At 41.2% G+C, this 72,089-nt stretch overlaps 1 protein-coding gene across 1 annotated transcript; it reads left to right on the plus strand.

Annotated features, from left to right (window-relative positions):
* Positions 1-6,713: 6,713 nt before the first annotated feature.
* Positions 6,714-58,088, plus strand: TPH2 (tryptophan hydroxylase 2). The gene is made up of 11 exons (XM_049792060.1): positions 6,714-6,895; positions 10,267-10,419; positions 12,713-12,896; positions 13,005-13,105; positions 16,251-16,318; positions 21,659-21,855; positions 23,667-23,802; positions 29,226-29,352; positions 48,336-48,431; positions 57,478-57,611; positions 57,700-58,088. The coding sequence occupies exons 1-11, from the start codon at positions 6,791-6,793 to the stop codon at positions 57,872-57,874; spliced, it is 1,476 nt and encodes a 491-aa protein (XP_049648017.1). The 5' UTR covers positions 6,714-6,790; the 3' UTR covers positions 57,875-58,088.
* Positions 58,089-72,089: the final 14,001 nt, after the last annotated feature.

Raw genomic sequence — 72,089 nt, forward strand, 5'->3', positions numbered from 1 at the left:
GGGACTTGATCGTTGCTCAAGCAGCAACAACAGTGCAACTACTGCTACCAGAAGAGGCAGTCCCGGTTCCTTGTTCTCTGCCCCGTGCCGCTATATCTTTTGTGCTGATATGACTGATTTGTGCACTGTATGGTGAACCACATAACGGAGCTGATAAATTTCAGACTTAAGGAGTTCTTCTAACCAGATTGATCACACATTTTTTCACTGTGAGGTGTACAGCTGAGTATATACGTATAGCAAGTCTGTTAAAATCATAGATTTGCAGAATGGGGAGGCACTTTTAAAAGCTTGTCGATGATAGACTATCTTGACTATCTCCTGTTGGAAGGCACATCTCTCTTCTGCCACATTCTTGTCTAATCTGTTTGGAGGATACCTTTGTAGATCCTGCAGTCTATTATGCAAGCACTTTTCAGGTGTTTGTGGACTTCCAGGGCAGATGGAATGATGGTATGCAGCTGGTGATTTTCTGTTAACTTCTCACTCCCTTCCATGGGAGCTCTGCCTTCTCTTCTAATGGTGCAGCTGGTTGCCTATAAGGAGCCCTCCTGCTGTTGAGATCTGTTTAAATTTTGTAACTCTTACAGTATCTCTGAGGTAGGTACAGTTTGGGAATTTATGGGTGGTCTCTACATGGTCATTTAGGTTATTATTAAATAGTATAGGAGTGAGAGTAGGTACTTGTGGCTGTCCTGTTCTCTGCGCCCTTCCATTTAACAGTGAACCCACCCCTTTGTCCGATCTATTGGTTTCATCAGGACCTGGTTTCCTTATCTGCCTTGTGAGAATGTTATGAAAGACCATGCCAAATGCTTCACTGCCATCAAGATGAATGACATGTATTGTTTTGCCTTGGTCCGCAGGCCTGTCATAAGAGGAAATGAGATTTGCTTGACTCAATTTGTTCTCAGCAAATCCATCTTGACTGTTTAATCATCTGTTATCTTCCAGGTCTTTACAAATAATTTCGGTACTTCTGTTCTCTCAAACAAATGAAATTAGACTGGTCCATAATTCTTCAGCCCTTCTTCCCCAATATCTTCTTGAAAATGCATATAATTTTGGCCTTTTCCTAGGCTTTTGTCGCTTGTCCATCCCATGAGTTCTTCAAATAGTTATTGATGGCAGAGATTTAATGAGCCTACTCTGTAAGTGTGGTTTCTGTGCCAAATCACTTGCTATGATGAGACTTATCCCAAATATTCTCCAACATTGTTTCACCTTGTTAAAAGCTAAGAGCTTACCTCTCTGCCCTTGCTATTAATTATGGTAGGCCCCTGGTCACAGCTGATTCTTTTAGCAAAGAATTATTAAAAACATTAAGTACTTAGATGATTTTAAGTTTTTTCTGTTTTGTCCTTTCCTCATGTTCTGTAGTGGTCTAATACTTCAATTCTTCTGGCTGCTGCTGTATTTAAAGAAGAAATTGCTTTTGATGTCTCATACTAATTACTTTGAATTTTGTACCACAGCCTTTGTCTATGTGTTAATGTGTTACGCTGCCTGTATTTAGTAGGTTGGTCCTGGTTTTCCTCTCCGGTAAGCTCCTTTTTTGAATTGAAGATAATGATAAACTAATGACTTACAATACTACCAGTAAAAGTGTAGTAGAAGACTACACTTTGTCTACAGTAAAACAGTTACCTGATGAAACTTTGGGGTTTTCCTGAAGCAAGGAAAGAATTGTCTTTCTGCTCTAGGTTTCCTCCCCTTGGGGGTTGTAATAACTGAATTTATTGAAGTACTTTTTTCTGAAATTGTCAGTTTCTGTTTTCTTCTTAGAACCTTTTTTTGCTGAAGATCGTGAATTCATTTTATGTTCATTCTCAAACAGTCCACCTTCTTCATAATATTTTCAACCAGTTCCTCCCTGTTGGCTCAGATCAAATGTACCAGAGCCTCTCCTTTCATTGTTTTCTTCCAAATCCTGGATCAAAATTTATCATTTGTATTCCCAGATCTTCCTAGCCAGTCTATCATTTGGTAGATATCCTTTCCTAAGAGGTATTGGTTGATTAAAATCCCCTTAGTGCTACTAGAACTTGGGTTGGTTTTGCTAGCTGCTTGAAAACCTGTGCTTGCCATATCTTCATGACTTAAAAATTAAGTCTACATTCTCAACATAGATTTTTCAGCAGACCTATATATCACTCAGAGAAATGGACTTTGGAGTTGGTGTGTGTATCTCTGATAATCTGGGAAGAGATTGTACATCTTTCTTTCCTTGTTGAAGAAGCTCCTTTGGCTAGTCCACTTGTCAATTATTTCACAAAGTCCTTGTCTTACCAACTAAATTGTCATTTGGTTAGGTATTGAGATTTCTATTTTCTGCTTGTGTCAACATCTCTTGCATTAACAATAAGCGTATCTGTTCTCCTCCTTGCCTTTTTGACCTTACACTGAATAATGTTGTTCTTTTCATGTTTAGATCCTTGTGAAGTCTGTCTTTCTTTATGCTTTTTTGATACTTTTGCATAGGTTCATTTCTTTCCCTGTTCTGCCACATGATGACTTGAAAGTTCTCCTTCCTGCTGTAGCATACCTGTAGACAAAGACTTGGTGGTGAGCTGGGAGAGCCAGAGCCAGATTATTTCTTGGTGTATACTAGCTACTCTGCACTGTGAATTTTATCCTCCTGTTAAAATCAAATGGATGGTCTTAAGGTTGCTAGTATATGTCATCAAACTACAGTAAATGTTACAAATAGTTTTAAGGAAAACTGCTGAAATAGACAGTCACTATCTCTAGGGCGGGGGGGGGGGGGGGAAATGGCTCAAACATTGAAAACTTCTCCCAAACTTGCTTTGGATTTAAACTTCCACTTGAGAATTCTGCAATCTTTTAAGCTTAAAAATTGCTTAGCTTGGGATTTCAGACAACAGTGACTCTGTTCTCTCATAAGAGGAGAAAATATGTGTGTGTAAACTAAAGAGGATCTTGCAGTTTCTGAATTCTGATTATAGGCAATAAGATGCCTTTTGGAAGTAAAAGTAAGCTTATCTTGTTATTTCTCGCTATCAACATTAACTCCATTTCCCAAAGTGAAATAAGATTGCTGTGTGGCACCCTGTCCTGGTTTTGGCTGGGACAGAGTTAATTTTCTTTCTAGTAGCTGGTATAGCGTTATGTTTTGGGTTCAGTAGGAGAAGAATGTTGATAACACACTGATGTTTTCAGTTGTTGCTCAGTAGGGTTTATACCAAGTCAAGGGTTTTTCAGCTTCTCATGCCCAGCCAGCGAGACGGCTGGAGGGGCACAAGGAGTTGGGAGGGGACACAGCCAGGAGAGCTGACCCAAACTGGCCAAAGGGGTATTCCATACCATGGGACGTCATGTCCAGTATATAAACTGGGGGGAGTTGGTCTGGGCGGGGGGGGGGGATCACTGCTCGGGAACTAACTGGGCATCAGTTGGCGAGAAGTGAGCAATTACATTGTGCATCACTTGTTTTGTATATTCCAATCCTTTTATTATTATTGTCATTTTATTATTGTTGTTATTATCACCAGTTTCTTCCTTTCTGTTCTATTAAACTGTTCTTATCTCAATCAATGAGCTTTACTTTTTTTTCTTCTGATTCTCTCTCCTAATCCCACTGGATAGGAGGGCAGTGAGTGAGTGAGTGGCTGCATGGTCCTTAGTTGCTGGCTGGGGTTAAACCACCCGACACATCCTGACACACATTCTAGAACAGACATTTTTGAATAGTTGCTTCAATGAACTTCCTTTTTTTTTTTGTTAGGCAATTTTAAGTGTTCACTTGTGTTACATATACAGCACTGTGAACTACAGAAAAATTAGTTGAGCTCTGAACAAAATCTGTAGTTTAGCAGTATTCCCAGAGCCATATGCCAGCTCTGTTGTACTGTAGCTAGAACAAAGAAGAAATAAACATTTTCAGTCCATAAATGTATGCCTTTCGTTCTGGCATTGATATGGGAAAGTCCACCTACAAAATACAAGTTGCAAAAGAACAACTTCCTCTCAAGGGAGAAGCAATCTCTCTGTGGCATTCATGGGCAGGCAGCATGGTTAAAATAGTTGAATTTTAGTCTTCCCTGCCTGTGTTAAGTACCTGCTGACATAATGCACCTTTGTTTTGCATTCATGAGTCATCCTGAAGATGTTAACGAGAGGCAGAAAACCTTTGCCACGCTCTAGTTACTGCACGGAGCTGTGATAGATAGTAAAGGTACCGGGGAGTAGGGTCAATGATTTGTGTGATGTCCCAGCTGCAGAGCTAGCATCTAACAGTAGATAAAATCATGCTCTGTCATGCTGGTAGGAGAAAAGCCTGCTTAGCTGAGCTCGGTTTTGTCACTGGAGCATTTGGAGAGTGCTAAGTGGTCTCACTCTTGTAAACTGACTGCAGGAACTGTGTCTAAGTATCTCAGGCATAGCAGGTACGAATATCAAAGTTCAAAGACTCTGACGTGCTTCTCGTTATTAAAAATAATGAATAAACATGACAGAGAATCTGTCTTGATAACTTAGGATATGAGACTGAACTATTGCACATAGACATGTTTTCCCCTAACTGGGAAAATGGAAGTAAAACTTTGTGGGTTAGCAGAATGAAAATGATTGATTTGCATTGCAGGAGCAGGCAGAGGAACCAAATATTATTACAATCTTACTGTCAAGCAGAAGAAAGGATCCTCATTTCATTTCACACATGGGAAACTCTGGAAAAGTGAAGCTAAAAGGGTTTACTTCAGGCCTCTCACCAGTTCTGAGGCAGCTGTGAACCTGTCCCAGTCGTTAACATTGAGCATGACCGTCCATTTTAAGGGGGTCACCTGACTGGTAGTGGCCAGTTTAGACTGGAAGCTTTTGCTGGTTTTTGTTACTGGTTGTGACAAACAGTAAAATTCTGTGAAACTCCACGGGAGCTATGAAATGGTCGCAAATCTTCTGTTGTGCTTCCGTGTTGGTCTCTTTTTAAGAGCAAAATGAATTCCCTGATGATGCAGATCTGTAAATGCTAGTTGTAAGATGCTGAGGAATGGAGGTGATCTGCAGCTGAGAGTTAGATGTGACGTGAGGCTTAGTACAACAAGCGATACCTCCTGCTTGCCTTGTGCAGCTCCCTGCTCAGTGTCTCAGCTTCAGGGGATCTGACTTTTAACTTTTTCCTCTCAATCAAAGTTGAGGCCACACAATGCCGGCTGTTGTGTTCAGCTAGGTTGTCCCTGTTCAGGGAGGCTGTGGGGTGAGTCACCGATGGTGCTTTTCAGTGACGATTTCCCCCCGCATGGTGCATTGGAACAGAGAAAACCCTGTATGTATTTGAAGGAAATTTACTGAAATGGTTCTCCCAATCCAGATGTGCTGTTCAGTCCTACACTCTGTAAGGTAACTTATTTATTCGAAGTAGGTCATGGAACAGTTTTGGAAAATGAGAGGAGCAGGGAGGAAATTACAGGCAGAGTAAGCGACAGTGGTAGGTGACAAAAGGAGTGTTTGACCTCAGAATGTTAGTGTAAGAGAAATTAAAAACCCTAAAACAATTTCACAAGTGGGGTTGAGAGACTGAGCCAGTACCTTAATGCTGCAGCCAAGTTTCTGTTTAAGCAGTTGCCTTCTGCTCACTTAAAACTTGAGCTAACAGTAGTCTGAAATGAAGTACTAAACGAATTCTTAAAAAAAGCCCCAAACAATCTTTACCCCAAGACACGAGTATTCTAGAGACAAGAGAAGTCACCACATACATAAAAATATAAAAGCCCTCCAGGATCGGTATGGGATTGTTTTACTTTCTTAGGTGATTAACTGATTTACTGATGTTGTGGTTAGAGGAGAGTCGTCCGACGGAGTCCGGCCCTGACACAGCTCAGGCAGAAACCACAGCCACTGCTGCCTTGATTAAAAAGCTTTCTACGGTTAAGCATTCTCTTTCAGTGGCAGCGCCCTTTGCGTGCCACCAGTCAGCCTTCAATATATAAGGTACGTAAGGTCGTTCATTACGAGATATAATTTCTGTCCCTTATTACACCTTCCCCGAACCAGCCCGTTTTTCAACACAGTACTCCCTAAACGGCAGAGAGATGAATCTCTACCTCAAACCGCTTCTCCCATCACCATTTCTACACAACTTTTCCCTGTAGAATCTCGGTCCCGACCTTTCCTCGGCACACTGTCCCCGGCCGGGCCCTGTCCCGGCACCGCCGAGCCCGCTGCCTCTCGCCAGAGCCCCGGGGGGCTGGAAGCCCTCCCCTGCCCTGTTGCCCCTCTACCCCCGCTGGAAGGAGACGGCCGCCCGGCTTCGGCTTCCCCGGCTTCAAAGCGGTTATTTCCCCGCCCGAAGCAGGCGGCCGGCGCCGGGTGACCGCCGGCCGGGCTGAGGCGGGAAGCGCTGTGAGGGGAAGGTTGGAGGCCGTCGCCCGAAGGCAAGCCCCAGAGGCGGGAACCGTCCCACAGCGGGGGGGGGTTCTCCGGGATGGCGGTCGGCACAACTCTCCCTCCCCCCCCGAGGTGCCCGCCGCCCTCACGGCCATCGGTCGGGGTCGGTCTGTCTGTCTGTGGGGGTGTCCTGCCGGGGTTGGGGGCGGGTAGGGTGGGCAGCGCCCGGCGCCCACCCCGCTCCCCGTCCCGTCCCGCCCCGCCGTCGGCTGAGGTAAGCGGGAACGGTGGGCGTCTATCTGCCGGCGGCTCTCGTCACCCGGCGACGGGTCTCTCCCTAATCGGGTTTCCATCAGTCTCCGCGGGGGCGTATAAAAGGAGCCGCCGCGGGGCGAGGCGGGCAGAGCGCGGCGTTGCCCACCCCCCCCTCTTCCCGCCCGGCCCCATGCAGCCCGCCATGATGATGTTCTCCAGTAAGTACTGGGCGCGGAGGGGATTCTCGCTGGACTCGGCCCTGCCGGAGGAGCGGCCCGCCGGCGGCGGCCTCACCGTAAGTGGCGGGGCCGGGAGCGGGGCTTTGCCGGCGGAGGTGGGGGGGGAGAGCCGGTGGGTCGGGTTTGGGGGGCCCGGTGCCAGGGAGCCGCCCCCCTGCCTCTTCGCTTTGAGGTCAGGCGAGGAGTTTTTCAGCAGGGGCCGGCGGAGCGAATTTGGCCGCCCGATCGGTCCTCGTTCGAAAGGCTGTCTGATTCAAAAACCTCTGAATGAAAGTTGCCTTAGAAATCCAAGCCTTGCTGCAGGAGCGAACCGTGCGGCTGCTGGAATAAGACAACAGCATTGGGGTCCGGTTCAGGTGGTTTTAAGTGCTTGAATTTTGAAAGTTACTCCTGCGGGCTGTATGCGTCAGCCGAATCAAGTTCTTTTTGAGGCAGTCGCAAACCTCGGAGCACGGTAACATAAAACTTTTTTTTTGGCAGCACACAAAGTGCCCGTGGCACTTCCATGGCTGAGCAGCTGGCTTTGAGGTTTCCCAGCTTCTAGCAGGGGTGCGAGAATCATGCAATTTCCCTCTTGAAAACCCTCTCGGGAGGTAAAAGCAGTTCTCTGTAAGATGATGATGTGGGTGCAACAGGTGCTTGGGTGATTTCAAGCACGGGATAAAGTTCTGGACGCTTACAGGTAAACGTATTTGAATAGGAATTTACTTTAATACGAGTAAAGAATTTTAATAGGTGCTAATAATGTAATCTGCTCTCAATACGTGAAACGTTTAGGATTATGAAGACTTTGCCTCCTGTGAAATTTTGCAACACATGAAGATTCAGATCACTTGAGTAGAATGAAGAGAATGCACCACTTTGTACCAGTTGTGAACTGGCCTGTTGTCTTTATAGAAAAATGTGAAGTATCCCTGTTCGTACGTGGTTTGTTTCTGTTGGAAATATTGAATTAAATATGATAAATTTGCTTTACTGTCTTTATATTTGAGCTACTTTCTTCTTTGAGTTCTGCTATAGATGACTTTTATTCCTCAGTACTTGCACTTGCTCCAGATAATTCATTTTCCTTAGGAAAATTGACCTGCTACTCATTATTTAATTATGAAGTGTACTAATGAGCATGGCTGATAAGATTTGAGTTCTTGCAGTATCACAGCCTCTTCTACTGGGCTTCTAACAAATAGGTATTCTAGTTTTCATATGCTTCAGAGGGTCTTTCAGTCATCACTTTGGGTAATGCTTGCTTGAGAGTATTAGGCAACCTGTGACAGTCTTGGAAGGTGCCAAGTGCTCTCGTTTCCCAGAGGAATCAATGGTATTTAGATTTTCAGACACTCAGTTGACTATGTAATCCTTGGTACATAGCTTCTAGGAAGTAGGACCCAGTGAGAAATCACAGATGCTATAAAAATGGCACCTTTGTCACTTCATGTGGAGGTTGTGTGTTTGATGTATGTGAAAAGGATTCAGCCAAATCCCAAATATTATTGAAGTTAAAACAAAAGCGACCTTCCCCTGAACTATCCCTGAGCAAACCTCCTACTGAGCAGGATCAAATAAGCTCAATTACTAAAAAATGAGCATGTTTGAAACCCATCATATGTCATTCTACAAACATAATTGCTTTTCCAGATTGTTTCTGTGTAGTCTAATGATTAGAAAAGACCACAGGGACGTTTTACCATGTCCAGTAACTAGTTTAAATGTGGCTGGTTTAACCCGTGCCATTTAAAGCGTGGCTTTTGGTAAGATCATGCATTTTAACTAGCCTTCTTTTTAATTCAGTGCATTTGTACCTGTACCTTGTACCTTAAAAAAAATAATCTCAGAAGATCCAGTGGGAGCTGACTTGAGAGCTGTGGGCTCTGTATTCAGTAGAGGGAGATATTTTAGAGCGGGCTAGGATTGAGCAAAAAAGTAAACCAAATTGACACGAACCTTGTGGATGCATTAAGATGGATGTGATACAAATGTCTTGTCACTGTCAGTGATATCCATTTTTAAGAACATCATTTTATATCACCTGGTTTGAAAAGGAGTTGGGCTGAAGCTTACTAATTTTTTGCTGGCTCATGAAGCACTTGACAAAATCTTGTAAAATCTTCTAGAAGCACAGGGAGACCCTTTGCTAAAGTCCATCGTTGCAGGTCCACAGACATTATGCAAGTGGGATAACCTACCTGTAAGGAAAAAAGAAGAGATTTAACTTGGCTTTCATCAAGTGTTACGAAACCTGTTTAAAAACTTCTTTTTTGCGTTATTTTCTGTAAGCTGCTTTACAGTTTACTAAAGGACAATTTAATCCACGTGGAATAGTTGTATATGATTCTTAATTTCTATCTTCACATTTTTTCAGTGACTGTATTATGGATGATAAAAAAGCTGTTAGCATCTCACTGGAGATTTAATTGCTCCAGGAGTCACAACCTGGGTATTGGAAAATGCAAGCTGTTTTTTGAAAATCATGGTCGATCTTATAAAAATTGTCTATAAAGGCTGTACTGTTGGCATCTCAACAAGATTTAAGCTGATAAAATTACATTTTTTTGGAAAATGCTGGCTGAAATTTGGCTTAAAGCAGTCTTTGACCCCTAAATCGTGAGAAGAATGTAGGAGTGGCCAAGTATGGTGTCATTTTCTGTATTTTTTTTTTTTTAGTTCCTCAGCCAGCTCATCTTCTATGGGAGGTGCAGTTTTTCACAATGAGAACAATCAGCCATTAGAATAATCTCCCCAGGGAAGTGGTGGATTCCCCAACATTGGACACTTTTAAGATTTGGCTCGACGGGGTGTTAGGCCATCTTGTCTAGATTGTGCTTTTGCCAAGACAGGTTGGACCAGGTGATCCTTGAGGTCCCTTCCAACGTGGTATGCTGTGATTCTATGATGCAGTCTGTGCTTATATTTCTGTCCTTGTTTTTATAATCAACAGACATTTTGTTTTCTCAGGAAAAATGACGTTACATGACAACATTAATTGTACTACAACAGAGAACATAAAGTTTGTGTTTTAAGTTTAATGGTTAATACAAAAATACAGACCAGTGTAAATCATTGTATATTGGCTGGTACAGGTTAGAATAGCATCACTGCAATTTTGTAGTAATTTAGACTGTCTCCATTTGCATCATATTTATTACTAATGATAGCATTGCCCTAATAAAATAACCATATTTGTATCTTAAACATTGATATGCTTTTCCTTAAGTTCTTTTTTACGGACTGGCCTCTTACACAGTCATTTCTAGCAGCTGTCTTTGACCTGTGATTCTGGTTTCAAGTCAATGCATTACCTTTTTAAATAAGTCTGGATGAGTTCCATTCCAGCTGTTTTCTAACAAAAATTTTTCTTTGCATAAAAAGACTTAATTTTGCGAAATGCCCATTTGCCTCTGAGCTGATGTTGTTCTTTATCCATTTGTAGCTAAACAGATCCAGTTCTGGGAAAAATGAGGAAAAGAAAGGGAATAAGGGAAACGGGAAAGGTGAATCTGTTTCTGAAGGTGGAAAGACAGCTGTGGTGTTTTCCTTGAAGAATGAAGTTGGTGGATTAGTGAAAGCTCTCCGACTCTTCCAGGTAAAGCTTACAAATCATTACACTGACTGGACTGAGGAAGGCTACTGAGGTCAGGTTGTTTGTTGGTATAAATCTAACGGACCGTGGCAGAGGAATAGAGTGCGGTTATACTCTGCAGAATTGAATAAAAGTAACTTAAAATTTTATGGACCATTCAGCAAAGCATTTTGGGCTCATGAGGGGTTTTGTGGACTAAAGTTTAACAGCGATGGTGATGTTCACACCATTCGCTTTAGATGTCCGTCGTGTGATTCTCAACACTGTAAATTAGATTTGAAGGTGTCCGTGCAGGCCACAATGAAAGGAGGCACTTTCAGAGAGCTGTTCAGAATCTAAATTACATACAGTCAGGTGGTGGTGGCAGCCTTGCTGCAGGACAGTGTTTGGTCATGAAGTTAAACGCATCTTTAGGTGCATGCAGGATCAGGGCTTCTATGTGTCTAACTAGAATGTAAATTGTGAAGTATTGGTCCCCATATAGATCCCCATGCTGTCAGTGTTTTTCGGTCAGACTGCTGGTGCTGCATGTAGTCTGCTTGCCTTATTAATAAATTGAAGAGGGCTTGAAGGCATGTCTGAGGATAGTTAAAGCAAAGCAGTATGATAAAAGTCTTGGGTTGTTCAGTCTGTGCTGTGCAGTGAAGAGAAAGTTAGGAGCTGCCTCGGAGCCCACCATCCGAGGGGTGTAAGTGTGGGAGCACTGGGCAATACCAATGCTAACTCATGGGAGCTGGCTCTGGGAGCAGGTTCCCAAGGCTGGTTTAGATACTTAGATTCCCCAGCCAAAGAAAAGGGGTGAGTTAGACACACAGGAGGGAGGCTGCCAGGAAGCGGAGTGTTTGACAGAAAGAGGGGAAGCCTAAGAGATTTAATAGGAGCTGCAGAAGGCGTCATGTTTTCGATGCAGCTTCTCTCCAAAGGGTAAGTGTCTCTAACTGTAGCTCTGGCTTAAAAGCTTGAATGGGTTCATACCTGAAATCTTGGACTTAAGCAACTCCCCCTTCTTGGGAACGGGCATGTAACTCACTCTTAAAACATGTCTGGAAGATGTTGCAGAGATATCATCCCCATTCACGTTGTCATTAACGATTTGAGTACTGTGAGGGGAGCACAGGGTTTGTTCTCTACTCAACCTAGGGTAGATCAAAGTGAATTTGTTATGTGAATGGGTTAGCTAAGGAGATACACCATATACATACCTTATGGAGCATGCCAGTGAAAGAATTTATATCCATCCAGAGGTGTAAAAGCAGGTTGGCTGTACCAGAGGGGACCTCCATCTGAAATAGACATTTATGTAAAATACAGCAGGCAAGTGGAAGTACAAACATGGAGTTCTCCCCATTTGGAAGTCAGAAGATGCTTTATTGGCTTCACTGAGCAAGTGAAAGGATAGTTGTGAAAAGTAACAGATAGTTTCTGTCTGGCAAAAAAGGGGAAAAAATCGGAGTCAACAGAAGTATTGGTTGAAAGCAGTCATCTAGTCCAACCTCCTGTTTTGAAACAAGGCTATCACAACACTAGATCAGGTCAGCCATAACACGTTACGGTTGTCTGTTGTTGTATGACACCCTTGGCAGACCAGTAGTTGTGGTGGGAGAGATACCCCCTAAGAAAGTTTTTGTGCTAGAAGTGTTCACACACTCATGTTTGTTGCATCTTTTAGTTTTGACAGGGACATTGTAATAGAGAATAGATTAAATTAGGTTATAATTTTATTACAATTTTATTACTATTAACACTTCAGGTTATTGATAATTACTGTAAGAAACATAGGTGAGGACTGATGTACAGCTATCCTCACAAAAATATTTTCTTCCTCACATATTCATAAGAGATACTGAAGTAGCACATGTTTAATAGCATCTATTTAAAGAAGCACACTCAAATCTAGTTACATTAACATTATTACTATGCACATTGCCTAATAAAATTACATTAGAATTTAGTATTTATAGCAAAGGTAAATATAAAATTGCATTAGATTTTTTTTATCTTTTTAAAAATTTTGATGTTATACTGTCCTCTGTAAGAGATTGTCTTGGTAGATAAAGTTAAATAATTGGTTTAATTTCTTCAGTAAGTATAATAGTTTTATTTTTACTTTCAGTATACAGATTTTTTTTGTCTTCAGTATTTAAGTGTCACTAACTAATTGTGTAAATACAAAGTGAGTACTTTCAGTGAAAGCACCTTTTAATAACTGGGAAAAACTTTCCTGAGGAATATGCCATCAATATTGCCCTTCTAGCTGGTATGTTTGTATTTCATCCATTATTTCATCTTTCCACAGGAGAAACATGTGAGTATGGTTCATATTGAATCACGAAAATCAAAGAGAAGGAACTCAGAAGTGGAAATTTTTGTGGACTGTGACTGCAGTAAGAAAGAATTTAATGAACTAATCCAGTTGCTCAAGTTTCAAACTAATATCGTATCTCTCAATCCGCCAGAAAACATCTGGACTGATGAAGAAGGCAAGGCTGCTTTTGTATCACTTGATTTAGACACTGACAAATGTTTTGCACAGGTATCTCCACAGTCTTACACTCCAGTACATTCAACTCATATTCTGTCTTCTACAGATCTTGACTGTGTCCCTTGGTTCCCCAGGAAGATATCTGAATTAGACAAATGTTCACAGAGAGTTTTGATGTATGGATCTGAGCTGGATGCAGATCACCCTGTAAGTGTAACATAAAATTGTCTTGCAGATAATTTGTTTGGGTTATTTGCCAGTCAAATAAAAAGCCTCTTTGCTGCTGATTGAGTGCTTTTTTTGAGCATATGGTTTTCAGAAGGTGGAGATTTAGTTCTCTTCAGTAGTTTTGGTGAATTGATTTTCCTTTTCTGTAGTAGGACACCCAAAAAGGAGGTCCTCCAGAAAACTTATTCAGTGTTTAACAACTATGTCCCCTTTTGTGCTGCTTTCATTTATTTATTTTTTTAAGTAACTAGTTGATAGAAAGGTTTCAAACTCTGAAGAGTTTAGATCAATGTGACCTTTGGTTCTGCCAAAAGTAGGTCTTAGGTAAGAATTGATATTAACCTAAGCGTCAGAGAAGAAAGAATTATGAAGGAAGACTTCCTTGCACACTCAGGAGGTAATTACAAAATAAAACAGAGCAACATGTTCCTGTTTCTGCATGAATGCAGCAGATGGGAAGGTGTCTCATGTTGTTTCCTGACTTGGTGACAGGAGACAAGCCTGCGATTCATACAAGCTGTATCTGCTGTAGTGCCAAATGCTGAGTGCAAAAGGCAGAAAAATAGATTTGTTATTGTTTTACTTCTTTTGGCTGATGTCCATAAATGCTTAACCCCTCAGTCTTTAGGTGGTAGATGATTGCAAGCATTTGTGTTAGAACATTTTCACTTATTATAAATCCAAGTTTCTACCTTTGGACCACTTGGCTGAAAGACAGTGGTGGTAGCTAGTTGTATTCATTCCTAAAATAGGCTGGATTACACTGGTATTGTAGGAAACTTCCAGGTGAAAGGAAGTAGGTAATGAACCAAGATATCTGACTGTAAGACTGTCAGCCTTATGGAATCAGATTAAACTCTAGCTGTAGGTTGCAGTCTCCTTTGGTTTTTTTTGTCACGCACATTTTTGTTGGCATTGTCCAAAATGGTGAAAAATGGCCCCGAAGAGTTTGTAAGTGACTGCAGAATGATCAGTTTGTTGTAGGGGGCTTCCTAGTGATGCATCTGTGTACTGTGGTACTACAGGGCCTGTGCAGACTCCTTCCTGGTGGCTGCCTTGGCTGAGGAGAGACAGGTCCTCCTGGTGGTCCTGGCTTTGGGGCTCTCTCTCAGTGCAGAAATGGCACTTGGACTGCTGCCTTCTGTCCCATCCCCTCCACAGCTGCTCCATCGGCCGTGCCATGGTGGGAGCTCGGGCGCAGACCCTCACGCCTGTGCACACGAGCAAACGAACCTCATTGCTGTGTCCCGTGGCAGCCTCACTTCCCTGTCTCCAGTGTCACCTGCCCGTGTATCAGCCACGATAATCATCATCGCCTCGCTTGGTTCCCAGCCATCCCTGCCATGTGTGAGCCCTTCCCGCAGCTGGGGAGCGCGTTCCTGGATCCTGGTTTCTGCCATGCACTTCTTGATGACAAACTAGGATTTACCTTACGTCTTCTCGGGATGGAAAAGCCTGTTGATTACCTTCAACCATTAACAGTAATTTGGTTCAAACAGAGGCTGTAGTGGCAGCTCATTCTAGCCTTGAGTCGATGACTGTGACGGGCCATTTGATACTGTTTTATGTTCTGATCTGGTGCCTTCATTAAATACTTGAGTGCTCTGCTGAAAATCTGCCTTCAGTTTTACAGACAATGAAAAAAGACATTTGCATTATATGAATATATATTTTACACTTGGGGGAACTCTTATAAACATAATTTACACACCATTTGTTAGCCTATGCAGCATGCTAAGTATTGGAGATGGGGGGAAAAAACTGTAAAATCTGTGACTGGCCTTTCACAGGCCACTTCTGGTGCCTGCCTTGTTCCTTAGTGGTGGTGTGTAGGTGTCAAGAGGACCAAGAGAATTACCCTATTACAGAACCAGTATAGCACCACTTCAGCAGCATAGCCCTAACCCACTCCATATTGGCTAATGGTTTGAGTCTCAGTTTCACTACATGTGACAGGCTTTTAAATCCCCTGTGCTGTCTTCAGTTACTTTTCAGCTCTTAACTATCTGCAGCTGAGCAACTCAATGCTTATGTCAAAAGGTATTAAACAGACAAGGAGGCTCCCCCAGATTACAGCAACTTTTTGCCAGTCAAAAAGCTCTTCTGTGTAGGAGTGGAGGCTTGAGGGTTTTCTGCATTCCTCTGACATGGTCCCTTACTCTGCCCCAGCAGTGCAGCCTTGGTTATGGGGCAGTAAAATGCCTTCTGAGTTTTCTGGAAGCTCATACAAATATTTCAAATCAAATGACATTATCTTTTCATTCCCTTCGGTGATTTGTGTTTGTGTATGTGAGCAGTAAGGAAAAAATGCATTTTACTTTTCAGCTCTGACTAGGGGAAACTTAAATGCACTTTCTGGGCTGCTAACTGGGGAACTTAGATGACTTTTTACCCTTTTTCATCTTCAAGAGGTTGACAGTTCTGCCTTGAAAATAGATAACTTTATGTAGTACAAAACCTGAAGTGTCTACATCTTTTATAGGTATAGAAGAGATCTTGTTTAGTTTTGAATAGCTCAGAGGGCTGTAACTGGCTGGTGTGTGTGTGTGTTATACAGCTCTTTTGTGCTTAATACGGAAAAGGTATGAGCCAACTGTAGCCCATGAGGTAGAGCCCTTCCTCTGTAACTCAAATTGGAGCAATATGCATATTTGCTGTTGGAGGCTGATTACTCAGTCCCTAATGTGTTGGTTAAGATGGCAACTGCTGAAGTAGCATCTTCAAAATGAGTTGCGTATGAGCTCTGGGCGCTTGATTCTTCTAGTGAAGAAAAATGTGTTAAGGATAGGTAAATTATTCTGCTTTGTGCCTGCCTGTAGATCTTCATTCAGATTAAGGAAGACATGAGTGAGACAAAATGACAAGGAAAGTTTCCCTTTTTCAACATCTTGGATGAATGACTGTACCTATGCATGAACTTGTCTTGAAAAAACTCCTGTGGGACTTTGGTGGGGGAAAATGTGAAGAAATCCTTATCTTCTCTTGCAGTCCAGTAGATAGTGTTAATCAAAATACAATATAATCAGGTACTAAATAAACACTTTAATGATATGTTTTATAATTATAATTCTTACAGCTAATTTTCTGTTCTTATTGTAAATTCATCTCTTCTTCCTTGCATAAGGGATTTAAAGACAATGTCTATCGACAGAGAAGAAAGTACTTTGTGGATGTTGCCATGAGCTATAAATAGTAAGTACTGGCATAATTCTTCCCCATGCTGCTGACTAGTTAGAATTCATGCTCTACTTAACTCTGTAGGATGAAATTTAACAGTAGACAAAGTCATCCTTTAAACTTTGACTAGTTTAGTGTAGGCTATAAATGACAAACCTGATGCTTGAAATCCCGTTACATTTTCGGTACAGATACGGGCAAGTAAAGCATTTGAAAGGTAAGCACTATCTCTTCAGCATTTTATTCATAGCTGCTTGAACTTAAGAAACTCTTTTACAAATGCTTGCATGTCTTAATGACAAACTGATGCACTGCACATATCTAGCATCCCTATGCAGTTGGACAAGCTCACTAAAACCCAAAATTACTATTTTCTTCTCATGCGCTTACTATACTGGACGCTGCAAAATGCCATTTATCAATTTTTCCAACACAGCTCTAAATTTCTCAGAACTCAGTCAGTGGATTTCTCTGTAGTTAGTGGAGCTGGTGCCTGTGCACAAATGCACTGTATGTGTTTTCTTATTTTGATTTTTTTTTTTTTTTTCCCCACCATGTCAAGTCAGTATTTTCAATTTGCTACAGTCCCTGGAAGTTAGGAAACTTTCTGTGCTACCTACAAATACCTACTGTGTTGCAATCTTCTTGTCACAGAAGCATTCAATTAATTCTAATTGTACTCTAGGTTTTATTTGCAACAGGCCAAAGCCCTCATTCTCAAGGGAAAGAACATCCTAATTTCATATTCTTTTCCATTTTACCACACTTCTTCAGGTTTTTTCCTTTTTCTCCTTTGAGATTTCTATCAACATTGTTTAAAGAATATAAAACACAACAATTTTTTTCTCCCTTCGTAGAAGGCATGGCCTGTCAGGAAGCAATTCAGAAATGGATTTTTGAAGGTTTTTCAGTTCTGGTTTTTTATTTTTAGTATAAGGCAAGTGTATGGGAGCTAGAAGGCTGGGGGGACAGGCAGATTAACTCTGCTTTGTGACCGTATAATCCTGATTATATTTCTCCCTTACCTTTGTCCCATTCCTGTCGTTAAGCTATTACCAATCTAGTAAGTGTGTAAGTGCTACTGTTGGTCTGCCCATGGTGGCATTTGTTTAGCTGGGTGCTCGTGACATTCATCCAGCACACTGAGCTGCTGTCTGCTGGGGGCAGGGAGCTGGTTGGTAGAGAAGCTTCCTAGGCTGCCAAGGTAAGTCTTCAGTTTAACCAGCTTTCAAATGTAAATTGAGACAGTTTTTTTTGTTTGTTTGCTTACAGCTGATTGATTTATTATCTTTTTTTTTTTCAGTCTAATGCTTGTGGTAGAATTAGTGCTTCTTGCCTAGCATTTATTGCAGTGTGGAATGTCAACGAGGTACCTGTGGATGAGGGCAGACTGTATGTGCTCTTAGAGCTCTTTCAGTAAGTCCGATAGTTCTGCATTTACCCATGACAGTAGCAGCAGTGCCATGCATTTCACAGCTGCTAAGTTGCTGGAAATGCCTTCCTCCCTTCTCCCTCTTGGCTGCCTAAGTGCTGGAAAGATCACACAGCTGGCTCACTAATCAGTGGTTGGTCTTCTGCTACATAGGTTTGGGTTCTTTTAACCCTGAAACCAGTGAGAAACATTTTTTCACAAAAATCATGTAGAGTAATCCTCCATATTCCCAGAAGAAACAGATAAGGGAAAGGAATATTTTCCTTATTTAGATTTTGAAGGCTCAAGAACCATTTCTGCAGGCAAATTACAAAAATCAAACAAGCCCAACCGAGGTTATTTGGGGGCCAGGCTTTGTACTTAAGCAAAACTGCTCAGAAGTACTCCTTCATCCCACTGATCTTTTCAAACCTTTAAAAGATTTTAAACTCTTCCTATTATTATGAGCAGAGGGAAAACAAGATGCTTCAAATATTTTTAGCCAGGGTCCACAAAATGACTGGGAGGCCAGTCCTTAGGGCAGTTACCCAAGATGGGGCAAAATCTCGTTCATACTCCTCAAGCCTCCTGCAGTGGTTATCTTAATCCCAGGGATGTGCTTTATCTACTGGGCTGTATAGTCTGTCTGTCTCTGGGTGTGCCTGTAGAGACAGCTCGGGGGCACATTTGCCCTCAGCATCCTGCAGCTCAGCCTAAGCCACGCTGAGGAAAAGCAAATCAGCTCAGGGAGGACTCTGTGCTGCTACAGCTAAGCTGTTTCTGCTACTTGTGCTAGGGAGCTCAGAATTTATATAGGTGTCTTGACACTACTACATTGCAGTCTCATCACACTCTCTTCTGTGGTCTAATGGCTATTTACTTATTTATACAAAAGGAACAGCTCTGTTGTCAGGACTGCTTCCCTTAGGGGTAAGTTCGGGACATTGCCTTGAACCTGTGAGTGTCTTCCAGGTAAGTGACCTTCCTTATCACTTACTGAGGCTTGATGTGTTTCTACTTTTCATTTTCCAGTGTAAAAAAAACCCCACACTTGTTTCCTTAAGAAAATAACAGAGAGGTTTGGCTGCAAAGAATTGGCTGCAAGGAACTGGCTCTGTAAAAAAAATTGTTGAGTTGAAACAATTCAACTCTGGATCAGCAGAGTTGCTGGATCAGCATCTCCTTTATGAATTGCTACTTTTCTATAGTAGTAGATGCTCTGCTTTGCTTGAACATAAAGAAGCCTCTATAGTGGAGAGAGAAAAACACTAAGCAGTGAACTTGAAGGAGCAGATATTTGCTGGTTCTGGGTGTTAAAGGCAAAGACATGTTAATAGAGCACAGCATTGAAGATCAGCTGTATGAAATAAATGGACCAAAAAAAAAAATATTCCTCCCTTCTTCACTTAGCTTCTATCCTAAAGATAGTGAAAAATGTGTTAATCTTGCTAATTAGTCCTTTGAGACTGATTAGGGATTGAAAAAGTGTTGAGAAAATTAAATCTGGAGGAAAAATACGATGTTTAAGAGGGTATTCATAAGTTGATAGCTCATGACCATGGCAAAATGGAAAGACCCTATTTTAATAAGGGGAAATAAAAATTCAGGATGGGTTAGCTTGTAGAGTCAGCCACAAGAAAACTGGCAATGTAGGCTGGCCATTTCTGTGATTTATTGAAATGTTTGAGCGCAAGGTGGGTCTTGCTTGTTGAAATAAGAGGGTGAGGAAAATGAGATTTGCAGAGCTGAGTGAGAAAGGCATAGGTTCTCCCTCAAGTCTGGCTGCCTTGATTGTCTTGATAAAGAAAGCAATATCATGATCAGCTGGAAATAAGATCAGCTCTCCTAGGCATAAATCCTATTAAGTAATTAAAGTTCAGTGAACCTTACTTCAGTACTAATGAATTAATTGAAACAATAACTAAGTTACAAACCTTTTAGTGAGCAGTGACCAAGCTTCAGATCCTTGATTGTGTTTATACCTCTCCAGTGACAGGCCAAATAGAAACCTGAGTTTTTCCAATGGTGCACACATTTCTTCTTCTTCGCTGGGCCAGTGCTGACCTGTACTGGCAGTATCCATAGTAGCGGTCATGTCTAAGGAAAAGGGATGAGGCTACTGCATGGTGTTCTGGCAACCCCAGGTGGATGGAGTAGCAACCTGCTTGTATCTGTCATGTACAGTACAATTTAGAGTAGCTGTGTTATGCTTTCTGTGAACTGGCAGGCAGCTTAAGGCTGATAAAGTGTAAAGGTGAAGACAGATACTAGACCTGGAGGACTGACTCCCACCACAGAATGGGCACAGACCCAGTGCAGCTCCTTTTGATGAGAAATGCTTCACTAAATGTGTTGCAATTCTTGTCGTGTCTGTAAAAGAGCGGCTGAAGGGGAACTAGCGGATGTATTGGATATTCAGTGAGTCCTTAGCAAGTATGTGTACCTCATACCAAGTAGCCTTTGACTGACAGATAACTGCCATGGATCAACATCCTTTGATATAGTGAAAGGCAAGGGGATTAAATGGTAAGTTTTCAATAAAGATGAGAGGACAACCAGAATGAATGTAGGGCAGATCATCCTCTCTTGTGCATGTAGGGACTGCATAGCAGCAACCATGTATGACATGAGGGCCGGTTCCTTGTTACCTCGTGCAGCAGAGACAGGATTACGAACCAGGCAGTGACAGAGATGGGGAGCCAACCTCCCAGTAAAAGCCCAGCACTGCACTTCTGCTGCAGTGGGATTCCCCGAGCCCGATACGCCTGTTCAGGTGCTGTCTGTGATACTGGGGAAGCTGCAGCACTGGGCTGGGAGTGCCCACATTGCCAGCCCTGTGGCAGGGGAGTGAGAGATGGGGACTGATGGGGTGGAAGAGGATTGTGTGGATCCCTTTGCCAGTCTGCACTTCATTACAGCACGGTAAAAGAGGATACCTGAGGAGAAAGCAGTCTGCACAGATTACATACTATAGATGGTGAACGTTAAATCCAGAGAAAGATTATAAAGTTTCTAGGGGGAATTAATGACATGAGATGATGGCTCATGGCATGGGAAATTCCTTACAGTTAAATACAAGACAGTGCAAATTGGAAGGAGCCCTTCACACTCTTCACGCTGCCAGTCAGTTTTGAATTAGCCGTAACCACACAAGGCAAATCCTGGATGTCAGAGACAGATAGCAGGTACCCTGGAAGGCTCCTGCTTGCAATTTCGGTACATCTATATAAGGGGGAGCAGGCAGAGGAATGGTGCAGAAGAAAATAAAGGAGAGGTGTATTTAGAGGGTTAGTTTCACCTAGGCTAGGCTGGTGGTTCTGAGGTGAGCTTCCTCATGATGTAGTCCTGCATGAATTTGGGGTTCCAAACTTACCTGCACATGTAAGCAACAGTCTAAACAATGTATATCTATATTAATTAGATCCACACATTACCAAACATCTACGTAATTGCCTAATCTTAACTTTGTGAAATGCTAGGTAATGATGCTGTGTCAATATTACCTATTTTAAAGAATGCATAGAGCATTCAGTCTGCTGATGGTCTTACTGAATCTACAAGTTAGACTGAATCAGGATCTTCAGCTAACCACTTGCAAAGGCATCAGTGGCAATAAATGGAGAAGTACTGCTCTTGTATAGGAACACGGCATATAAGAAATCCATCTTTCTACTACGATATGTACAAAGATTAAGAAATAATCTCATTGCTTAATAAGAAGAAATACAGTTCTTATGAAATGAATGTAATATGTACGACATAACATCAAGAAGTAATTCTAAGAAAAAAGCATCTAGCTGTCATTTTAAAATAGTTTTAAATAGTTTTAATAGTCTCTATCTGCCTTTATTTAAATAATACTTTTCACAGAAATTTTGTCATCCACTGTCTGTCTAGAATCTGGTTGTATTCAAATGTATTTTGTATTATTGTGTTTTTTACAGTGGTCAACCCATTCCCAGAGTGGAGTACACAGCTGAAGAAATTAAAACATGGGGGGTGGTGTTTAGGGAACTCAGTAAACTCTATCCCACCCATGCTTGTCGTGAATATTTGAAAAACTTTCCTCTGCTGACCAAGTACTGTGGATACAGAGAGGATAATGTGCCTCAGTTGGAAGATGTTTCTATTTTTCTTAAAGGTAAGATTCATATTTGGTTTGCCAATAGATACGGTTTCATGAAAACACTCTTTTCTATTAGTATGAAATACAAAACACATTAAATGAAAAGACTCCCAGCATTGTCAGTGGACTTTGGTTTAGTCTTTGAAGTATCATTCTGTTTTTGACATTCTCCATGGAAGAGAGTTTGTTGAGTCAAGACAGTCTTATGTATTTGCAAGTATGAAGTTGAGAGGAATTAAACAGCTGAATATGTATCACATGATGTTACCTTGCACAGGGTAAAAAGTCCTTCAGTACAGTGAAAAGAGTGAGCACAGTTAGCTCTGCTCTTCTCGTTGCCACAGGATGGGAGTTCTGATAACCGCAGTGGGCATCCCCCAAATATTCAGGCAGGTGGAAGAGGGAATAAAATGCCAAGATAAACTGAATTTAAAGAGGAGAGCAGGTTTGGCACATTGTTGTACAGTACAGTCTGATGAATATGAGGCTTTCCTGGGTGCTCAAGACCTCATGACACTAGTCATTATATTCGTATGTTGAAAAAAATCACCTATGGGGACCCCATAGGTGATCTGGTACGTCTCTTTCATGTTTTAAGGGATCTGTATATTACATATTTAAGTTTGAAAATACCATTCTTTTTCATCTGTAATGGAAATGTATCCCATATGGAAGAAGTGGCAGACATGAACCTGCTGTTTTTAACTCTAGAAGAAAAACCACCAAAGAGTTCATTTAAGATTTTCATTTCTCCTTAAGGGTCCCTTCAGATACATATACTTGTTCTTAATCCTCTTTTTCAGGAGCTCTAGGAGCTCAGAGACTAAAATATTCTAAAGATGGGTGTTTGGAAAAAAAGGTTAACGTGCTGTTAAGTGTTACAAGAAAAATCAGCAAAGATTTTTATCCCAAATATGTATGGAAAATCTTTTCGCTAAGAGAAATGCAAAATTTTTAAAGAAGGGCTTACTTTCCTCAGTCCCTGCTTCATCTGTAACTCTTGTTTGTGAACACCTGCATTTACTAATTGACTCATCACTCTGAGTTTGGTTGTGTCCTTCTGGGTTTCTCATATATTGTATTGTGGTCTCAAAGGAATGATACCAAAATATACAGGTTCTTTCTCCCTAACTAGAAACTCAAAACCTCACACTTCTTTCAGAAATATGTTTTTAGACTAAACACAGCAATAGTAGTGTCTGTGGAAGAAAAACTTTAACATTCTCCTGTAAACACTTTGAAAGAGTAAAGAATGAATTTGGGAGAGAAATGTGCTTTTCAGAGTCACTAAGTCTGAAATTATTCCCCACTGGGACTAATCTGACAAAGGAACATTTTGTTAAATATTTAAATGAGGACCTCAGATGTGAAAGTCAGTATTTTACTGTCACAAACAGTATTTTATCTGTAAAAATAAGGATAGATTTGATTTAATCCTATTCTGTTCTGTGAGTTTTTAATGTATTTTACAGAAGTTGTCTTCTGTTTTGGAAACTTTTTTCCCATTTGGTACCAGACATAAAAATCAGATACTCTGTGATTTGAGAACACCACTTATGGTACCTTACCATCTTTTCTAGACAAAGGTATTCAAACCAACTTTGAAATACCTCAAGCTGTTTTCATTAAACATATGCTAGCAATGCAAAATAGTTCTTGTACATAATAGGTGAAAATGATGTGTGGTGATCTTCAGCGAAGATTCTCCATGTCATGCTTCTGGTAGAATAATTAACAGATTATTACCTGTCCTCAGAAACTGATATAGTGAGAGAGAGATATATATATATATATAATTTGGTCTTTTATTTTCTCCCTCACTTCAGAAAGGTCTGGCTTCACAGTGAGACCAGTTGCTGGATACCTGTCTCCACGAGATTTTTTAGCTGGCTTAGCATATAGAGTTTTTCACTGTACTCAGTACATACGACATGGCTCAGATCCTCTCTACACACCAGAACCGTAAGTTGCTAAATTTGCCTTAGTGCTGAAAAGATAGGCTCACTGGATTCTTAAAAGACCCCATTAGATTTGCCAAGATTGAAAAGAGAAACCTTCCTACAAATGTAAAAATCTACTTACACCATTGATGACAAAACCCTTCACATTGGTGAGCCAGAATTTAATTCAAAGGCTTCTTATGGACTTTTTCCAAGGGTCTTAAATAACTGGGTTATTTATATGGTGGGTCAAAAAAATCTATCATCTGGATTATATTTCAATGGAAACTGGAGTTTTTAACTAAACATTTTGAAAAAGTGTCTAAAATTTTATCTTCTGTTGGACAACTAAGGAAAGAAGTTGGAGAAAAAGCCCTGAATCCCTTGAAAAAACCTGCTTTTAGAATTATAATTTGGTCTTCTTGTGTTTCTGTTTATCTTCTTTGGGCCAGACTGCACAGTTGAACTTCATTTCTCTCCTGTAATGCAATGCAAGCAAGTCATGAGGCACTATTCTCTCACCCAGAGAGGATATTGGATAGGAAGCCTGTTACAGGGAACATGATAGAAATAAGAGACACTTTAATTATGACTTTCATGGGACAGCATTGCAGCTTTTCCAAAACAGAATATTGCGAGTTTGGATGAAATATTTTGGCATTTGGTCTCTTGATGAAAAGTGGGGAAAAAAAAGATTGAAGCGATTGTAGTTCTTGTCTTGTATTATATATGGTGTGCTCTGTGCAGTAATAACAGAACAATACATGTCAGTTAGATAATATGGAGGTATTTTTACCAAAGGCATCCGCTGAACTTGTAACCACAGGACTCACGTTTTCACAGTGAATCAGTCATCAGGCCGTTAGCATGAAATTGTAGTTGTTGTTTAGTCAGCGTGGACTATTTGAGTGTCTTTTTATTTTTGCCAAAATTTACACAAAGGGTTCATACATATATATTCAGCTCCAGTCCTGTAAACATTTGGACCCATGTCTAACTTTGATTTCATGAATAGACTGCCAAAACCATGGAGTAATATTTTTGGATATAAAAGGATTAATGGAACCACAAATTAAGCTGTATTTTAAAATGCTCTAACATTATTCTGGCAGGAGTCACCAGGTGGTGCTGTTATACACTTATCTACTTTTGTCTTCAGCATGTGAACTGGGCAAAGTACTTGCTGAAGTGCTACGAGGCTAGTTTTGTGTGCGTTTCTTTTGGGAAAGAGGTGGTAATCCCTGAAGGAATTCACTCGCTTCTGTAACCTCTGTAATTAGCACTTTAGTCTCTTAAAGTTGTAGGCAAATTTCTACAACGTAAAATCCTGGGAGAAGAGCTTGGGTATATGATGCTGGATCTCTTCTGGTCTATCTGAAAATATCTGTAGATATTTCAAAAAAAGAAATTATACTTAGGAATTACCAGATTTTGCACCAATGATTTCCTCTCCTGTGGGAAGCCAGTGTTTCAGATTGCAGCACCCGCCAATGATCAGCAAAAGAATCATGACATTTACAAACAATACAAACTAGAAGAACATTTTCATCTATTGATAGGGGATTTAGGCACATAACTCCAACACAAACAAACGAAGGAACATCTTCCAGGAAACAATTAAGTGCATCTGTGCTTTTGCTGATGGTCTCTGGTTCATTGATTTGTGTATTTGAGACCTCTGTAGTTTTCAGGATGGTGTTTACATTCACAATTATGCAGAGTACCGTAGCTGATCCTTAGTAGTAACAGCAACTACTTTTTTGTAACCTTTCTGGTCCTGGTGTCTGGAAAGTTCAGTTAGAATAAAGATTTTTATTCCTTATTTGGGCTGAACTTAATCCAGGTTATGGTTTTAATGCCTCTAAATGTGACTAACAGAGGAATTAAGTTGTCATGTTCTAATGATGTTACTCTCTTCTTGCAGACCTGCTTGTTCACATAAATTAAATAATGTGTACTGACTATGAGGAACTCCACAGGAAAAATTTGAAAATCCTTTTTTAAATGTGTTTATTTTTTCTCATAAGATAGAGCATATAGTAGTGTTATCAGAAATGTAGAGTGAAATCCTGGCTTTGTTTGAAATAAACGGCAAAACTAAATTGACTTGAGTGTGGACAGCTCTTCATCTTCTGCAGTAGCTGCAATGCCCTGAGATCTGCTGGTTGATATATGGGGCCATAATGAGGTTTGCTGCAGGTCCCTGTCTTGGTGAATGTTGCATTTCAATGATATAAACCTGGTAAAAAGACTCCCTTTGACTTCAGTGGGCTTTCCGTCAGATTTAACACCCAGGCTATAGAGCTAGATACAAATTAGAGAGTTCATTTGGTTTGATCTGTATCACTACTGTATGCATTTTAAAACATTTCTTCCTGAGTTTCATTATGTTTCTACCACATTCACAGAGCTATATAGATTTCCTCTGCTCTGCTAACTAATTTACTCCAAGAAAAATCTTTTGCTGTGAAAAGTGCATTACAAAAATCTTATTTTCTCTGAGCAATGTGTGTGAATAAATTAAAGGAACTTAATTATTTTCTGAATAAAACAAAACAAAAGAATCAAGTCTTGGTAGTTAAGCAAAGAATTATATTGTTTAGACTATCTATAAAGGGCCAGACTGGCAGGGAAATCTGAGACTCCAATGACAATCCCAAATACTGGTTCATGGTCCTGCCTGGAAGATTTTTTTTTTTAATGTTTTTTTTTTTGTTGTTGTTGTTCATATGCTTTTTATTTCAAGCTCCTCTCTTTATAACTGCATGTTCAAGATGCTACTTTGCATAGTTTTAATAGAAGAATCTACAAGCTAAAGGCATGAAAGAAGTATCTTCTGCCTCCTCATCTTCCTCCCCTTGGTAGGAGAGACAAGTTAATGGGGCTAGGCTTTGTCTGTTCTCATTTTGTCTGCAAGGGTGGCAGTGACACAAAGAGCCTGTGTCCCAGTGGAGAACTAGGAATAGCACGTCTTTGCTTATTTGTTTCTGGGAGTTGTGGCTTCAGCACAGGAAAACAGAAACGTAGACACTCACTCAAGTACCAATACCAGTGATGCTGCTGTAGAAGCCCGCCTGGAGACAAGTGTGCTTACCTGAAGCCAGGAACTTTAAGCCAGTCCCACTATATCTTCTTTGCTCTTGTTATTTGAACTGCTCATATGAAGCTAAATATAACTGGACTGATGCAGTGCAGCATAGGTGAAGTGCTCAGCAATCAGCGTTGATCTCTCCAGTAAAGAGGAGAATTGGAGTTAGAGCTCTGGAATTCCAGAGAATGGGCTTTGTGGCCCATTTCTGTGTTGGATGGTGATGGTTGAAGGAGTCTCCAGTGAATTGTTTGGTAGTGGGAATTCTCTGAGTATATCTATCAGACTGCAAACTCCATTTCCCTGCTGTCCTTTGTATCATTAGTGAGCTAAATCTTGCAGGAGGTGACAGAAAAAATTCTTGTGACTGGAACTGAATTAATTGCAGAAGGGCCATTAACCTTTGATGACTATCCACTCAAGTGATGCAAACCATCTCCTGAACAAAGAGATGGATACCATGCAGAGCCAGCCAATTTTTCAAGTCTGAGCTCCAGTGAGGAAGGGAGTAATATCTAAGCTACAGGTCTTGTGGTGGGGAACTTTCTTCATCTTGCAAGACTCAGAGCATCACCAAAGGGGTGTGGAGATCGTAAGAGAAGCCTTCTTATCAGCTGCTTTTGAAGAAATTGGGAATTTCCCAGGCTCTGAAAGGACATGCAATGATGTAGAAACAAGGGAGAAAAGATCTTAATTTCAGGAGGAAGGACAGGCTTTACCAGGCAGTGGAAAACAAATGCAAACAATTTTCCTTATGTAAGTATGATGTCTGATACTGTTCCTGGCCAGCTGTACGTATCAAACATGTTTCATGGGTGTTGACTAAAAAGATTGGTGCACAGTGAACTTGAGCACTCAGCCTGTATTGCTACAACTCAATCTCTAGTCGGTGTCTAGGGACCATGTTGATTTTATGATGTCAGGCACAAGAGTATCTGTTTACCGCCCCTGCTTCTTTGGGAAATACATATGTCTAGGAAGGAGGAGAAATGAGATTTGGCAATTCCTCTGTCCTGTTGAATAATTACTCGTATATGAAATTGGCTCAAACTTGTCATGCACAACTTCAGAGCGGTGCTTGTCTCACCAAAAAATGTGAATATAACATGACCAAATGTTGCTAAGCATCTCTCAGTGAGGCCATCTGGGCTGAGAAGAGAGACTTGCATGTAACCCTCCAATACTGGAACTGTATTTGATAAGCTTTTGGTGAGGCAAACTAGGAATGCCAAAAATGCTAATCTTCATTTGCATGCATCCAGAAACTACTATCTACTGCTACCTACCTAGACACAGTTGGCGCAGACTTCCTGGTGAAGAGTACCAAGTAAGACGACTTTAAATTATATAGAGGGTTGTTTTTCTGTTCATGATTTATCTGAAGTGTCAGGTTCTGTGTCTTTTCAAACAAAAATAGTTTATAAAAGACAAATTGGATGATTTTGGATAGAAGGCAGAAAACTTGATGTTTTCTCCCTGCCTTTAAAACATTTGTTTACAGCTTAGGAGGAAAAAAAAAAAAAAAAAAAAAGAGAGAAATGTCTTTGAAGAGACAAAAGCAAAGGAAATGTCAGATCTGATTTTTAAAGTGAACTTTACTACCAAGTCCATTATTTTCTGTGAACAAATGCACCAAAACTTTCAGAATTGTTTAAGAGCTTTTATAGATGATGCATGTGCACTTTCGTTAGGTTGGTTAGCAGTTTTTTGTACACTTACATCTGCACTTTGTCGTGACTAATAATGCACTTCCAGGTGTGAACAGTGGTTTTCTGAAACAATTTGGGTTCTCTGCTTTTTCTGAAATCTGCTAGGTGAAAAGTGGACCATGTAACAAAAGTACCCAGTAATTGCAGTAGAAACTCAGGACTAGATGAGAAATTAAGCACAAAGAAACCTCTGTGAATATTGCCCTGAATTTCTAGTGGCAGGTGACAAAATGTTTAGTTGTGGGGCTCTACCCAGGTGCAGAAAGGGGAATGGAGAAGAGGAAGAGGAAATGTGTTGGGTTTTGTACTTGATTCATGTGGAGAGAAATCCTGAAAACTGTACTTGTGAGACATCTGGCTTTCCTTTGGGCAGTTCGGTCTTCATGGTACTAAGCCTGGAAGACAGTGTGATCAGGCCCTCCCACTCAATCTGGAAATGACGGGGAAGTCACAGTGGGGTTAAATGACATATAACCCATTTAATAGAAGTAAACGTACGTTACTACAGAACCATAGACAGGGAAGAACTATTATGCTGTAAAAACCAGGTTTCATGATAAAATGTAAAATGGCTTATGTTAAATTAATTATGGAATGATTACAGCATTAATTTCTGTAATGACTCTCTTTTCATTTCCATTCCCTTAGGGATACGTGCCATGAACTCTTAGGACATGTGCCTCTACTTGCTGATCCCAAGTTTGCACAGTTTTCACAAGAGATAGGACTTGCTTCGCTGGGAGCATCTGATGAAGATGTTCAGAAATTAGCCACTGTGAGTCAAAATCTTTTTGTGGCATGCTCTCTCATCTGTCCTCCTCTTTGGTTGATGAAGTGACGTGCATTGTCTTATTAGAGCTGACTGCATTTTCAGGTTGCAGATGACTATGATGTGACAATCACAGGGCTTTAGATATTTTTCCATTGTTTTTAATAAGAGCAAAGTTGAACATGCTAGTCTTCAGGTAGTCAGTTTTACTTTTTATGTGCAATAGCCACAACTTTTCAGGGCTAGCTGATATGGTTTTTGTCTACTTTAAGGTCCTGAAAACAAGCAAGCAAGGTAATTTTGAAAAAAAAACAACTCACATTTTGGTGTGTGCTCTCAGCTCTACACTGTTAGCTCATCCACACGTGGCCACTTTGGGTCTTAGCACTGCTATTTCTGTACTCACTGTTCTGTTTTGCAGCTTTTCACTGTATTGTAGTGTGTGATGGATTTTGGACAACATTGCATTGCTGCTGCTCCTGTTGGAGAGTATGAAGTTAATAAGCCAAGGCTATGCAGCAGTAGATCTAGACCAAGGTCATGTGCCTCAGCCAGTGGGTGTGAGATTCTGTGTTGCATCAAATGAGGCACATGCCAGTAGATAGTGTGAACTGGAAGAGGTTGTGTGAAAGATGTTAGATGCTACTGACTGCCTGACTGGAGCCTTCTTGGCCCTTGTGCAAGGGAGCCTCAGGTTGCACTGAAGGGCCCTGTGAAGTTGCCAGGACTCTCAGCTCCTGCCCACCTGTCAGACCTGCTGTATTGCCGTTTCCAAATAACTTATATGCAGCCCTTTCCATCATGACGTAGGTTAGTGACCCTGGTGTATACAGCTTGCTCTGTTCAATTGTTTTAACTTATTGTATGCTTCCTTTTCTGGCTCCTGTTACAACTACTGCTGCAAATAATTTAATGAACTATATTGTATTAAAAACAACACCATATTTAAATATTCTATCTCATGAAAAATTCTGTGAGATCCAACAGAAGAATTGGTTACTTTAAAACTTACCCAGCGTAAGACTGTTTTTCTACACAAGAAGCACAGTGAGGATTTAAAGGGTTGGAAATAACTTGGACACAGTGTTGAAGGTGGATTCAAACCAGGTTCAGTTAAACTGTAATGGTTTTGATGCACTGGCATAGCAGTGGCTTAGAGTCCTACCTGCTGAAAAAGGAGTTTGTACCCATTTGTTTGATTTTAATCCTGTAGCCCTCCAGAAGAGGCCACTAAATTTATTTAATCAAACCAGTTTCACTCCTTAGTGAGACAGGCTTGATGTCTTGCTTGTGGCCAGTTCTTCTCACGTGCTTCAGGGTGTTCCTTGGTTTTCTGATGGATACCTACTGAGAAGAACCTGTTGTTTGTGTGGAGGAATCATAAAAGTTGGGTTCTATTTGCATATTTGCTAGGAAGGGACTTAGTAAGAAGCAGACCTACCTTGTCATGACTGCAGCCTCAAGAGAAACTATCTAACTGGCTGTCCCTGTAGATACTTTGAGGAAAACAGTATGTCCAAACCTTTCACCCCAAAATAACCTTGGATGACACAGGCCTATTGCAGAGGACAATGTTGGGACTGATCTGTTTGGGGAGAGATATTAATATAAAGTAACCTCTGAATATTATATAAATGCTTTTACTCCTCCCCCTCACAAAAGCTCCCAGTTATGACTGACTGTGTCATCTGAACAATGAGCTGCTCCTGAATCACAAAGCCAAAAATAAAAGATGAGAGCTGAATCACTTTCCCTTATCACACTGAGAATTTGATATCTGAGTCAAAGTTGATTTCTCCTCCCATGCTGGAAATAGCTCTTTCAGGTGGAAGAGACATTTGGAGAGAGACTTAAGGTAACCCAGGTGGTGGTGGTTTTGGTAGAAGCACAGTGAGGAGCTGTACTCCCCTGGGGCAGGTCCTTGACAAATGCAGAGATGTTACTTGCCCTAAAATTTGCAATGTAAACGGTCAACTTGAGAGCAAGTAGAAAGAACATCTCTCAGCAGTGAGGGTGAGGAGGCCAAGAAATTCATTCAGCTGGGCACCAAATGTCACCTGAGGTGCTATTAACTGACTTGTGCAACATTCGGTCCCATTTCCATCCTAGATAAAAACCAGAGACGCAGCGAGCTGAGAAATGCCAGCCAAGAGTCTTAACACAGAAAAGCAGTGCAGGTTCCAGTGAGGCAACTTCAAAGTAAATAGAGAAACAAATGAATGGAGAGAGAACATGCATATTAATGAGCTTGAAGCAATATGCCCAAAGCAAGCTTGCCATTAACATGGCCTGTTTCAAAAGATAGTGACATTAACAGCTGAGCCATTACAGGGAGGACAATGGCTTTAGGAAGAGAGGAAAACACCTCTTAGGAATTCAGACGAGAAAGGGAAGAATTATTACAGGTGATTTCATCATCTTTTGCTCCATTCTGCTTTCAAAAGCCACCACATGTCAGCCTTGATAGATCTGCTCTTTGTGCCCCATGAGTCCTGAGCTGCAAAGGAAATGTGATGATGTTCTTATCCCTGCAGAGCTGACACGGTGGATGTAGAGCAAGCTGGAGCCTGGTCACTGGGCAGACTAGAAGTGTTTGCAAAATTGCAATTAGTCACATCTGTGCAGCCCCACTGAGGGCAGGGATTAAACAGGAGAGCATTGCAGAGGCCCTGGTGCTGGCCAGCTGGAGGTGGAAGAACTGCTGCAGGGTAAGAGGGTTGAAAAGGAAGGTGTGAGCTCCCCTCATCCTCCTGTTGGAGTCTGGTAGTCAGATTAGGGCAAGGAGAAAGGAATCGCTTCTTCTCCTTTTTAAACTTAAGCATTCTTACCGTGAGAAGTGGAATATTGAAAGAGCCAAGCAACTGTCTTTGCAGTGGTTTTTTGAGAGTTGCAGTTTCCTTTACAATGTTTTAAGAGAGTAGGAAAGAGAGAAGACACAAAAAACAAATGACTGAGGGATACATTACTGAAAACAAAATATTGGCACAATCCACTTTTTTTGCTTGTAGTGTGGTATAATGTGGTTACTAGTTGAGGAAATAGAATGTTGGCCGTGCGTGTCTGGGTGCTAATTATTATCATCATCATCATCACTAATATCTTGTGCTACTCTGTGTGACTTTCTAAAAATGCTTTTGAGTTGATTTTTCAAGCGTGCCTGGTCTTTCTACTTTCACATAGTACGAAAATGAACAAAGACTGTCTTTTCTGCTTACCTATCAAACCATAAGCTATATGGAGGACTTGACATGAGGTGTTTCAACTAATTTATGTAATATATAATTTACAACACATAACATAAGGTTTTGTCAGGAAAATTGTACAAAAAATATACCTTGGATTACATTCCAGTATTACATTGTAATTTGTGGACTTGGGAGCCAGAAAGCAGCTGTCTCTGTAAAGCTGCAAGGTGATAAGCAGGATCCTGTCTCTTCTGCTTATGGCAGAAATGACTCCCAGCTCCTGCTGAGTTGTTTCAGTGCAGCTCAGGTTGCCCCTTCGTGATGCAGTATGTGTAGGATGTGTTTGTGTATATAAAATTCAGGGGGGGGCACATTAAGTGGTGGTGGTTCTGAAACGAGGAGTTAGCAGTATGTCTATGGTTTGTATGCAGTTTATCATCAAATCTTTCCACTCAAGAATTTGGCCATTAGAGACTAATTAGTGACACTAAGTTTTTTCCCAATGGTTTCTTTACTGAAGTTATATTTAAACCTTCAGTTCTCTAGAACTGTAAAAACCTTTTAATCTTTCTTGGTATTTGTTCTGGTATTTTAACAGTGTGGGACAGTAGAAATCAAGAAATTTCTCTTGGTTTTGCTAGCCTTTATGCAGAAAACCACAATAGTGAGCTGCTTCTGAATTTGAAGGAATTGTATGTGATGAGGTCTTGTAAATGCATTTCAGGCTTGTTATGAATCTGAATGTTTTACCGTGCCTGGATGATGACTGAGGCCAATGGTTTATTTCTAAAACTGACTTTAATTTATCTGTACACATATCACAAACAAAATATTTTAGATATATATGCTGGGATAAAAATAACATTCAGAACCTCTGCAAGAAGTCACTGGTAATTCATGTGAGCCTACTTGCCTGTCTTCTCTCAGGATTTATGTTATCTGGTCTTGTTGGCTTCATTCTAGTTCTTCTCCCATGCTGAACAACTGGCACATAATTCAGGACAATTACACATTATGTTTGCTGAGGAGATAACCAGAATGGAAGAAGCAGGACTATTGCAGATAAAGACCGAGTTGCGTTTGGTAACTTTGGGTAGACGCAGCATTTGTGGTCTCACTAGACAGAGCAGACTGTTGCAGTCTCTCATCTTTACAAACAACAGATTAGATTTCCCAGAGGGGCTATTGATAGTGCTAGGCCATAAGTACAGCTTGTGAGCTGGGTTACAGTCTTCCTCCATGAATGAACAAATGGAGTTGAGAAGAAAACTATGAAAATATTTGAGATTTCTAACATTCCCACTGTGCATCTGAAAAATCAAGACTGCTTGACTGTTTCTCATTTATAGTTGCAAAATGATAGACAGTGAACTAAGCACTGTGCTAAGTCTGTGATCAGCTCCCCTGCTGAAGTTATTCTGCCATATAAAAATAATTATGTATTGGCCAACCGAAACCTGGTATTATAGCCCAAGAGCTATGGCATTCACTGAGCATATTGAAGTTTCACATTCAAATCTCTGCTCGGTCTTTTTCCTGTATCCCAATCACATGCCATGATTGTGTGACGAGTGCCAAGAGTGAGCACAGTGAGTACTCTAAGTCCGGTGGTGACATAATGGAGTTTCTTGCAAAAGAGTCACTTCCAGCTACACCTGTAGTTAATGAATGAAGGAGCTGCAGCATGAAGAGCTGGGAGTGAATATGATTTAAAAACTGCTTGAGTAAATTTTGATGGACTTATGGGAGACATACGAAATGACTCTGATTTGGGATGTGTGTCACTTAGGGAAGATGAACCAATTCCCAGGGTAAAAGCTAGGACTATAAAGCTGAAATCAGGTATGATGGATCACTATAGCCAGACATTGTCCTGCCACACAGCATGAGACTGGAGATACTGTGATCTGTATTGTTCATCAGTAGATTGCCTGGGCTATGTTTCTGTTCTGACTTTGACCAGGCAAAAACACCCATATGGGAATGTATTTGGAAATCGCCCAAGTGTAAAACCTGAAACTGATACAAGAAGCAGAAGAGAAAGCTGATGAAACCTTGTGGCTTTCTTAATCATTACAAAGTCACACAGGTCTGTCTGAATCAGCAGAGAAGGATAACTTACTGATGGATTTTCCTTTGATGGGTGACGTGTTGCTGGGCACGCTGTCTGCTGCTCTAAAAGCATGCCCTAATTTGTGGCTTTGTTTTGTGTAATGTTCTAAAGGAATTAATAACAGGTAATGGTCTCTATTTTTTAAGGGTTTCCTTCAGCAATACTTTAATAAAGTACCTAAGCACTGATGTCAAGTCCTTCCTACAGTATACGTAATCAAATAGGCAAGCAGAAAAGATAGTACATATATCACAGAACAGGACTAAAGGGGAAAAAACCTTGTGGATTCTAGGGATCAATATTTAATATTTTAGAATACTGCAGTGTTCCTGTGCAGCGCATTTTCATGGTCATTCATGGCACAAGAACAGAATCTCAGCAGTGATACCTAACTAGCTTTGTAGCTCAAAACCAAATGGCTCTGTATTACATACATCTTTATCAACCAGCATCACTATTCAAGGATACGAGTCCCTGCAGTTTCTGATCAGCAGAAGGTATAAAGGGGTGATTCTGCTGCTGCAAATTCTGTGAGGGGATGGGAGAAGTAATGTAGGTGTTGGAGAAATCATGTGTCGGCCACTGCAGTGAAGGTGGGGAGCTGGACTACTGATGTTGGAATTGTGGTGGGTTTTTTTTTTATTTGTAGAGGGTTGTATAAAATACTGGTTTGCAAAACATTTTTAAATACAAACCTCCTGCTTTAACTAGTTTCTGGGCTAGGTAAGTCAACACAGGATGTGTTACATCTGGAAATGAAACGTTTTGTGCTTTGTACTGTGTTACTTGAAGTTAGGAACATGAAGGAGGGTTCACCTGTTGCTGTGAGGGTGCTTGGTTGGTCAGGTCAGTGACCTACTTCTTGAGAGGATCTCGGGTTGCCCTAACAGACAAAATTTTGCACTCACGGGTAAATAGAAATAGTGTTGTTCTGTAGCATGCTTGTATGTTTGGGCCCAACCCTGTAATGAGGAAGCTAGATGCAAGAGAGAACTAATTTGACTTAATTAGGAGCAGGGAAGGAATTAGAAATTTTGCTGTAGAAATTATATAGCTCCTTTTAGACAGGATGTTTATGAAGATCAAGCCCTAAGCAGTTAGAAATGCTAAAGAAAAAGCCTCTAATAAAATAACAAATTACAGCCAGACACTGGATTTGTTTTTATTTCTTGTAGCATTATGTTTCCAGAAGTGGTTAGATCATAATCTGTGAGGTTACTGAACTGCAAATGCAAATTTACATGCACAGAAGTAATACATTTTGACATACAGGTTAACAAGAGAATGGTGCAAATTTCACACAGCACTGGCTTGCTAATTATGTTTGTTTATTTTCAGAAGCAACTTCATTTTCATTAAGAAATTGCAGATTCTGCAATAGTAATCTTTGCTAGTAGTTCAGTAGCTCACACTCTGAATGTGTGCTCTACTACAACAGTAATGAAAGTGAGCCTCAAAACAAGAGCTCAGGAGGATTTTGTGGAATTTAGGAGCACATGCAAGTGACAAGCATATACCATTTCAGTGTTGGATCCAGTTGAGAGAGGTTGAAGGATAGGTGGAAGGAGTCTATGAATTTTGATAGGGTTTTTTGCATATTTGTTTTCTCTTTTGACCTAGAGTAGGAAATGTATTAGCAAAAAGGCATGAAGTGTCTTTTACAGAACATATGTAACTGGGACAAAAAAAAGGACAGAGCATAAGCTTCCAGTGAGCACAAGCATTTGGGGTAACAACTACAAAGCAAGCATGTGAGTTACAGGAATAAAGGTTTAAATAAAATGGGAGAAAAAAGCAGCAGAGGAAAAGTTTGGAATATATTGCTATTACTGTTCCTGACTGCCCCTGTGCTTTCACTAATACATTGAAGAAAAGAGATAATCCTAGGCTCTGTGTAGATACCATTAATACTGACACTGCTACACTTATTTTTCTTGGTCATAGCATGTACATATGGAACTCACTTGTAAAATGCATTCATGTACACTCCAGAACTGCAGGGGTCTCATGCTGCTAAAACTTTGTTTGTGTACCATAGTACGTCCCATACTACATTAAGAAGTCTTCTCAGAGGAATAAACAGGTGTCGAAGCAAACTAACAAAGTAAATTTTATAACGCTCCTTGCTTTCTCTGTTGTGTTTGTTGACATACTTAAATCTGTAAGATTCCGTAATATGGAGTGGTAATTATTTGAGTCATTTGTAGAAGATGTGGAGATCCTCTGGCAGCAGTGCACAGGTATATGGGGAAGTGGAGGAGTTTAGCACATGGCAACTCATTTCAGCCATGTCTAGGTCTCACTTAGGACCAAGGGAATGTCTGTGCTGTGGGTGCACAGGTGGAGAAGTTGGGTTTATCCACGCTTTCCAGGGAGCCAGAGCAGCTGAGGAGTGCTGTGCAAAAAAAGTTGTGGTGACTGCAGGTGGGGTTTTCTTGGGAGCAGCTCCCCGAATGCAGCTGCCCAGTTATCTGGCTGGGACCTGCAGTGCTGTTGGGGTGGGCCAGCTCCAGGTTCCCCTCACTTGGGGATCTGTGCGCCCCGCTGCACCGCACAGTGCGACCATGGCTGCAACCCTGCACACCTGGCCCTCCTTTTGGGGGTCGGTGGGCCCATCAGGAGAAGGAAGCCAGGTGATTGGGCTTTCAGGCAGAAACCAAACCAATTATATGTAGTGAAGACAGTCCTCAAGGCATGCACTTATCTTTTTATTGCCTGGAATATTTCAGTAAATAATTTTGCTTCTAGAAGGGACATTCATATATGTAGCTACTGTGCATAACCCAAATACCATCGTATGGAAAGAGTCTTAAAATTCACGTCTGTACAGAGCTGAGAAGATCCTAGCGTAGTATTCACAGCTATGCACTAATCTGAATTGTTATAAATACTGGCTCAAGGACTGAGTGTGCTGCATGTGTTCAGTCTAATTCTCTCACCCAGTATGTTCTTCGGTATTTTCTTTGTATGCACAGATAAAAGTGTGGAAGACAAAATATGGCTGGTATCCATAAAGAGCTAACTATGCCTAGGGCTTAATTACTTAATGCTGCAGCTTTGAAAGTGGTTCTTGTGCCTGTCGTCATCTTTCTATCAAATGGCATCAAAGTGCTGGATGGAATATGGTCCCATAAATTTTTAATTGAGATATTTTTGGGTGATCTACCATAATGATTTTGTAAGTATAGCTTAATTATATATTTATAGGTCCAACTCTGACATTACAGAAAGCCTGGGGGGAGGTTTGCCATTGCTTCCAATGAGTTTAGGTCTGTGGGCTAAATACTACCTTCATTTCCATGTATACAGTCTCCTAAAAGTCAATAGGCAACACATGCAAATGAAGTAGGATTTGTTGCTGTAAAGTTAATGTTAATCATTTACTTGCCAAAACCTGTTATTTAGGAATATGGGTTCCTGCAGGGAAAGCATTGACTCTGGAGGTTACATGATTTTGCTGTTGTCTCTTTCTCTTTCCAAACCAAGCTCTCGTGGCACAGCATGCAACAAACTCTGTTAGCTACTTCTTAGAGCTGGCAGGGCTTCTGATGTTATTGTATAAAGGGTTTTTTTATTTGTTGATGATTTTGGAAAATTAAAACAAATACTCAAAACCTGAGAGCATTGTTGAAGATGAAGAAAAATTTACAGAAAAGGGCCTCGTGTCTCTTAATTTTGGTTGTTCTGGTTTGATTGCAGCTGTGGCTGAAGTTGTTGTAGTGCAGAGTCAACAGAACACCAACATGATGGTGCAATTTCAGGCACACTTTGAACAACTCCCCCACTCCCTCAATCTGTTTGTTAGGTTCAGGCTTGATTTGGGATTTTGCTTTTGCACCAGACAAAGCATTAGTTTTGACAAGGTCACCTTGTTTCAGTTAGCATCTGTAAGCTTTCTATTTTCTGTATATTATAGAGAACTTTCTATAGATCATCATTGTGGCATCGATAAAGATGGTGTCTACCAATAGTGTTAGATAAAACAGTTTGAACGCATAGCTTTTTCAAGACATGCTGGAAAGAGTGGGTACTCCCAGATTATTCGTTTCCCCCCCCCATAAAACATATTGTTCTCTTTCTAAAGGCTTTTCTTCCCTCCTTTGAATCAGTAGGCTGTAATTGTTACAATTATATAGTTTGACTATACAAAAGTAGCTAAAATCATAGTTCAACAAGACATTTTACATTTCTAGAATGTAAACAACTTTATAGGATTAATTTTTCAACTTTGAATAAACGTACTAACTTATGAACAGATCCATATTATACATCTGCAATGAATTTAGGACCTATATGATCACAGAAATCTTGCATATCAGTGGGAGCCTGATAACTAGCGACCATTTCAGAGTGATCTTCACGTTTGGTAAGTCACTTCTAGGCCACAGCCACTGTAAATTCCTTGGACTTCAGTACAGTGAAGAGCTGTGATCTCTCTGCTCACAGGTACATGTTCAGTATAACTTTTTTCCACCTTGCTGAATACATGTTCGTGTGATTTGCTTTGTGTTTATAGAGTTCTGGCAAGTAACTCGATGGTGACTCAGTTGACTGCTCTGTGGTTATGATAGATTCATTTTACATGCCCTCACTGCTGAAAATCAGGGAGCTACAAGTTGATGCTCAAGTATACTTGAAAAAGATTTTGTTTGGGGCTGTGAAAAACATCTTCAATTTGGATATATTTTTAGTAGCAAAATTAATATATATTTAAAATTCCCTGAGCTACTTTTCTTCTTTGATGTGTCTGTCAGCTTGACATGAATAGAACTTACACTTTTGTGCTGATGCCTACTATCTTCTTTTGAGTTTTTTTGCAAGGCAGGTTAAGCAAATGTATTAAAAGCCACAAAAGCTTTTGGGAGTCCCTTTGCATTTATGTGATTAAAAGAACATTGAGTTTAAATGCAGTGTTGCTGTTGGAAACTGTGATGTTTGAAAACAAGTCTTAGCTATTAAATCAGTTTTCAGTAAATAGATGCCAGAAGCTAATTTTCTTTTTTAAATGTTTAGAAAATTAGTGTGGATGCTCTTATTTTTGGAGTGAAGTCCTACGCTTTTTGCTCCTCAAAAATAAATTTGAAATAGATATGACTGCAAAGAAATTGTGCAATTTTTCCTTGAAATAAGAATTTTAAAAGTTTGCTGGCCAGTTGTCCCTGCCTTTTCACTATGTTTCTGTCCCCGCAATTTCAGGGCTTGCAAAAGTTCTGAGATGCTTCCAGCCCCAGGATGCTGCTCCCATTTCTGAAGATATGACTTCCCCTCATTAGCAGATACATTAGGACTTTTGCTGCTGATCATATACACAAGAATCTCATACCCCTCCTCGGATAAAATGTCATGGGAGACTCAGTGGCTCTTCTGCATCACTCCTTGCAGTGCAGTTGCCATATGCAGTAATTGGCCTGGCAGTCAGGGGGGACACAGCCTGCTCTAGGGAATGGCATCATGAGAAGCACCACATATGCCTGGTGCCTTTCCCAGGGGTATGTCTGTTAGGGAGAACACTGGGGGTCTGTCTCTGGGCTGGCCAAGGATGGTTATTAAAGAGGCCTTGCAGCCTGCAGTAATGAATTCTGACTGTGGACTGGCATAGGGCAGTGACTGAGTAAACTCTCTGCTTATAAAAATGAGGATTGCCTGTACTGTGATTTGTTGCTGCACCTTTGCTTCTTGTTAATCTGTGGATTTGCCTTACCAGTCTTTCAGAAGCTTCTCCCAGAATAAATGGGAGAGACTGGTGCCAGTTCTCCCCATATGCAGCTTCCTTAGAGCATTGCAGCATGTTCAGAAAGACTCTGCCTCCCCAGCCTGAAGAGGTTTTCTTGGTATTTCAGGGGGTATTGCAAGTTTATGCCTTCTCTTCTGAGTCTCCTTCTTAGCATGCTTGTTGGGGAGTGGAAGTTGGTCATTTTAGAGAAGGAGAAACTATGTTGGACCACTGGTGAGGTCTGTGGGTTACTGTGGGAAACAGGTCCTGAGGGCTGGGCTAGGCTTTTAGAGATGCTGGCTCTGGATGCTGGAGGAAGAAAAGTGTCTGAGGTTGTTCTTGTCTGGGTATTCTTCTAAGCAATGCAGTTCACGACTGGGGCAACAGTCCTAGGGTTGATGACTCCCCGTAAAATGGGAATGCTGTCAAGCGAAGGACAGCTAAATGATCTCTCATATGTGTATTTGTTCCAAATTCTGCTCTCGTCTGGGTCATGCCAACCTGTCAGTGTTCAAGTCCTTGGCTCTTTGCTAGAGGAGTCATACTCTCCAAGCTGTAGCATAAACCACAATGTTGAGGGAGCACTTCTGGGGTGTTAGACCGTGCCCATGTAGTATATAAAATCAAGACTGTTCTTGCTTTGATAGGTTTTGTTAATGCAAAGTCCTCATTTGAAAAAGTAGCAGGACAAAGATCTGGAAAACAGGAATGGCAAGGCCCTAAAGACAGTCCCTGCTTGCAGCCTGTTAATTGTGAAGGGTCATGGTGGATTGAGTGTGTCACATGAGGCAGCATAGACTGAAGAGTGTGGTTGGACAGCAGTGACATGTGTTTACTCAGCTTTTTTTCTTTTTCTCTTTAGTTTCACTTTCAGAGGACCCCATCTTTTGGAGTCCCAGCTAACATGTTGAAAGATGTGGCTGTGCCTCTTAACGTTAACTGTGTGGAATCTCTAGATGGCTGAAATTTGAAGCAACAGCTTGAAAAAGAAATAAGCAACTATTCACTTCAGCTACCGTAGGGAGCGCTGAACATGAATTCATGTTACATGTTGTAAAATAAAGTGGAAAGGGAATGGCTCATTAGTGCACATCATTTGTTCTTAATAACTCCATATGAAACTAATAAACCTTAAACCCCAGGTTTTAGAAGTTGTTCAACATAAGAGTCAAATGATAGGGAAGGGGAAATAGGAAGGGTAAAGCATTAGGGTTTCAATGACCTACGTTTAACAAATGATCTAAGCAGCAGTTCGTAGTTTCAATGATGTCACTTCTTAGCTGCATATTAAGCTTCAGCACTATTAATTAATTATGTTGAAAAAACTAGGAGTTCTTTCCCTGACAGTGTTGAGCAAGTTGAGGCAAGTGTGCTTTTGTGGGATTGATTTTTCACATCATCTCTCTGACCACGAGCTTTGGTGGAGGGGAATTGCTGCCTTGCCAGGAAACACTGGCCTTTTACACAGAAACACTTTCTGCTTAAGTGTTGAGCTTCCTGATTCTGCAGCCCCAAAGGTCTCTGAGGTTTCCAACTGAGATAAAACGAGAGGGGTGGACAGACATCATCTTTGTGCAGAGCAAGCCTAAATTCAGATTATTTACGAGTAATTCAAACATGGAGTGTGATACTCTGTGGGAACTAACTTCTTCTGGAGTGGCAGCAGCAGAAAGATCCCAGAAGTGCTTCATCCTCCATTCTCTCTGCCTGCTCTTCAAAGTAGCAAGAGGGCCTCCTTCATGTGAGAATGAACAATAGAAAGACACTTTCTCTCAAGAGACACAAAGGTGTTAGTAGGGATGTCCTCCAGATCTTATTCCAGAAGCCATCTTGCACCTGCAAGGCAGGTAACTGCCATACACATTGTCTTGCCTTAGTTGGGCTCCCTAGTGTTGGAGGTATAAAGTTACCTCCTTACTGATACCACTATAGCATTGTGTTGCTTGAGGTACATTTTCTGCTTCCTTACAAACTCATTATGACAATTTTATTTTGGTTAACATTATGAGCTTCTCTCCAGGAACTCCTGAAAAGAGAAACATTAATTTTGAAGTATTCACAAGGGGTTAAGCCCCCCTGTGCTCACTGTAGTTTGTGCTTTCTCTGAATATGTCAAGCCTCTGCATTAGAGGAATTTCCATGTAGTGATACTGTGTGCTACGGCTGTCAACAGCAATGCAAAGGCTGGTGTGCATCTATCCCCGATTGCTCCAATGGGCAGCACCACATATACTCAAACTTCTGTTTATAAAGAGATTGATCCAAGCCTTCACCCTTAGTGAAAGGTCTGAATGCAAAGCAGTCACATGAGGGAAAAAGGAGAATATTGTTAAATATATACACTTTGAAATCCCTGAAGGAAACCTCATTTCAGTGAGCCTAGATACATTTCAAAGTGGCATACTAAAAAAAATACTTCAAGAAGGTAACTCTGAAAAATTAAACTTTGTTTTCTTATTTAGAAATGCTGTTGGCTGTGAATAGGGTCACTGCCTTGGTTGGAGGTAGGCGAATCATCTATAATGAGAGACTTAGCCATTGAATTTTACTTCTTTTCTGCTTTTGATCTATTCACAAGCTCATCATGAGATTTATTTGTTGTTCAAAAATCTCCCTGCGTTTCTACTCAATAATGTTCCCGCATGAATAGCTGTCAAATAGCCTGTATTGCTTGATGTCTGGACTCCAACATTGGGCTGTACTGGCTAGTTGCCTGGGTTACCTGTGTTACATCTATCTGTTTCTTGTAGTGGAGCATTCCTGATACTACTCAACAGACTGTGAATTTTGAATAATTCAGTCAAATGTGAAATGCCAGCTGTTTTTTTGGTGACTATTGATGTCCTTGAGATTGAAAAATAAGCAACTATTCACAAATCTATTTGCACCAGCTCTGAATGAAGAAAGCAAGCACAAACGGGAGTCACTGATGTCTCTGAATCAACATTTGCTTGCAATTTGGGCAACTTTTACAGGGAGAAAGGAAACACCTTTACTTCATTAATTCTTAGGATTAATTTCTGACAATGGGATTTTTGAAAGTCTTTCAGTTGTAACTGTCTTCTTAGGAGATAATTACAACTATATGAGAAATTTAATCTCTAGGTGAATAACTTCAGAGCTAAAATATCAAAGGTTTCCTTCTAAAGAAAAAGGAATGAATCTTTGCATATTGTGAACATATCGCATGCATCTGAATTGAGTGGTCCGTCCATTCAGATATCCTTTGAATCTTAAATCCAGTAGAAAGAATGTAAAGATGTTTTCTTAAAGGTATTTATTTGGCACTTGTCTTGCCTAGTATTTATGCACATGAGTAGTTGTATTGTCTTTATGGCAACAATTTTATATATATAAAAAGTGATTGTGCTGCTATGTGTCAGCTTGGTGCTGTAGCCCCATTCCATTAACAGTTCCTGTAGCGGTGAATATTCCTGTCCTGTGCTAGGGTTGTAGTCATGCAGTTACTCAATCTCTCCTTCCCCCTTGCAACAGGGAGTGCAAATGAATCAGCTCTTGACATGGTTGGTGTTCTCAGGACTCATCCTGACAACATCTTTACAAGGTACTTTTAGAGAACAGATAAAATCTGATGTTATACATCATGCTGAAAATTGCCAAGTGAACACTAATATTGGTGTCTCAGCTATACCATAAGAAAACTAAGTGAAGTTGAATGGCTTGAAAGGCCTTTTTATGGACAAGTCAGATTTTGAAGTACTGACTCTGTGACATCAGCACCCAACATCTGCACAAGCTGTTTGCACAGGTCCCAGGAGGGAGACTCCCAAATGCAAAATGATGTGTTGTGAGGAATGATTTTCAAAGCCTTAGAAACCAGTCAGATGAGGGGAATTGAGCTTATCAGACCTTTTTTCCTGCCTTTGGAAATGTCTAAACAAACACACTTGAATAACGAATGGGTTTTTTTATTAGCTGTCATAGCTGTCACTGATTTTTTTTTTTTCTTTTTGGTGGTCCAGTTTATAATGCAGGAGAGTACCTGAACATGAAGAATAGATATTGTGTTTACCCTGGAGACCAAGCTTGGAGTTTGCCAGGGCTTAATCTGTTCTGTATCTTTCCTGTCAATAGTGGGACAACTGATCTGACTCTTAGAATTGCACATATAGTGGGCCAGACCAGGTACCCCAGAATCTTGTCTCTGACACTGGCAAATTGCACACATCTGGAGGACAGTGTAGGTCTGAAGCCATATGGTGGTGATATTTTCCTCGTATACTGCTTTAGTTGCCAATGACTTTCGATTCAGGTACTCTGAAGGAAGAGAGCTGCTATATTAGTATTTAATAGTCCTTAATAGGATTTTCATCTGTGGATCTATTTACTAATTTTTGAACCCATGTAGACAGTGTTTCAGGATCATGACTGTATAGTATCTTTCATATACTTTTGTTAAATAAACGAAGTGAATTAAAATCATATTGTATGCTGTCTTGTGCTCCTGGCACAGTCTTGATCATTATATTGATGTCTCTTGGCTTAAAAATTATTTTTAATCCTTCACTGGGCACTTTGATTCTTCATCTTATATTGCTGATTTAGCTAACAGAGCGGCATTTTAGAGGAAGGCTCTTCGAGAACTACAGAATTTAGACAACATGGACTTCCCACTTCAAGAGCCTACCTGTAAGGTGTAGCAAAGCCACACTTCACCCCAAAAATGAGGTGGAACTGGGAGTAAAGGGAGACGACAGGTTATTGCTGTAGCTTGTAGAGGAGCCGCGTGTCTGGGGCTGCAGGCTGGTGTGTATGCCAGAGACAGGTCCAAGATTTGAAATCGGAACAGGAGAGCCTGCTTGCCCCCATTTGTGCTTGCATCTACCAGCCTACATGTAACAGCAATGTAATAATCAGCTATTTGCCTTCAGATGAGGCTTTAAAAAATGTATTCATCTCAACAGCCATTTCTTTGTTCAGTCATTCCCACTCCAGTGCAGTTATCCTGTATATAATATAGAACACCGCAGTCAGTGTAGTTTACCATACAAAGAGAGTCATATAGTGCGGGTATTTTCGCATCTGGTCAATAAAAAATATCTCTATATAGTTAACATTTAACCTCCTTACCAGTATGCCTCTATGTTTGTAGACTTGAGAGCACAGCTTGCCAAAGCGTGTGGAGTCTCGTAATGCACCTCTGCATGCCTGAGTGGGAGGGTGGGGGGAATCGTGTATTGTTGACTGATGATCTGAAGATGGCAGCATTGGGTGAGCTATCTCATTTTCTTAGCTAAGCAGAGCTTTCTTAAATACAGAAATTGTAGTTGTTGTATACGGCAAGTTTATTAGAAAAATCAGCTTTTCATTTGAAGGGCTTTTTGTAATGCTATAGCTTAATACCACAAGTTAGTAGCAGGCAGATGTATTTTATCATCTGGTCATTTTATATGCGTTTTATTTGAGTTAGTTACACTGAAAGTGCAAGTCTTATCAATACTGAAGATAGCCTCTCATCAGCAAGTGTTGGCTCATAAATATGACTCCCTTTTATAATAGGAACAATTATAATAATTTTTGAACTTAAGTAAAAAAAGCTTCCTCTCTGCATGCTGTCTATCTGTCAAGGAGGAGGTGAAATCGAGGTCTCCCTCTGTCTTGTGAACAGCCTATGCCCAGGCAGTGGGGATTGCTCTTTCCTGTACCAGTGTTAGCTCTCTGCCTTCTGCCCCTTCCCTTCCCCATGAGTATACATCCTCAGGGGAGCGCAGAGCATTTTTCTTCCTTCCCTCTGCTGGCCCTATAGATTACCAAGTGGGCATTCTCCTGGGAGCAGCATGACATTGGTTTGGTCCTTGTCAGCCTGAGGAAGGTCTGCAGTAAAGGTATCCCACATACAGGGACAAAGTCATGGCTGCCTTTACAGGTCTATAACAGACCCCCCCCCCCCATTTTAGCTGCTGTTGGTTTTAAGAATGAAAATGACTGTGATCACTGTGTCTTATCAGGACCATAGTCCTGCTATGTATCTGTCAGAGTGTTCATGTTCAGAGCATAAGAAATACTACTTGATGGGCTTTTTTAGGAGAGTTGAGGGGGAAGGGGCAAATTCAAAGATGTTAGTGAGATTTAAGTGTAAAGCTGAGTGGTTCATTACTGACAGTGGCAGCATGCAGGACTGTAGCCTCCTGGAGGTTTTTCTGGCAAAATATTTAGGCAGGGAAGCTAAGTTTGTACTCTCCTTGGTAGTAGGTCTCTCGGCTTCACTCATCATTCCTACAGTGATGCCTTTGTGACCAGTTGTCTTGGCCTTCCTCCAAGTGATGACACCAGCTGATGGCACCTAATGAAAATTTTTATGCCAGCTTGGCTTATCCAAGTCAATAGCAAAGCCAGAGGTGGAACTTTGCTTTTTTTGTTTGTTTGTTTGACAATGTTGTGCTTTCACATTCTCTTGTGGATATCTGTGCCTTTGACTGCTGTGATGGAATCTGACTCAAGACATTTGAATCCACTACAACCTTTCCTTCTTCCCAGTTGACTTAGCAGGTTTGGATCAGACACAGGACTCATGTTTTTATTCTTTATTATTACACCCTTCTACATAGTGCCATGCTGCATGAATCACTAGCTCTACAGAAACGTTTATGAGTGGCAGAGAAATGAATAATTTATCAATTTCTAAACATTTGTTGAACTTAAAAATGCTGTTAATTTCTGCCCTTTTGCATTTGGTATGATACTTAGCCTGGAAGAGTGGGGGTTTAAGGAGGAAATGGATTTAAAAAAATCATTGTGTTAGGATCCATTCTCAAGTTATTGAGAAAAACTTAAGATTTAGTATCACACGCTGGGTTGTTTCTTATCCTAAATTCATATTTCCTGCAAAGACATGTAAATCTGTTAGGTTCAGTGGAGTTATGTCCCTTTGCACAAAACCTGAAATTGTCAGATAATGTAATGAACACACACACGTATACAGGGGTGTGTGTGTATATATATATGCACAGTATTTTTGTATAAGTTAGAAATCAACTTCCTAAAACCTTCATATGTAGAAATAGTTACTAGCTTTATCTCAACTGTTTGATTTAACATCAAAAAACAATCTTGATGTGTCATAACAAAACCAAACTAAAATTCAGTACCGTGGGAGCAGAAGTGACTGTTGTCTTTTGTGTTTAGTGGACAATGGGCTATGTACGCTTCTTACAGTCTTCCTAATATTTAATTTTGTTGAGTGGATGCAGCAAAGTTGGATACAGTACTGTTACGCTGATTTAGCACGTCTTTCACAGCTTCTCATCAGTTTTACAGCTCAGATGTATTACCCGTTTGAATGTAGATGTAAAGAACAATTGTAATGGATTGGTCAAGTGAACTCATTCGACTGACTGTGATTTTCTTTCTGTAATTTAAGAAGCCAAGTGCCATACTAGTTTTTCATTTATGACAGAGTAAAATCTAGGTAAAACTAAGGCCTTGGCTCAAGAAGGCCCTTAAGCACATACAGATAAGTAAGTTCATTCTAACTCAAGACAGCACTTAAATACATGACAAACTTCAAAGTGGCATCAGCTTGAGCTTAAGGCTGAGTGCTCTAAACTAGATCTCAGAGATCTTCAGAGGTTCCTAGACATGCAGACCAACTACCTTGCAGGATTTTATTTTAAGGCATCTCATTTATTTGAGAAGGCTTCAAAAATCTCTGCAGATTAATATCACCGCCTTTGATACCTAAATGATCTTGCTTGTCTGTTCCTAACTGGCCATTCCTGTGAACTGCTTGGGTGCTGAGATAAAAAGCAGAATCTCACATTTTTGTGCAAAGCTCCCTTACTGCAGAACATGACATTTAAGGTACATAGCAGTAATAACATACTTTATCTGAATTTATATTAAAGACCTGAAATTCTGAAGAAGTGCAGCAATCAAGTGAATATGGTACCGATCGTCATTGCTGAAGTGCCTGTTTGTAACTACACTATATGTACCTGTATATCTGTATGTTTTACAGTGCTATTTTTTTACGATTGAATTTGGCCTTTGCAAGCAAGAAGGACAACTGCGTGCTTATGGGGCAGGACTTCTGTCTTCTATTGGCGAATTAAAGGTAGGTGCCGTTAAAGCAGAATCAACTTTATTTTAATGTTAAAAAAATTATAGTTGAATGTAAATATTTTGATTTTCAAATAACAGTTAAAGTTCTCAAGATAAAAAGCTTACTTATTTTAAAATGTGGTATTGACCTAAAAGCTTTGTTTGAAATATCAGCTGGCACTTGAAGTACGAAATGTATTTATAAGGCCTGAAGTACTAAAGCAACTATAAACTACAGAACTTATTTCTGTTTGAATTTGCATTTCTTGTAAAAGGAGGCTTATAGGTTCTAACAGGTAAGGGTGCCTTGGGCTCTGAAAGCTTTGTTTAGAAGAGAAACTTGTATTTTTAATACACATGAAAAAGTTTTGAAATCAGACATGATTCTGTTGTAAGTAATCCAGTGTATTTCAGTGTATTTGTTATTGATATTAGAAGAACAACATTTATTAAGTTCCTGATTCAGTAGATTAATCGTATTTAAAATTAAGGGATGCATATAAATTCATGCTACACTTGAAGTACATGCCTATGTGACAATACATAGAGCCCTGTTCTTACAAAGGTGAAAGTGTTTAACCTTGCACGGTGTGAGTAGTTGTAGTGGATCATTTATTGCCTCTTTTTAACACCTAGAAAACACAGAGAACAAGCAAAAGGTATTTTGTCACAAGTGTAGTATTTTGGGACATAATACATCTCTCTGTTGGCAAGATGGGAGGGAAGGGGAAGGAGAGAGGGAAGTGCTATTTTCTGGGACCCAAATGAACTCTTGGTGGCTTTTCAGGTAAACGTTTGGTTTTAGAACGCATATACAGAATAGTATTTACAAACTGTTTTGCAACAGGTCTCCTGTTTATTTGTGTTTAAACATCTTCCCACCTCCTGGGCTGGCTTTCAGTGAACTACCTAGCAGTTTAACAGAAGCATCTCAGTCTCTTTTGCTGTTTGTTTCACCTCTAACTGAGAATATTCATGGTGAAGTTCATTAGTCGAATTGCTATTCTTTCATTAGTAGAAAAAAGGGTGAAGAAAATTACCTTCTCCAATATTTTTTCTTTGATTGCATTACAGTTGCTCTAAGTTCTGTGTGTACTTCAGCCACAGAAGCATTCTGTATCAGCCTGGCAATATTTTATACCCACAGTGCAAAGGTGGTTAAATGCAAAGAGATTAACATGTCCCACTTGTTTTCCTCTGGCCCAACAACATTCAGTGCTGAGCCCCAAATTCTGTGCAACATTGTGCAGAGAATCAGGCCTTTTATTTAAACTAACAGTTACAGTCATTAGGTTATGACCCTGAAAATACCTATCAGATCATTTACAAAATCTATGGGCATAAAAGCGAGGAAATGAATAGTCATAAACATAATAAATCTTCTACCATCAATGTCATAAACAAACACATTATTCTTGTCAAGTGTGCATATTTTGTTACCACACATTTTTGATCCCAAATCTGTGTTCTTCACTTAGCAATAATCTCAGAGTATAAATGCAAAGAATAATCCTTTTGAAAAGCAATAGTAAAAATTAAATAATGTGCACATTAATGGACTATATTGATCTGCTTCAAAGGTACAGCTATATATCATAATAATTTTGCCATAAATCAATAATATTATATACTTTCCTATTATACTACATATATATTTCATAGATGTGAAGCCAGAAGGGACTATTAGATCATCTGGTTTGACCTCCTGTGTATCATAAGCTATTAAATTTCACCAGATCTTGCATATACTGAGCATAGGGACTTAAGTTAGACATTTCAGTTATTGAGAGACTAAGCACTTGTGTGCTGCAGGCACAGAACAGCACCATAACACAAATAGCCATAGTCTCCATGAAGGAACAGATAAGCTGAAAAATGTCCAGAAAGTCTTTGTGGGACTGTGCTCCAGGGTGGAAAAGAAGTTAAAAGGTAAGGAAAAAAGTGCAAAGAACTGCTAAGTTTTCTGCAAATCTGACCATGGGAGAAGCTGTTTCTAGACCAGAAACCTGGCAATGAGTGTGCTTCTTCATACATCAGGCAGGTGCTTAGGAAGGAGAGTGTCTGGGCACTCATGACATTGATGCACAGCCTTGCATCAAGCTATTGCTGGTCTCTGACGTTTCCTGGGAAAGCAACCTCCCTTACCTCCACCATTATCTTCTAGCACCCATTGAGGAGGAGGAATTTCTTTCTTGACCTGAAAGTGTCTGAAAGATAATGCTAATATAATAGACTGTAGTTGAGATCCTGATGATATCAGTATCCCGATTGTAACTGAAATCCTAATGGATTGCAGCAATTGCTCTGAAAATGATGACAACAATACCATCTATTTCTGTGGTGAGTGGGGATGAATAGGAGACTCAGACTGCATGGCCATGAAGTCTGACCCTCATGTGTGTGACACCTATACTTCTCATAGGGGTCAGAGTGAAGAAGTCGTTTCAGAGATAACTACTGCCATTCTTAAGACAACGGCGATTGTGGGCCCGTAGTCTCTCCTATGAATAAGTTCAAATACTTATTTATCCTTGTTACTAGGAAGGTAGATCTTGTTTCAGTGTTGAATTTTGCTACCTTGACTTTACAGGCATTTGATATTAATATGCTTTTGTCAGGAAGAAGAAAAGCCTTTCTTCAGCTGCCCTCCCTATCAGCTCTCTTTTCAATGCAGCAGTATTCACAGAAAACAAAAAGGTGGCCAATTTTATATGTAACTTCTAGAAATTTCTAGAAATAAATGAGTTAGACTATCTGCAGGGTGGAAGTGGCCAGCAGTATTTGGGCCTTTCAGATGAGTGAATGGTTTGTTCAGTCATCCCTGCTTCTATATCACACTGCTCCACTCTGCAAATCTGGTCAACAGCTTTAGCAACAAAGAACTATAAAAGCTAGAGAAATGTGGGCACCAGCCTATCAATATAGGGTTCCCTTCAAGTCTTTTTCCCCACTCAGTATTTAGGCTTCAAATTTTGGATACTGAAAAATGCAACTCCTGATGTGCAAGCTATGGAAGCATCAAGCAAAAAAATTAAAAAAGCAAAACAAAATAACAACAAAGAAAAGATTAAAAATGAAGCCTAGGGGGAAACAAATAATACAGTAACTAGTCATAAAATGTTCTGCCTAATATAGTCAGGTTAACTCTAGCTAACACTATTACACAGTATATATTTGGAGCTTAGAGATAAGGCCGAAATAATGTACATTTCAATTATTAAAACTATTTCTAAAAGGCAGTCCAAATGTATTTGGAAACTTTAATCCATTTACTTTGTATGATGCTCTCTTGAACTCTTTCATTAAAGGAGTCTCCTATCAACTTCAGTTGGCTATAGATCAAGTCATATATATCCCTGTTATATGTTTCTATATTTAACAGAGGTAGACTTCAAATCTTTCTGCATAGATTTTTAAAGTCATGTACAATATCTAGTCATACTTTATTTTAATGATAATTTATGTTAAGAAGAACCAGCATTAGCCTTCATAACCAAAAAGATTCAAACACAAGTTTTGGCTCTGTTTTCTGAAGAGGATGAAGACAATGGAGAAAACAACTCCTGGATCCCAGATGCTTATTTTAGTGCTTTTTTAAAATAGAGATTCTTTTCCTTATTTGTCTAAACAATATATAAAATTATACTGATGAAATAAAAAAACTTCTAGTAAAATCAGGACACTGTCAGATTTGCAACCTATGTTGCAGATAAGCAGAAAAACAGGTTTTCCAAGACTGTCCATCCATCCCCGTTCCCCGCCCCCCCCCCCCCCGCCCTGGAATACCAAGGTGATAAAATCAGTACTGGCACACAGACAGCATCTCACCTGTGTTCTTATTCTGCCCTCCTGTACTCCTCAGACAGTGCAGTATTTATAACTCGTCTCAAGTTTTCCCCTTGCTAGCTGAAGATTTTGCCTTTTTTTTTTTTTTTTTTTTTTGTGAAACTGAAAAGCTCCAAGTTGTATTATTACAATCCATTTTTTATATTCAAAGGAAAAATTACAAGACCGAACTCATTTTTCATGTGTCAGTGGTAGTGGTCACTTAGGAAATCATAGAATCATAGAATGGTTTGGGTTGGAAGGGACCTTAAAGATCACCTAGTTCCCACCCCCCTGCCACAGGCAGGGACACCTTCCACTAGACCACCTTCAAAGCCCCATCCAACCTGGCCTTGAACACTGCCAGGGACAGGGCAGCCACAGCTTCTCTGGGCAACCTGTGCCAGTGTCTCACCACCCTCACAGGGAAGAACTTCTTACCTGCATCTAATCTAAATCTACCCTCTTTCAGTTTAAAACCATTACCCCTCACCCTATCACTACATGCCCTTGTAAAAAGTCCCTCTCTGGCTTTCCTGTAGGCCCTTTAGGTACTGGCAGGCTGCTGTAAGGTCTCCCCAGAGCCTTCTCTTCTCCAGGCTGAACAACCCCAACTCTCTCAGCCTGTCCTCACAGGAGAGGTGCTCCATCCCTCTGATCATTTTCATGGCCCTCCTCTGGCCTTGCTCCAAGAGGTCCATATTCTTCTTATGTTGAGGGCCCTAGATGCATTATTGCAGGTGGGGTCTCATGAGAGTGGAGTGGAGGGGGAGAATCCCCTCCCTCAACCTGCTGGCCACGTTTCTTTTGATGCAGCCCAGGGTATGGTTGGCTTTCTGGGCTGCAAGTGCACATTGCCAGGTCATGTTGAACTTCTCATCAACCAACACCCTCAAGTCCTTCCCCACAGGGCTGCTTTCAATCCCTTCATCCACCAGCCTGTATTGATACCAGGGGTTGCCCTGACGCATCTGCAGGACCTTGCACTTGGCCTTGTTGAACTTCATGAGATTTGCACGGGCGCACCTCTCAAGCTTGTCAAGGTCCTTCTGGATGGCATCCCTTCTCTCCAGTGTGTGGACTGCACCACACAGCTTGGGTTTGTTGGCAAATTTGCAGAGGGTGCACTCAGTCCCATGTGCATGTTGCCAACAAAGATTTTAAACACAGCAAGTCCCAATACCGACCCCTGAGGAATGCCACTTGTCACTGCTCTCCACTCGGACATCGAGCTGTTGACTGCAACTCTTTGAGTGTGACCATCCAACCAATCCCTTATCTACCAAGTAGTCCATCAATCAAATCCACGTCTTTCCAATTTAGAGACAATGATGTCATGTGGGACAGTGTCAAATGCTTTGCACACATCCAGGTAGATGATGTCCGTTGTTCTTCCCTTATCCACCAATGCTGTAACCCTGTCATAAAAGGACACCAGATTTGTCAGGCACGATTTGCCCTTAATTGCCCATGTTGGCTGTCACCAGTCACCTCCTTATTTTTCCTGTGCCTCAGCATAGTTTCCAGGAGTATCTGCTACATGATCTTGCTGGGCACAGAAGTGAGACTTACTGGCCTGTAGTTTCCCAGGTCTTTCTTTTTTCCCTTTTCCAGTCAGTGGGAACTTCCTGGACTGCCACGACTTCTCAAATACAATGGATAGTGGCTTAGCCACTTCATCTGCCAGTTCCCTCAGGACCTGCAGGTGAATCTCATCAGGTCCCATGGACTTGTGCACCTTAAGGTTCCTTAGATGGTCTTGAACCTCATCTTCTCCTACAGTGGGCAGTTCTTTGTTCTCCCCGTCCCTGCCTTTGCCTTCTGCATCTTGGGGGGTGTAGCTGGAGTACTTAGGGGTGAAGACTGAGGCAAAAAAATGATTCACAGTTGCTCAGTGTAAATGCTGGTGCCATCTGAGATGCTCCAGTATATCTGACCAGCTCTCCAGCTGCTACTCCAGAAATGTCTAAGTCTTCTTTAGGTCTTGTGCTGTATCTTTCATCCCTGTACAGATACATCTGACATCCTAGGCCCTAGAGACCTGTGGTTAGGTACCTCAATCACTCTCTTAACCTTTGATCTAGCAGGGAGTGGAGGCTTTTTTTTTTTAGTGTTATGCTTATTTCCAGTATGCGTAGTCGTCTAATTCTTAAGCTGTCTAGTTGTCTGATGCTGCTGCTTTTCCTGGGAATCAGTGGTGACTCATTTGGAAGTTTCACTCCAAACTCTTGTTTCTTGAACAAAAGGAGAATCGCCAATAGCTGTATTTGCATAAGCAGTACGATTTGTATGAATGGGCCATTAGAGAAAGTTATCACAAATCCACGGGATGGTAAGATGCTCTATTTGACCAAAAACTATTTTCCCTATGATTGTTAGCCTTGACATCTCATTGGAGGTGCATAACTGAAGAGGTTTCTGATGGAGAAATCCATATTGGATACTTACTCATCTGAGTTCACTGAAGAACTGAATGTCCAACCAAAACATAAGTGAATACCACTTGTTAAAAAAAATACAGGCCTGAGCTTGAAAGCTTTTGGACTCACCAGAGGAAGTTTTTTTTGTTGAGATTCTGTACTTCATAACGTTGAGGGTGCCAAGGACCAACATTTTAGGGCACTGATACGTTTCTGCTAGTTCAGCTTTGAGTCAGTGTCCTGACCATCCTAGTCCACACTAGACAGTTTATGGTCTGTCTGAAGGTTTGTCTGCAGGCTCAGTTTGGTTGCTGAACTCTGGCACTGCTGGTGTCACCATATCAACTCGATAGTAGATTTTACAGATGCCAGGCTGCAGAATTTGAAAACACCATCCAGATTTGCTGAGATGTTTCCCATTGCTTTGGTAGCCATGACAATGCCTACTTGATCCAAGAGCCAAAAGACCATCCTAGAAAGCAGATGGGTATCTGGGGTGGGAATTCATCAGAATTTAGGCACTTCATTCCCAAACTGCAATCCTAAGAATAACAGATCACCCATTACCTAGCTCTGAAGATATGTCTCAATTCTTAACCCTCTGTTTCCAGGCTGTTTCCTGCTGTCTGCGCATCCCAGTCTCTGCAGAGTTGCTTTGTGAAGCAGCAGCTCTGCTCATGCATAAACTAAACTGGGATCCAGAAAGCAGGAGTCATTTCATATAGATAATCTGAGGAAAATAATCAGAAAGGCTTTCTCGGGTGACATCCACTGTGATAAAGAATTAGCTTTTGTTTCTCTTTAAACTCTCCCCTTTTATAAAATTAGGGCTTGGTGATTAGAGCAGTTGTTAACAGGGTGGGAGCCACAGGCTGACTCCCTTCTTGCCTCTGATGGCTAAATCCCAAGGAGTGGCCCAGCAGAAGCTGTTAGTGGGTGGCGAAGAGGAGAGCACAACACTGTCACCCTTTCTGTTGAAGCTGTCACAGTGCAGGAGAGAATTCATGCACCAGAAGTGGTCACCTACTGATTCAGTTCCTAAGAAAATGTGGCCCATGTCACCCTCTTGATTCCCTGCACGGGACTTCACTCAATGCACTCAGAGATTGAAAATGTTGTGCTTTAGACATTTGAGGCATCAAGTCTCACCTGGAAGTACAAAGGCACCTTAAGAGGAGATGTTTTTATCTGTAGTTAGCCTTCCAGGGAGCGTATTGTAATTCCCAGTCAAGACAACCAAATTCATTTCGATGGAAGAGGGTAAATGCCTAAATTTACAGGCACTCAACCACATTATGGCTCTGCAAGGAGAAAGTGACAGCAGGGATATAGTCAGGGGCCTAATAAGGTAAGCCTGTTCCTGCAATCCATTTTGAAGAGGATGCTGGTTAAGACAGACCAGTTTTGATTTTTGTTTTCAAACCTGTTTAACTGATGACTGGCTAGAAACAGTAAACCTTGTGAGAAGGAAAAGATACATGTCCTGAAGAAAGTTAATTCCCTGACATTTTAAGATTCCATGCATTATTTTTTTCATGTAATTATTTTTGGAGAGAGAGGAGGTGGGAGGAAGAGGTTCTTGTTCCAGTTTTATGTCCTGTTATTTGGAGACTGCAGGTTGAGAGCTAGTGTGATATTTTCGGAGCCTTTCACAGGGATTTAGGAATGAGCATAAGCAAGAGCTCAGATAAAAGGTGTGGTGAATACCTTAAGGTTAATACCTTACCCTGCTATAAAGAATGTCCATGCAGAAAGAAAGTAAAGAAATAAGAGGCACCTTCGGACGTCAGGGATCTGCTCCCTCCCTGTCATTTCTCTATGCTTTACATGCACATCTTCACTATGGATAGATATTAGGGGACTAAAGAAGGTTGAAAGTTGACCTAAATATGCTCTTCTTCCTTACCTGGTACTTCTGTACAGAGCACTGAGAATGAAAATACATCTGCTTTAAAAGTTAAGGTAGATCCAAAAGCTAACACAAGTATTCAAGTGGAAGCGGGAGCTAGAAAAAGATTGTGTTGGTAAATGTCTCAGTACCTGATTTTCAGTTTTGAAACCTCTGTGTCCTTTCTAGTGCCTTGTGCCGGTAACGTAAAGAGAAAGACTAATCGGAAAACTCTTATCTGGGTAGCAGCATTTGATGCCTCATCTTCCTAGTGTCTGCTCTGTACTTGTCTATGCATGTTTAGTTATTTTTTCCTTGCAGTACTATATGGAGCATTATTGCTCAGGTGTACGTGGCAGAAAGATAATGCATTTCATCAGCACCCAATAAATGGGCGTTATTTAATGGTTTTTCAGATGCATTGTTTCACTCTTAAACCTGCTGTCAGGAAAAGAGTATATGATTTTGGCCTGAAAATGTAGAGCACGGATTATATGAATGGTTTGGTCAGACTCAATTCACCCACCAAGATGATGATCTATTCTGCCAGTTAAGTGACATTTTGGGGACATACATATTTGTAGTTGTATAGATAATTTTTCAGGGAATGGTTATTTGATGACTTTGCTGTTTCTGGCTGAAGATTTAGGTCTGTATGCCTACATGGCAGGTGCATTTCTAATCTCCTCTTTATTATTTTAATAATTATTTTTTGAAAAAAAATTACTCTCATAAAAAGAGCTTTTTTAAGTAACAGATGATATGTTCTGTTCAAGCTGAAAAACCACTGTATGTAAAACAAGAGAGGCTACCAACTAATGGAAAACTTACAGCACAGCGATACAAAAGCTGTATATATGAACAGTTGTACAGATACACAGCAGTATCAAAATACAGTTTAACAGATCCTGTGCTGTGTTTTGCAGCATGCTCTCTCTGACAAGGCCAATGTGAAAACATTCGATCCAAAGACAACCTGTTTGCAAGAATGCCTTATCACTACTTTCCAGGAAGCTTACTTTGTTTCAGAAAGTTTTGAAGAAGCCAAAGAAAAGATGAGGTAAATTATTTCCCTTGACTCAAAAATCTAATTTTCTCTTCTTCAGCGGTTGAAAAAAGAGAAGTGTTAATTTTCTTTTTTCTTTCAGGGACTTTGCCAAATCAATCAATCGTCCCTTCTCTGTGTATTTCAATCCATATACGCAAAGCATTGAGATTCTGAAGGATACCAGGAGTATAGAAAATGTTGTCCAGGACCTCCGCAGCGATCTAAACACTGTATGTGATGCTTTAAGCAAAATGAACAGATATTTAGGGATTTGATAAGTGTGGTACTGTGATTTGCTGTCAGTTGCGTTTTCTGTAGCCAGTCTAGTAACATCACATGATATGGCTAACTTCTGAAACCCATCAATTTTCCCTTTACAGCTTGGCCTGTAGCTTGCATCATTGTGTAGCTCTGTCTAATTGTAATGTCCAGACAAACCAAGGCAACGCTAATTCGTAAATGCAACATGGAATGTGGCAGAATATAATTCCTCAGCACAATGTCATGTATAAGTACACCATTAAAAACTTGCCTGGCAATGGTTTTGTTTCCATGAGATGATTCACCTCAATATATAAGAAATGGTGTTGCTGATTTCATTAAGTCTGAGTTTATTTCTTTATAATCCCTTTCCTCCCATAAGAATCCAGAAAAAATTATTTGCAACATTTTCATTTTCTTTGTAAGAGAATCTGTATTTCTTTCTATAGTGGTGAAGACAATGTTTTGCCCATATATCTGTAACAGAACTGAGTGTCTCTTGTGACTGAACAATACAATTTATATACCAATGCTGAGATCAGGAAGGCTATGTATCAGTACTAAAAGGTCTGTGGAGATTACAGATTATGAGAACTCACAGCTGACAAATGTTCAACGTGCCTGAGTAACTGCAACACAATAAAAAACCCCCAAGCTTCTGACTATTCATGTAGAAAGGTAGTTCTAGTTCATGCATGTGTTGCCTGTGACAGTCCTGAGCATACTTCCTCTGCGAGGGCTATCCGGGAAGAAGAGAGGAAGTGCTTGTGTTAATTCCGGGTTGTTAGATGTGAATATAAAGTCCTTCTACATCATTGTGTGCTTTCCGTGTTCCCTTGTCTTTTGAACGTACTCCTCTTGAATTTCATGCATAATTTGCCTTTCCCCATTATGCCACATTCAACCTTGACGTGGCCATGCATGACTGGATCTACGCTGTATCAGTATCAGCACATATGAAAGGGTGAATATGGAAGTTGTTATTTAATTATAGCCAAGATGATTATCAGTTAGCAGATTACTTGTGGGGTGATTAAATCATAGAGACACCCAAGCTGCCTAGCTTGTACCAGATGGATGCAGGTAATGCCTGAGTTAATAAACTCAAAGTTAGCAAGCTCTGACAGAAGTACAAGGTCTGTCTGGGGAGCACAGTGCAGAAATACTTGAGCTGGCTCTTATCTGGAAGCAATAATTATGCATGTCTTTCCTTTATCTGGGTTATTCTATTCTCCTATTAGCCAAGATAATGGACAGTTGACTATATTGTATGGACCCTTCTTAATGGAAACCACATGGCTTATGCAGATCATGTCAGTATGGGTGAAAGTGTCATAGCTTCTCTACATATATGGAAAATAGGTATCTATTGAAGCTGCTCTCCCAGCTGAAAGAGTCATGCAAATACTCTTAAGTGTTGCTAGCAATTTCAGCATAAAAAGAGCGCCACTTGATAGTACCAGCATATCCTTAAATAAGAGGCAGTCTATAAGAATAATTTTCACAGGGAAATCGGCCACCTCCTCAAAGATAACTATGAGATAACAGAAAACGCTCTTTTCTCTGCACGGTCCCTGCTGCATTCTAATGCTGCTGTTAATAGGGTGTGGAAAAATCGAGTTTTAGATTTAACTGTGACTGCCATTGGTACAGATGAAGAGCTGTTGAATTATCCCATGGGGATCAGCATGCTGGAAGAGTTTTTAACTTCCCAACATTAGTGCTGACTCTGTTAGCTAGCACTTATCACAGAGGAACTGCTGGCAACCTTGGCATGGAGGTTTCTCCCTCTTTATTCCCATGGGATCTGATGAACCCCTCATAGCGCTTTGGGGAGAAAATGGACTGTACTGAGATTTGCTTTAACTGGTCTGAAAAAACTTGCTGTGCAAGGGATAGTAGATCTTAGTGCAAGAACTGACACAGTATTGTTGCTTGCTTAAGTAGAATAAAGCCACAATGAGTAACAAAGATCCAAAGCGTACAAAGTTACTGAGGCTTTCCCTTGAATCAGAATTACACAGGAAAACTTAAATACTTATAATATCTGGATTTATTCTTGACTTTTCTGAATAGCTTAAAATAAGACTTCCACAGCAGTAAAACAATAGAAGCATATCTTTGTTTTGTTTTGTGCTGTTAGCAAGTAAATCTTATTATGGATTAGGGAGAAACCCTTGAAATCCAATAGTCATTTTAGGACTAATGATGGCAAGGAAACTGTCTACAATGAAGATGTAATGTCAATGAAACAGAACATTGTCAAAGGATAATGGGCTCCTGCTGCTAGATATATGCTTAATCCAATGATTTTATTTCTATTATACAACATGATTAAAAATAAATTAAATATAATGGGCTAAGGAATAATAGTGATTTAGAGAGACAATCGCTCATTGTTCTTACGCAGCAAAGCTGCCTTCTTACAGGCTGCAGAGCAAACTGGCTTTGGGCTTCAGCCAGTCAGGAGCCAAGACTGGGAAGGAATGCTTTAAAAAGTGCACTATTGCACTTTTATGAATTAAATAGTTCCAGCTTAGCTGAAATTCTTCTCTACGGTTTTTATTAGCAAATTAAGATCAGCCATGCAGCAATCTCCTTGGATGACAAGCTCATTTAGGCATAATGAGGGAATTATTGACAGTTATCAAATTACACTAACATTTCATTTAAAATAGGCCATATTTATCTAAGGTGCTTGTTTAGCTTTAGTGAGCTGGACTCTGGAAATTGGACTTCTGGCTTAGGCTCATTTATTTCCTGTGTAATTCTGAACTGATGCTTTATGGGTCTGAGATATATGCACTTGCTTTGCCTGCACAGAGTAAATGGGCCCGAGCTTAATGAATGTAAAGCATTGCACTGTTTACTACCATGCAAAGTCTAAAATGAAAAACAACACTCCGAGACATTGCAGCAAATACAAATACCAAGTTTCATTTGCAAACCAAGACATGGTTCGTGCATTTTGTTTCATTTGTTTGGTAGAGGGTATGGAGTGGGGAAGGTGTTAACGCAATACATTGCGTTTTACCTCTCTACTCTTCGAGACCTGCTTAGAAGCCTGTTTTAAGTTTAGCCCTTTAGTACACTTTCACGAAATAAGGTGTGTTTTCCTTTCTTCTTGTTATGATATCCTAATGTGATGGAGAAAATTCCAGAAATTCACTGTACTGTAATGTATATTTACTGATACGCTGTAATGGATTACAGAAGAAAGTTTCACATCTTTGAAAGGACAGCCTGGCTCAGAGAGCTAAAGCTGCTGAAGGCTTTCACCTACAGGCTGCTGGTACAAATCCAGCCCAGTCAGCAGTTACTGAAAGCTATCACCAGCCAGCAGCAGCCTGGCTTCTGTGTGATGAACTGGGAAGCTGGGATTGCTTAGTTTGGAGTAGAGGAGACTGAGGGGAGATGTGATAACCTTTTTCAAACACACAGAAATAGCTGCAGAAACGGAAGGGACACACTGTTCTCTGGCCTCAAGAACTAATGGACTTAAATTGCAAGGAAAGGAGCATTAAGTTATGTAACAGTGAAACATGGGAGACAGCAGAGCCTCCATCAGTTTTTAAGAGAACAGGTTAGGCTGCTATCTCTCAGGAATGATAATAGCACAGTCGGTCCTGACTTAGGCCAGGGGAGAAGCTATACAACGTCTTGAAGTCCCTTAGAACGACTGCCTGGAAAAGGCTTCAGCCTGCTCATGAAAGGGCTCCAGTCAGCTCACAAAAGCAGTAATGGTCAACAACCACCAATGTGGAGCATTTGTACCTCACCTGCACTTCTGCCTCCTTCAGTCTTTGACCAACCCTAAAGAGTGGTTCTTCATCTTTCTGTCTTCCCTTAGGGAATGAATGGAATCCATAGTGGAGTGTAGCCTTAAATGCTGACTATGGTGCTCTATTTTAACTTCATAGGCTGTTTGAGAGAGCTCTGTGTGCGAGTTACCTGCTAGTGCCCCAGAGGCAGAAGACTGATTGTGAGCAACCAGCATTTGTCCTTTTTGTAAACAAGGTTTAAAGCTGCTCAAATTTATAAACAAAATAGAAATGCATTTTGCATCCTATCTGTGCCTGCGTTTGGGCTGTCAGGAAGACTGTGCTCCCTTGAACAATCTGGAGAACCTGGAGCTCTTCCAAGCTCCTGAGCCTGAGTGCTCCAGCCACACATCAACCTTGTGTCTTGCTGAAATCTGTGCACAGAGCAGCCTGTTCTCTCTAACTCCCCTGCTTTCCAAGGGAAAGAAACCCACTGGTGTAGTCCAGAAGGGAGCTTTGATTTTGGCCCCTGATGTAGCTGGCCAGGGAATGTGGGGACCACACCTGCTGCTCAGCCCAGTGTTACATTAAGGGCCAGGTAAGGATCAATGAACACCCTTCCATTCAGGAAATCAGCTTTCCACCCAACCTGGACACTTCTCTTCTTGTTTCAGCAGGACAGTCTATGCCTTTTCAGAAATATGGCAGCTTCCCTTCTATCTCAGTAGGAACCATTGTCGTATTTCCAAATAATTTACAAAGGGAATAATTGTGGTGTTGCTATATAATGGCTGTGCTCTGTGGTATCAGTCACTCGAAGTCTGGACATGTTTCACAGACAAATACTTGCTTTCTCAGTGAAGAATAGGTCAATAGTGACAGATTCCTCTTCTGGGCTTCAAAGTACATTTGAGACGTGGAGCTAATAGATTCTGGTTATACTAGCAAATATTTATTAGTAATGAGTCCCTCTAGTTGACATAGTGAAGGCTGTAGAGATGTCCTTGGCATCGTTATTGGCAATTTCCTGTAACTTAACTGAGCTTGGAGGCTAAATAATGTCCTTCTCGGTTGAAATACTCTATGAAACCTGTGTTGTTTCATTTTGGTATTGGTCTGAGAGAAGAGGTAAGTAAACACAAAATAATCAGAATTCAGTGATGTCTATTCAAAACATTTTGCAACAACTACATTTAGTTTAAAAAGGCCCTCCAACACCTTAGAGTAAGAATTCGTATTTCTTTGCCGAGTGCTGAGATGTTAAGGTGAGACTAAAAATAAGTGCTGGCATCTACTTGGGATTTGGCCTGGAGTGGACTATTCAGGTGGAATAAGTATGAAGTGGGTTACATAGTCACGTACTTTAAAATGCAAGTGGGTGATGGATATTCAGGTGGACATTTTTTTAATGTAGTCAGAAGTTTCAAATGTCCAGGAAAAATAATGGAGAAGAAGCTGCTGTTGCCACACTCCACCTTTGGAGGAAAAGAATTGAGTTTGCAGAGCAGCAGGAGGTAGATTTCAGTCTGTGTTAAACTGGCACATGACCTGAAATACAACCCAAATACACCTACACCACTGGGTTCTGCGTGAGCTCCAGCATGAATACAGTTCTGATAACAGAGTGGCAATAAAGCACTCCAGAGCCAAACAGCTCTGCCTCCCCGCAGGAGATGAAGTGGGTGATTTGAGACCAGCATCACTTTTATTTCCTATTAAGTAAGTTTTGTTTTCTATTTCTTTTGCAAAATACCTTTTGAAATGTGTTACTATTTTATTTTTCCATAAGGATTATAAAGAGAGAAGTTAATTATGGAATGGTTGAGGTTCTTAGCTCTTTCTGCCTCGAGCTTTTCTTATTGCCACCAAACTCCCTACCCAGTCTTGCTACTTTACGTGAAAGTAGAGTAATGCTGAAGACGTGATGCTGTCATTTCCCAGCGCTTGACAACTGATGGGTACACCTAAAATGCTACCCTCCCTCACCATCCCTCCATGTAGTGAGTTGCTAACCTCAGAGATGTGAGTTAAGGCCAGTTAATGGTAAATGAGTTTAAGGTTATGCACACAGTGGATTTGCCACTCTAGCAGATTTTGTCTGGAGGATCAGTTTGGTTGAATTCCCTTTTAATGATTACACCTGATAGATCACTTGCAGGTAAAGTTATGAAAAAGCAAGCGTCTCGCATCAGATGGGAACCGGGGAGTCAAAATCTCCACTGCTGCAAAACCAGCATATGTTCGAAAAGGCATTTTAGTGCCAGTGCCAGTCAGTTCAGTTAGAAGTACCTCAAAATAGATTTCATAGTTGCTGGACGGAAAGGCTACATTTTACCTTCAGGTCTTGATCCAGCCACTGTTTTCTGAGACAGATCTGTGTCTGCTGGAGCAGGAGCTAGAGCCATAAGTTGGGCACGCAAGGCCTGTTCCTTATTTCATTTGCAGGCATTTTTTAAAAGCCTCTTTTGCAATGTTATCTCCAGAACAAAAATGCAATGCGCAGAAGATGCAGAGGCAACGAGGTCTGGTCTTTTCCGAGATCTCATTGCTTCTTCCCAGTGTTGGTCAGGACAGTTCCTGCATCCGAGGAAGACTCTTGGCCCGTGCTAATGGTTGTACCGATACAATCTTCTTTGCCCCGTTTCAGAGGCAGAATCGCTTTAAAGAGCTTGCTTAGGAAGCCCGACGCTTGGGCACTGTTAAAAATGTCAGCAGCTCCCCCAGCCTCACAAACAGGAGGGAAGGGCATGGGCAACCGCGTGGTACCGGTAGGCGAGTACTGATTTTCTCATCGCAACGTTGGTGCAAAATCTGGCATAGAAATGACACGTGGTTCATGTGGATTGAGTTTTGATCTCTCAAAAAGCTCAGGAGAACCAAAAGTGGGGCTGTTTGCAGCTGGATAGGCACAGAGGCCTCGATATAATTCTCTGTGTTTTCCTGCCATTACCTTATTTCCAAAGGAGAGGAAGAGTGCTGTATTAATGAATGCTATGTAAAAGCTCTTGCGTTTTCACTGAGCGATAGCTTGGTTTGTCGGAGTTGGGAATGAAAACGTGGTTAGAGGGAGCGAATTAAATCTCAAATGTAATGCCTCTGATTTGCAGACGGGAAAGGGGAAGTGCTGAGTGAATATAGGAAATTGCAGCATTATGCGTTGTGAGAGCAATTCTTTCCATCCTTGTAGCTAATGGACTGAACAGAAAGTGAACAATTTGTTTCATACAATGATTCACCAACACTCTGACAGGGCTTCCAATTCTGAGCTCAGTTTCATATTCAGGTCCCTGTTTACTAGTGAAATAGTACAATTATCTGTCTACCTCTTACATTTTATAAACAGGCAAGGCTGCGGTATCTGAAAAGAATAAAAATAACTGTATAAATCCTGGTTGTTTAAGGCTGGAGGGAAGGGAAATGAAGCAATTGTTATCTTTCCAGCGGTCTGTTGGAACACTCCTCTAAAAATGAAGTTAAATTCCCTGGGAAAATAGGTCCAGAAGAAAAATGCCAAGGGAGCTCAGTTTTCAATTTCTATTTAATGGTTTCCCCATCCAGGTTTGCGAAAGGAAATCACAAAACATTTCCTGTTTGAGTCCACTTGTCAAATTGTCGATAGTAAAGTAGCCTGAACTGTTACAGCTGAATTGGCCACATAAAGCTCTGGTGAAAACGGGATGCTTCTCCCAGAGGCATTTGGTAAATGTGCTAAGCTGCTTTACAAGACAGGATGACATTTTTTCTGCCTTTAACCCCAGTTTTATTGAGAATAGAAATCACTTGGACTATTAGGAGTTTGTTTTTAGTCTGGAAATGTTTGTGAGCCAGCCCTGACTGCATACATTTCTTGCTCGTGGGGTCAGAGTGTTTGGGTGAGGAAAAATCTAGGACCAGCCTGCCAGAAGAGTGTAATTAGTCACTTGTTAATATTGACTATTTATGGTACATTAGTGCTTATCAGGGCTATTTGGAAGGAGATTCTGGACATATTCTGAAAATATATTGTAAAGGGGCGATCCCTGTCCCAAAGTATAAATTCAGTAGAGCTTTTAAAATCCAGTGAGAGTTAGCGGGTTGGGTGGAAGAAGGCGATGGCTATAAAGATGGCTATGAAAGCTATTAATAAGGGTAACAGCCTGCATAGTTGAGGGTTTAGGAGTCTTATTTCAAATTACATAGCTAAAATACAAAAAAGTTAGAAGTCAGTAGCAGCAATTACTTGTTGTAGCCCCTCCTGCTTAGATGGTGATGAGACTGTCACTTCACGGGAGAATCTGAGTCTAACCCTTATGCTCACCATAAACAATGAGTATAAAGTTGATGCTAAAAATGCTTTTAGTCTGAGAGCTGCTTAAATTAACGGCAGCAGCAGCAGTCAATGAGGGTGCTGAAATCTAGGATCTCGCTGAGGAGGTAGGGTGGGCAGCAGAGGGGACGTGCCTTGTTGGGAACGGCATCTGTCGGTGGCTTCAGCGCAACTGAAGAGCATGAATTTCATAGCACCCATTTGGCACATTGTTGCTGGAGACCCAAGGGGGAACTCTGCACAGCAGAGGGGAAGTATCTGCCTTTTTCCTATAGATACAGTGGAAAAGGGGCAGAAGGTTAGACAAAAACAGCCTACGTGACTTCGGTAGGGGAGAGGCATTTAAGATTATCAGTAGCAGAAGAGTTGGAGTTACCTAATCTTAGCATATTAAGGATACCCTTTTTTTCTTAGGTTGTTTTAAATCCTAAGTGCCAGTACCTCTGTCCTTGCGTAGGAAAAGAATCCTCAGTTCCAGGGCTACCTCTCTCAATGACACTGGGATAGATGTGCCTGGTTAAATGTCTGCTGAGTCTGTGGGTGATTTTACTGCTGCCATTTCTGGAAGCAGTACGCTTGGCCTGGGTTTGCTGGGTAAGCCAGCAGTACTGGCTTCATGGCTGGGATTTGCAGTGGTACAGTTAATCTGCTCCCTATACAACAGAGAAATGCAGTGTTCCCTTTGGATTGCAGGAGTGAATACAGGGCAATAGGGGCAAACTTGTCCCATGAGGAGGATGATATGAAATGCAACCTGTGAGTGCTTTTCTCTGTACAGTTAGCCTTGGGTAGTTACTGCAAACGTAGCTTTACTAGGTATCTTCGTTCTGTTGGATGGCTCTCACCCCCTATCTTTCTGACCTTAGTAAGGTCCAGGCAAACCTTGGCAGTGGTCTGAAACTAAGTGAAACCTTCCATTTTGGTTAGCTCTGGAATAAATCACATATCTGGAGGAGCAGGAGGAATCTGCCCGAAAAGTTACCAGGCTGTGATGGTCCTTGGCAGTTAGGTAACGCTTTGAGCTAAGAGGTGTAGACCACGGTGGTCCCAGGGCTCTCTTAAAGTAAGTCTGGGCAGAATTTGCTGTGACTGGGGAGCTACAGCAGATTTTTCTGGATTCCCTTAAATTCCTGAGTTCCTGCTTTCTACTGGGGATAGCATAACAGAAAGAAACCACAAACTGGGAAAAAATGTTTTCCATCTGTTGGGAAGCAAGTGGTGCAAACAGAAATCTTCCCTTTCCAGCACCACCAAGTTGAAGAGAATGACTGCTCCACTTCCAGCCTCCCTGGCCCTCTCACCTAGAAGTTGTTGTAGATAGCATTTGCTCCCTGTGATTCCCTCTTGTAAGCTTATTTTCAGTTGCCTGGGGCGCTACAGCATGGTGAAAGGTGACTTGTGTTTCCCTTTTAGAAGACAACTTCATCTTTGCTACTGTAGAAAGGACCTTTATTTCTTGCTGATTTCTGAAAAATGTTTCGTGGTAAGATGACAGACAGGACATCTACTTTATAAATTTGCCTAAGTGCTTTCAGCCTGCACGTGTCCTTCACTGTTGGACATTTCCCAGTACTGGGATCTGTAAAGCCCAAACCAAACCCTAACCTATTCTAGTCTTTTTAGAAGATTAAAGCAAACAAGCAGACTGGTATTTTATTGCCCTCCTTCCCTTCTGTGTTTAAATTACCATTTGCCTTAATTAATCTTGTGCGTGGCTCCTCAGTTAGGCAATACAGTCGAACTTTTATTTTTTAGTGTGTGTACGTATGTATGCATAAATTAAAAAGAGGCCAGATTATTTTTCGAGCAGATTTTTCCATGGTCTCCTATGTCATAATTGCTGCCCAGGGTTCTGTGAAGTTGCACGTGTGGTTCTCATGCAGAAAGCAGAGCAAACATAACGTAACTAACCCATATTGACTACCAGATGCCTCAAAGTGTTCAAGACTTGCAGTAAATTACTGTTTTCTTTGGTCCGTATCCACTCTGCCTTCTGATGCTTTTCCCTTCGACGCCCTGTGACCTTGCTGCGAATGCGATGCCTTCTGCTCAGTGCTCGCACGGACAGATGGACAACGGTGCCAGCAAGGGATCTCGATAGTCAGTCCACTGGACTCCTGCTTATCATTCCTCAGAAGGAGGAATTAGCTAAAGCTAATGGTTTCTGACAAGTGCTTAACTAGACTTAAAGAAATACTGTCTCTGTGAAACCAGAGCCTTTTGATAGATATTTAAAACTTCACTCCTCTGCCAGATGCATGTGTTAGTAACCATACTGCACCAGCTGATCACATCTCATAATTACAATTACTTGTCCTAGCCCAGGGAAAATCTCAGTTCATTTGTCCAAGTATTGATTAACTGGTGTAGTCAAGATTACTTTACTTCACAGAGGATGGATAACCGTTAATAATGTTATAATTACAGCCCAGAAAGTATGGTGAGGAGGGGCTAGACTGGAACTTCGATAGTTAAGGAGACAGGCATTGTTTATATAATCCTGAAAAAATCACAGCTGCTATGTTAGAGGGGGGTAATTCACCGGAGGGAACCGCTGGTGACAAGGAGCGGTTCACGTCCTCGGGCTGCGCGTGTGGGCTCTCCCGGTGGGACTCCCTGGAGGTCAGTGGCTCGCTCGGGGCAAGGCCAGGGAAATATTTGTCCGAGTCACATCCCCGGGCTGAAGCGTGTGCAGGAGCATGAGGAGGGAGAGCCGTGGGCTGTATCGTGGTTTTGCGAAACCATCGAATACAGCCGTACCCGCGGAAGGGTGGGTGGTGGTTTAGTTCCTGCTCCCTGTCTGGTCTGGTGTGCTGGTTTTGGCATGGAAGGAGAGGCCGGGTTTTACACCCGCGCTAGGTGCCATAGCACAGGGTGGCACCAGGACTTTCTTCTCCTCTCCTCCCTCTCCCGTGGATGCTCTCGTACTCTGGCGCACGGTGTCTCCCAGCACTCACCGACCCTGTTGAGGTGACAGCCCTGCTTTGCTGGCTGGCAGCCGCGCGGTCCCGGAGGGGGGAGGAGGAGGAGGAGGAGGAAGGAAGGAAACCCATTTCAGGGAGCGGGGAGACCCCGCACAGGGCAGGGGCACTGAGGGCTGGACCGGCCGGTGTTGCAGGACACGGGGCGAGCGTAACAGAAAGGGAGACAGCGGCATTGCCAAATGATCTTGTGCTTGTTCACAGGGGTGATGCTGCTGTGGGATCGGAACACAGGGATGGGCTGGAGTATGTGTTGGCCGAGGAGAGGTTGGGAGGGCTCGAGAAGAGAAGGCTCTGGGGGAATTTATCGATCGGTATGCACGCCTGATGGGAGATGGGGATAAGAAGAAGGAGCAGACTCCTCTCAGGGGTGCCCAGTGACAAGAATGGGCACAGGCTGCTCTACAGGAGATGGAACTTGAACATTTTTACTGTGGGGGTGGTCAGACACTTGCACGTGTTGTCTTGAGAGGTTGCGGAGTCTGTGTCCTTACAGGCTCTCAAAACCTGGAAAGACCCAGCCTTGAGCAACTTGCTCTGGCTGATCCTGCTCTCGTCTGGGGGTCGGACTCGACAATCTCCAGGTGCCCCTTCCAGCCTCAACCATGCTGAGACACTGTGACCGGGACATTTCACAAATGCTGCTAATACATTGTAATAATGGTGCCATCAGAAGCTCTGCCATCTCTTTCTAAGCCAAATGTGGATAATGTTGCATCTTATTTTTGTGGTAGGAACCACAGTGCTGTCTGCTTAATGTTTTCTTCTATGACCATCTTCCATGTTTCTGCTTGAGACATTAATCACTGATTATTAACCAGTAAGCTCTGTGCCTGGCAGAGTAAGATCTCCTCTGATCTTCCATAGATGGGCTAAAGCAAACTTAAGCATGTAAAGTAGAACAATCTTTTGCGTGGAGGAATGCAATTTTGCAAAAGAAGGCAGCAACTTGTAGCTCATTTAGTTTGTAAGCCTATTGCTGGCTTATTCCTGAGAGTGAGCTGCAGCTTTCAGTTAAGACTCTAACAGCCCCTATGGCTCAGCAAAGAAATCCTGTGAAGATCCTCCCATTGCGGACTAAGATCCGAAGGATTTTCTTAGCGCTTTGGGTGTCAAAGCCCAAAGTCCAAAGGCCAGGTCACTTTGCCCTGCTCTGAGGGTGGTGGAAGTCTCTTGGGTTAGGGCAGCTTCCAGAGAGCCACAGACCTCGTTCTCCTGAACTTCTGGAGGCAGTGAAGTAGGACATACACCAAGGATACAGCTTTATGGATGGGGTAAAAACTGGGAAAATTATCATCTGGAGTCAGTAAGTTCATAGCCTCAATCTCTTTGACCCCATTATCTAGACTTCAGCTAATTTCAAGGATCTGTTCCAAAATCAGTGTCAAAACACAGTCAGTTAATCTGCTGTTCTTCCATCACATGGAACAAACATGACCGTTCCTACTGAATAGTGATTGCCCATGGGCAGGGGGTGTGTGCTTGTATTCCCTCACACAGCCCACTCTTCCACACAAGTCTGTATTGTTTTATGTAAATTCATGCTAATCTCAATCTCTGTACATGTGAGCATATTTCACCCATCTGATAAGGATCAAGGGACTCACCCCTTGCTATATACTTTATATTCAAACAAGCTGGGGTTAATTTGATGCCAGGAGAACAGCTTTTAATTCTCCCTCTCAAGGCATTAAACTACCAACATTAACTTTCTATGCTCAGCTCTTGGGGTCTACAAGGAAATGGTGTGAGCAAATTTGATAGCAGGTATATTGGCATGTGAATGTAAATGAGGTAGAGAGTTGTAGGGAAAATGAATATCAGGCTAAGATGTGTGGTGCTTTACAAAGGAACCAAATTAAGCTCAAGCTGCATTTTTTGTTCCCACAGTGTTGATAGTTCGGGTGTTTGAGCTGAACACTGGGGGCGGATTGTTTGGAAATAGTAGGTCATGAGTTCTTTTATTAATGAAAATGTGGAGGGCTCTCGTGTCCCACTCCGAAATGTAAAATCTCTTTGCCAGTGCAAATCTTACCGTTAATTTGATTTGTTTCTTTCAGTGACCTATGTTCCCTTCCTCCCCCACTATCCTTAAAGTTCTCAAAAAAGATACAGTCCTTCATTTTTGCCGATTTGGATGCGCAATCCAGTGGTGTCCTTTTTATTTACAGACTAAGTGCTGAATAACAAAATGTAGATAAACAATAATCTGTCCAACTCACAAATACTGATTGCATGCCCTCTCTTTACCACTGCTATCATCACTGCAAAAGCTTTGTCAGATTTTATGGGGTACTTGTAAAAGTCAAGAGATTCCAGGGAATTTTACCTTTCTGTTCAAGCTAAGGGAAAATATCTCAAAGCTTGAAGCCCTCTTCAGCAAAATCATTGCAAGCAGGTCCTGCTCTTCCTTAAATTGGCGAGGCGACAGCTTGAGTGCATCCGCTGAGTGCCACTGTGACAGTCTGATCACCTGGGGAGAGAAGTGTCTCACAGACAGGCAGATCCCAAGCCATTTTGGTAATTATAGGTGAAAACTAACAGCTTGCCAGCACAGATTCTTGAATGCCCAAGGCGTGTGCTTACAGTAGGAGCCTCCACCGTACAACTGCTGCAGTTGGTGATTCTGCAGCAGCTCGTCTGGGGAGCTCCAGGGGACTCCCTGGGGACAGCGTGTTGTAAATAGAATAATCAGGAGGTAATAAATGTAATGGACAGTCATTTTACAAGCTCCTGACCAGCTGGAGTCAAGAGACCCCATGCCAGCTAATGCAGCTACATGATTGTCAGGTGCTGCTGGGCATCTAACCAGGCCTCCTGCTTGCAAACCAAAGTAATGCTCCTTCTATCCAAAGGTTGTTTATAATGCTCCTTGATTGCTTCTCCCAGTAACATTTTCATCTTCCACCAGCCTGATCTTGCCTGTTCTCTAGCTTTCACCAGGCACGGAATAAAGTATCCATCTCATTACGGAACGGAGGGGCACTTACTGTCGACCTTAACGCCACCAGCATTGACATCAGGCTGTCAGTTTTCTGTTCATGTAGGAGTTAAGTGAAGTGGTAGCCAGTTGGTGGGAGAGTATCTGTGTCTTCTACAGGTCTTTTCCTGAATTTAGGCATCAGTGCCAAAGTAGAGGGTGTGAAAGTGTAGTTTAGGCAAAATGTAGACACCTAAGTCG

The sequence above is a fragment of the Accipiter gentilis genome, chromosome 34, assembly GCF_929443795.1.
Source record: "Accipiter gentilis chromosome 34, bAccGen1.1, whole genome shotgun sequence".
Lineage (NCBI taxonomy): Eukaryota > Metazoa > Chordata > Aves > Accipitriformes > Accipitridae > Astur > Astur gentilis.

What these genes read in the sequence shown, in the direction of transcription:
- TPH2 (XM_049792060.1), top strand. Translation starts at nt 6,791, where the DNA reads ATGCAGCCCGCCATGATGATGTTCTCCAGTAAGTACTGGGCGCGGAGG. An exon ending in AGCTGGATGCAGATCACCCT is followed by an intron (nt 13,106 to 16,250) that starts GTAAGTGTAACA and finishes TCCTTGCATAAG; the next exon opens with GGATTTAAAGACAATGTCTA. An exon ending in ATGTTCAGAAATTAGCCACT is followed by an intron (nt 29,353 to 48,335) that starts GTGAGTCAAAAT and finishes TATGTTTTACAG; the next exon opens with TGCTATTTTTTTACGATTGA.